The sequence below is a fragment of the Bacillus rossius genome, chromosome 15, assembly GCF_032445375.1.
Source record: "Bacillus rossius redtenbacheri isolate Brsri chromosome 15, Brsri_v3, whole genome shotgun sequence".
Classification (NCBI taxonomy): domain Eukaryota; kingdom Metazoa; phylum Arthropoda; class Insecta; order Phasmatodea; family Bacillidae; genus Bacillus; species Bacillus rossius.
The window spans coordinates 18,414,162-18,486,250 of record NC_086342.1 but is presented as its reverse complement, the minus strand read 5'-3'; the positions used below and the strand labels follow the sequence as shown (position 1 = coordinate 18,486,250).

The 72,089-nt window shown below is 37.8% G+C and overlaps 1 protein-coding gene and 1 long non-coding RNA gene across 2 annotated transcripts; one reads left to right on the top strand and one right to left on the bottom strand.

The window, feature by feature from the left end:
• Positions 1–56,052: 56,052 nt before the first annotated feature.
• On the top strand, positions 56,053–58,387 carry LOC134539645 (uncharacterized). Its single transcript, XM_063381832.1, has 2 exons — positions 56,053–56,765; positions 57,964–58,387. The coding sequence occupies exons 1-2, from the start codon at positions 56,053–56,055 to the stop codon at positions 58,385–58,387; spliced, it is 1,137 nt and encodes a 378-aa protein (XP_063237902.1).
• Positions 58,388–62,166: 3,779 nt separating this feature from the next.
• LOC134539243 (uncharacterized) lies at positions 62,167–67,372 on the bottom strand. Its single transcript, XR_010076282.1, has 2 exons — positions 67,306–67,372; positions 62,167–64,215 (listed from the first exon to the last, which is right to left on the bottom strand). It is a non-coding gene; the product is annotated as an uncharacterized LOC134539243 (long non-coding RNA).
• Between the last annotated feature and the right edge of the window lie 4,717 nt (positions 67,373–72,089).

The window sequence follows — 72,089 nt, the reverse complement described above, 5'->3', positions numbered from 1 at the left end:
TAAATTTCCTGAAAACTAAACGTGACAGAGAAAATTATATATAAAAATATCCCTTTCGTCTCAACTTAAGGTGACCACCTGAATTAGCACGCGTGGTCGCTAAGGGCGACAATTGCTCGCGCATCGCACGTATCTTCGCCTCTACGCGCCAGGCACCAAACTGGCCTGCAGTGTTGGCTGCGGTAAAGCTTCTCTCTGGACTTTGAGCTGTGATCGTGTTATTTCAAGCTTGAATGTCAAATAAAACAGCTTCCTGCAAGTGTCTGTACCACCTACAAAAATATTTGTTATAGAAATAATCATGTATAAACATCCGTGAATACGTCTAGTTTTTCTTCGCTGTCCAAAATATAGATGTTAAAAGACGAAACTATGGAACAAATAGTGTATAGACAGGGGCAATGGCTCTTAAATGCCATTCGTAATCAGACACTTTCAAGAAACACCAGGATCTGTGCACGCCTCTATGCCACGCAGCCAGACGGCCACCTTAAGGGGTGGGGGTAGACTTGTGTACTGGAGGGATATGGGAAGCCTTCACTTCACAGACGAGAGAGCCACACCCGAAGTTCCCCGAAGTTCATGCTCGCTTTTGTTTATCCGTTCTATCTAATTGTACTATAAACCGGTGTGGCATTAAATTTTGCGGTCGATTAGGATAGGGTAGCTACATTATAAATACTTTTAAAACATTGTGGACGGTTGGTTATATTAGGTAAGTATAGCTACATTAAAAATACAGTAAAATCATTTTATGGTTGCTTAGCAAATAACTTTTTAATATGTAGCTATCCTGGACTAGGAAACCGTTTACATGATTTCACAGTATCTTTAATTTAGCTATCCTAACCAAATCAACCGTCCACAATGTTTTAAAGTATTTATAATGTAGCTAACCTAACCTAATTGACCATTAGTTATCATGAATTACAATGAACAAAAAAAAAAACCGAAGATGCACGATCGGGCGTTTGGCTCTCTCGTCTGTGAAAAGATGGCTTCCCCTGGAGGAAAGGCCAGCCTAAGTACAGCTTTATACACTCGCTAGCTCTGGTGCCCGTTATTGCACGAATGTTAAGGAATTTAAAAAAGGTATTTTTTTTCACTGTTTATAGCATCACTACAAAAAAAATTATATCTAAAATTTTTATGTCAAAAACCACATAACATTTTGCAGTCAAATTACAACGTATTTAAACAAAAATGTGTTAATATGACTTTATGCTGGTAATGATAGTAATATAAATCACTGGAAATGAATAAGAAATTATATATATATATATAAATATAACATTTGGCTACAAATATTATCTTACATCTATAGCGAATTTGTCAGCGGGTCATTTTTCTCCTGTTTTCGTTACATATATTGTTTTACCTAACTGTAGGATGGATGTCTTTAACAGATATTCAGTATGTGTCCATCTGGAAAAGTTTAACTTTTTAACAGTGTTAGAGTTTATGAAATAGAATAAAATTTTATGAGTTTCATTCTTACAAAATTAAACTCACACATTCATCTTTATAATATATGTAAGATACAGAGCATTGTGGAATATAAATATACCAGCAGTGCACACTAGAAAAAAGTTTATTTTACAATAACGACTTTTGTATTAACATGAATCGTTATCCTGAAAAATGATGCGTTACGTAAATACAGGCCTTATAAGTATTCTTGAATACTTAACATAAGAATCGAGTTATTTATTTCCTTCGGACGAAGACTACTGTGTGCCAAGAAGCGAAGTACGTCGTAAAGTGAAATTTTACCGCCGTATAAAGTGCAGTTGGCTGCAATTAGGTTTTTGGTGTACAGTCGCATGTAGCAGAAACCTGATTTTTTTTTCTTTGTCAGTGTGGCATAACTGTCGCGTCAGGGCCGTATGGAAAATAAAGCCACAATCGTAAAGCGACATCGAGGCTTTCCGCCGATTTTTTCCCTGCAGAATTTAACTTATAGCCTTGCAAAAGAATGACGGGTTTTTCATTTCTGCCTCGTAAAAACAGTAGACATCTATTTCGGAGATGCCGCGGACTGATATCTGGCGATCGACATTTTTTGGTATGTCGCGGAACATGTGGTGTGTGCATTCGTGGTGTGCAAAGGAAAAAAATTTCTTAATTTTTACAAAATATTCCTTTAGAAGGCAGTTGCCAAGAAATATTTTAGAATACTACCAAAAATATATTGTAAATATACAAAACACAATGGCTGTAGTTATTTTTGCATATACGTAGTACGTTTTTTCGAGATAATATTGAGTATTTCTTAAGAAAAATTTATGCTTATTTTTTTTTTATTTTACTTGATGTTTGATTCAAGTATACATATGTTTTAAACCATGGAAAAGATAATCGAATATTCAACAAATTGACTTTATTTTGTTGTATAATGCTTATATTGTGCGCAGTTATTACTCGAAAACTAGTCAGGGAACGGTTTACAAATAATTTTAACTATTATAGACCTTGGGATAACACAAAGCATAAATGCCCGGGTAAGAATATGAACCTAGAATTACTGCGAACAATATTTTTTAGTGATATAATTGTTTTCATGTGAATGTACAAATTTACAATTATATGTAAGTTTATATGAATATTTATGTCGCATATACAAAACAAATAAACAGTTTTGTGTTGCAACTTTGCGAAATATCTGTAGCGCGGTCTTGCCATTGTTACTCTTCATTTAAATGATGTCTCACATAACAAAGATTCGAAATCTCTCGCTACCATATTTCGATTATACATGTGAACGTTCATCTAGCTCCATTTAAATTTTTCTCTTTCGCAGTTTCCTTTCTAGCTTCGTAATTCCAGGTATAGCATGTTATGGACGTTTTATTCATAAGAACCTTTAACCATTTTATATACCGCCAAGAGTTCAAACCGGTTTGTTTTCGTAAAAGAAGAGAAAATTTTGTATTTTCAATCATAAATCTGTAACATTTTCTATCTTTTTTTCTAAGAATTTAAAAAAATTTGAAATGAAGTCTTTATACATTCTGATTATATTGATGAGATCTTGTTTTTATCACATTTGATAAGTTAAACTTTTAGAGCTCAAGACCATTCATAAACATAGTAACGAGTCCTAGAACTTATTTTTTTGTTTAGATATCTCGTATATTCCGGGATGTTGGTATCACTGTTGTTCGTGAACATTTGTAACTGAGTAATTAATATTTATTTTTGTAACAGGTTTTATGTTTTGCAGAAATAAGAGTATGCAATTTACGCGAAAAGGCAGCTGCACGGATTTTTTTTCTGGACCATTACAAAATATTCCTTTTGAAACCATTTGCCAAGAAATAGTTTTTAATACTACAAGAAAGATGTTGTAAATTTGTGCAACACATGGCTCTAGTTATTTTTGCATACATTAACAACGTTTCTAAAGATAATCTGAGTATTTCTTACGAAAATTTGCGCATAATTTATTTATTTTAATTTATGTTTCTTTCAGGCATATTTTTTTAAACCTAGTTATGATAATTGAATACTCAACGATTTGACTTTATTTTGTTGTATCATGCTAATTCTTGTGTGCAGTAATACCGGAAATCTATTCAAGGAACGGTTTGCAATTAACGTTTACTATTGGAGTTTCTGGGACAACACAAAGCATAAATGCCCGGGTAAGAACCCGAACCCAGAATTGACGGGAACAATATTTTGTAGTGATAATGTTGTTTTTGTGTAAATGTGAAAATTAACATACATCTGTAATTTTACACGAATATTTCTATTCCATTAAAAAAAAATTTACACTGTGTCTGTTGAAACACTATTATCACCTGTGTTTTGCGATTGGCTTGAGTTTTTTTTTTGGGGGGGGGGGGGGGGCGGTTGTACTGTTGACGCACGAACCACAGCAATTTCATGCTGAAGCAAGAACATCCTGATGGCCAAAGAAGAACTTTCTGGCGGACATTTTGAAGAACAATTATTTATTAGGTATTAATGTAAATATTAGCAATCAATAAAAGTGTGATAAAACTTGATTGGGCTATCCCTAATGAACCCAGTTCTCCCCACACATTATAAATCGCACAATTATGTTTAATAGAAGCACATAATTTATATATAATTTTAAAAATAAATTAAATTAAAAATTTTAAAAAATAAATGTAATAATAATTATAAAATAAAAAATTACACAAAACAGCTTTTGCAAGCTTGTGAACTTCTCATCGCAGCCTAGAGAGTGGTCAGTAGCATGTGTGGTAATATCAATACGAGATTAGAAAGTAATTTCCTCATTCTGTATTAAAATATATTTATTATTTTTATTATTTCTTCGTAAGCGAAGGTCGTTCTGAAACCGACTTTTTACCTGTCAGCTTGCGCAACCGAGGTAGATTAAGACGTGTGATTATTTAAGTCCCCCGCAGAAGTGAGAGAAGTTCCAGTTTATTTATCTACCGATCTTCGCCTTTCAAAAATAAAATAAAAAATTCCCTTCTTCAGCAGCGGGTGATGCGTTGAGATTAGTCACGTACGATGCCTTGATACATACCTCCCCCTCACACCCTCCTTACCCAATCACCAAAAAAATATATATATGTAACCTCCTTCCACTTTCTCCCATCAAAAGCTTGATATGAGCGTCCGAAGAACAAGCAAAACTGGTGCGCCTCCCTCTTATAATTAACGGATATCTCCGAGAGCTGGAAGCGGTCTTGATTGACGCGCGGGATAATTCGGGTCGATGTTTCTGGGACGGCCGAAGGAGGAGTTTGGTCGCTGGCAAGAATCAAGAGCTCATGCGATGTGCGGTGTGCGTTCCCCCAAGTGAACGAGCGCCCTTTGGGCAACAACCGGCCAAGTCAGCTTTGCGCGTTCACACGGCCACGCGAAATGAACTGGATTTTTCGAATGAGGGGGGGGGGGGAGAACGGAAATAAGTTTCTGACGCGTGGGAGACGCGCCCCAAACACCAGACAAGGAAAGAGAGGGGGGAAAAACCACTCGAAAAAAAAAATTAAACAGCAACCAGAACGGCTTCTTTCAAGTGGTATTTAAGTTCGGCTCGAAGTTAATTTTTATTCTTCTTTTATTTCAAATGGTTCTTAAAATACAGGAACCAAAGATATGTTATAATGGTTCCAATCGTTCCAGTACATCATATAATAGGCCTATATTAATACAATAGAGAACTCAAATGTATTTATCCATTTTTAACTGGGAGGGGGGGGGGTGAACCATGTAGTTAATCCATATAAATTTGGTTTCATCACATGGATAATTTTTTTAACCAACGAGAAAAATAATTTGAATAAAATAATCTATTATAGAATATATATTTTTTTTTAATTTCTATATAATTATTGAAATATGTTGTGTCCGGTTTTTTTTTTCGAGTATCGCACAAGAACTACGGGGCCGATGAAATTTTAAACTTATGATTAGAATTAAAAACTGGTTTATTTTATCTCACTACGATGAAGTTAGCCGGAGATATAAAAATAAAACCATAATTTTTCGCAAACAAGTGCAACCAATATAAGGTGATCTCCCATTTCTACCAACACCCATTTTTACCAATACTACCATGTACCACATTACGTTATATTTTTTTTTCAATCACAATCAGAAACTGTTTCACTATTGATGATAATTTTTTATATGATGTGATAAAGAAAACAAATCACTGTGCGATTATTATCACGGGGGCACACACGAGTATTAATTTAATATATCTTTACGTTGAACATTTTTTGCCTTGCTAAAGGTAGTTATACATTCAGAGATTTTAAAAATTTAAAAAAAATCTTTATATATAGTTTTAAAACGTTTAGTGTAATTTTTAAAACTATATTCAATGATTAGTAGCATTAGTTTCTTGATAGGTTTTAGAGGTATAACTAATTTTCTTAAAACTATATTTATCCCCTTTTTTTACTTACTTTGGGGTAGAATTATGTAACTATATATAGCCTAGTTCTTTTTAATTTAACAAAATATATTTATAAAAGATGCTTTTAATAAAAAAATCATCAAAATCTGTCAAGCCGTTTTCAATTGTTGCTGGAACAAACAAACAGACAAACAAATCAACTGACACACAGACAAATTTAAAAAAAAAAAAACTATATTTTTGAGTTCTCATTACTGTATATAGTCATCTCCAAAAGTTTTTTCATCGTTTCATCAACTGCACAGACTTTTTGCCTAGAACAGTTCTGTTATTAGTATACTCAGTATAGAGGAAGCGTCGTGTGTTCATCTGTGCCGTCGTCGTTGTGTTTTCCAGAATATTTCTTAGTCTGTGCCGTCGTCATTGTGGTGTCAGGAATGTTTAGTTCTATTGCTGGATTCGTCTGTGCGTCGCTGTGATATCGTTGTCATGTCCAGATTATCTCATTCGTATCATCGTTGGGGTCATCTGATTTTCTCTGTGTTGTCAGCGGTTTTTCGTCGTATTTTTTCTGTTCCTGTTACCACCGTGAAACATCATTGTCAGCCCAGCTGTTCGACTGCGCTGTGTTGTATTTTTTCCGACGTATTCCTTCCAGGGAGTTTCATGTACTGTCTATGTGTATAATTTTTTTTTTTTTTCACATCGTCTGTTTTGGACTTACTTTCTGTAAATTTGTGTGTTCATCTTTCTTGTTTGTTCTCGTGGTTTCTCCTTGACATAAATAGAAAACTAGCAAAAGGCGCATGTCCATGAAATTTTGGTTGTTGTTGTAAATCATTCGCCCCCCATTACAATAATAATTCAAAGAAAGTATATTTTATTTATGTTGGTGTGTACGACGTTAAACCTAACCCTTCCTTGAACTTCAGAAGATGCACGATCACGGATCACGTGGGTGTCTGACTCTGCGCCGGTGAATCTTTAGCGTCCCTGGAGGTTTGACGAGCGAGAGGACGCAGCACCAATCATCGCCGTCCGTCCATCATCGCGTGACGACCGGGGAGACACCCACGCTTCGCCCCTGTACGGCCGCCGGGGGAAGAAGGCAGAGCGACCATGCCCTTGCCCGTCGTTAGGAGATGCTTATTAATTTGCCTCCCGCCTCCTCCAACCTCCTCCTCCTCCACCGCCTCCTCCAATCGCGTGGGCGAGGGACCTACCTTTCCCCTGCTTGACCCCGGCCGGGGTCTCGGCCGCGAGTCCATCTTCTCCTGGAGCTGGAAGGGCTGGTCCCCTAGCCAACAACGGGCCTTCGCAGTCTCCCGACCGCGACGTAAGCCGTGCACCACCCCCTCCCCCTCTCTTCCCCCCCCCCCCCCCCGCAAGCTTACACAGAGAAATAGTTTTGTTTGAATCAAACAAATATTTGTTTATATATGGCGAAACAAACATTGACTTGGTGGAACAAAATATATTTTTTGGTTTAACCAAACTCGGTTAAGTAACAAAAATAATTTGTCACACCTATCCAAATATAACATTTGAGTTGACAAAATCATTTTGGTCGGGTCAACAGAATCTCTCCTACTAAAAATTATTTGTTTGAATTAACAAAATATATTTATTTCACCATATATAAACAAATATTCTGTTGAGGCAAACAAACCTTTCTCTCAGTGTAGGTACGTTCCGAATCAACTCTGAAACATTCTCGTTGCGACACCCGCTTTCCCCGACCGTCTCTGTGCGAAACACTCGACACAACGTGAACTTGTTTGCCCGGAATTGTTGACACGACAAAAGAATGAGAGAAGGATGCTCTGATACAAGACACATCAAGCTGTATTTTATTTACACCTATATATTTAATAAACTGAAATATTTTTTTTAAAAAAAACTACGTTTTTTTTATTTAGTAAGTAAAATATATCTTAGTAAGTTTACTAACGTATAAATATATTTTTAGACTATAAAGAGCTAAGCATATATTTTATTTATTCCATTGCGGTTTGAAGTTTCCAACCAGTATAGAGGAGTAGGATACGATCGTCAGATATTTTCAACCAATCGCGAGACGGCATCGCAAGTATTTAAAACCGACTTCCTGTTTTGCACTGCACTGGGGGAGGGGGGGGGGAGGAGTCTTAAACATATGTATGTAATATATTTTTAATTATAGCTTTAACGACTTTATAGGTTTCGAAGTTGAGGCTAAGGCCACTTCTTACAGTTAACCACTTTTCTAAATTAACTACTATTGCTATTTTTACTTCATTGATGATGATTACATTTTCTAAGAGAAGTTTAAGAGTCTGTAATATTCGTCTAAGAAGTAATTTATCGAAGCAGGACTACATTTATCTCCCTGACAGTATCCCAATTAATTGCACGAACCTCATCACTAATTTCGTACTCTGGTGCTGTGCTTGTAGCCTAAACTCTTTCACGACGCTCTCCACATGATTAACTGTATTTTCTTCGGAGTTCCTTAAGACTCAATGAGTATAAACTGTAAGAAACTTTTCACACCAAATCCTCTCGTCCATTAAGCCTATGAAAGAATGTTATATTGCTGGTGTTCCTCATACACACATTTTGTCAGTCAATTCTCTCGAAAGCCACTTAATAAATACACCATTTTTTTTATTCAGTTTGGTCAGTGTGTTATAGCTGATTACTGGTTTGTAAAGTAGTTTTTCCCAGGTAGGATAGTTGGTGGCGGGGAAAGATATTTTAAAAATTATAACCGCACGACTGTGTTAAGGTACCGGTAGTCAAAACGAATCAGGCTGCTTCCTTCCTGAAGGAAAATTAGACAAAAATTTACTTCCGTAAGTGGTAGACTTGTCTTATTTGAGATTATCTAGGAATAACTGGTAAGTGCTAACATTCGGTGACATTCATACAAAAAAGGTGGAAACAAACACAGCCTGCTGTTTTCTTGTACATTTTCCTTCCTGAAGTGAAGCTGTAATGCCAATACTAGTCCCAATAATTACTTCCCGTGTAATGTAATTCAAGTGATTCCACCAAAACATTAAAATCGAATTGATAATTATTATTTGCAAGATCCCTGCAGACTTCTAAAGGATTTTCTGAATAGATTTTCCCTCAACCTTGCTGATGTGCCTCAATTAAAAAAATATATATAACTTACAACATCCTATCTTAAAATTGTTAACTTACTTGCTTTAATATGTTTTATTTCATCTGAAACTGTTTTGATGTAAGCAGTTCTTAGAGTGACACGATCATTTCGAGCTATCCGAAGGCACGGACTTAATTAAGAAGGTAATTAATCAACGTACAGACGTATGGCTACGCATTAATGAAGCACTATGGTCTTTGACATTTTGAGAGGTTATTTTCTAGAGTTGAGGGGGCTGTAGAAAGCCGCCATGAGCCAGCATTAAAATTTCAAGTTTTGAAAGTTTGCCTAAAACAATATTGTGCTCATTTCGTTAATGAAATATCTGAAACAAAATTAAATGAATGTGCCAGCAGAACTAAAAATAAATTAATGATAGTTTGACAGGGATCTTTCAGTTGAAATATCACGGCCCCAATAATATTTTTATAGAAGCGATAAACTACAAAATAACAGAAAGCCAATCGTTTATGTCTATCTTAAGCCAAATACCACGAGTAAGCCATAATTGTAATATGAGGATAAGGAGACATTTTGTACTGATTGATATTTTAGATTTCTACTATTTATGGCAGTAGAATGCTGTATAAATTACCTTGAGAAATGCCCTGACTATATATACATACATATATATATATATATATATATATATATATATATATATATATATATATATATATATTATAAGATGCATGCGGTTAGTTAAAAAAATATGTTGCAACATACAGGACCAAACCTAATAACCTACTGTATTATATAAATAATCCCTTTCGGCACATCCTACAGGCGAAGGTAGATTTCGAAGTAATACCTATTTCTTCAGGAAATATTTTAGGAACTTCTTTAAACTTCTGGAACATCCAAGACACTGTTTTTTTTGTTTTGTTTTTACATTTCTCGTACAGCCCTGTGTACTGTTTGAAATAACGGTAAATATACTGACTCCTCGACGAAGAATTCACCTCAGATAAAGGAAAAGTTATTCGTAATCTCAGAAAAATGGATCTTCGTAAATACCATGGAGGTAAGACTTATGGTAGTTGGTGAATACAATCTTTGCTATGTTAATTCTGGAAGTCAAAATGAGAACGACCCCTCACCCACCTTTCTCTATCTGCTTAGCCAAACAATTTTTGGTTATAATGAAGTTTAATGCTAATTTTTTTGCATATGTGCTATGTTATATTTGTTTATCAATATTTAATATTAGTGGCATCTTCAAGATTCTTCCTAACTAGTTTCTTTTCAAGCTATTGAACAAATATATAGCATACTAGCTGCATACCCAGTGATAAAATATTTGATTCTTAATTTTGATGAATGAGCACAAATGCTGATGAAACTAACTTTTATGTATAAACAAAAGCCTAAACACCATTTATCATATTTATAACTTCAATAATAACCAACTTCCATACAAACTTTCATCCCCTATTTAACTACCCTCAGAGAATGAATTTTCAAAAATCCTTTTTTAGTGCTCACCTACGCCATACAAGAAACTCCTATTAAAAATTTCATGATTCAAGACAGAACGTTTTAAGGCGTGTGTTGTCAGTCAATCATTTTTATACTTTTTTTGAGTAGAATAGCCTTTATACAGCTACGATTGGTTTTGCTATCCAGTTTATAACCAAATGACTTCAACTTAAGATCAGACTAATATCTACACGGTAGACACTACATCGTATTCTGACCTCCGAGTTACGCGTTGCTTTGTATTAACAAGGTGAACGCAAGGGTTGAAGGAAGTGGGAAAAAAAGGGATATTTGCTCAACCAGGTTTGTTATGTTTGTTTGCTGATTCATGTACAGGGTAAATGAACTCAACTGCCGAAAACTTACGAAGAACCCTGGATAATATGTTGTTTTTGACGTGACGCCGGCTGCACGCACGAAAAAGTGTTCCGTTACGCTCATTGTACGCTTGCGCCGCATCTATCTCTCTTCCACTCGATTGGCCTATGCGTCCGAGGAGAAGAAAGACAGCGGCAGCACACAACTTACATCTACACGTGAACTGTTTCGTCGATTGTTTATAAAGTGAAGTGAAAAGTTAATGTGGTTCTCATTGCTTATTACAACAACAATTTCGGCAATAAAGGTTAATTATTCTTGCATTTTAAAAATCTGATTACTAGTATAATTTCAAGTATTTATTCTTTCATTATTAAAATAAAAATGATTCAATTTTATTCATAAAAGTATGCAATCATTTCATCAATGTCTTGTTACGACGTTGTCACGTTAAACTATCGTCCGTAAACCGACTTTACAGACAACCAATTTTTTTTCTCGTAAATTTAAGGTGAAAAATTTTCAATAGTGGTTCTATTGACGCGGCTCTATGTGGGGAATGAACTTGAGCTTCAACATCAACATCATCAACATCATCATCATAATCATCATCGTCGTCGTTGTCATTTCCGTCGCCCCCTGTCGAGTCCACGTTTTTTTTTTTGCAGAGTATTTATGACGAAGCATTTATAAATACTCGGTGACCCCCCGAACTCGCCACCCGAACGCCAGCAGTAAATCACGGCGTCTGACGTTCCGTCTATCGCGGGACGGGCTCGATTCGTCCGCTCTCTCTCTCTCTCTCATTCGAGAGAGAGAGAGAGAGAGAGAGAACTAAAAGAGTACTCCGGGTCGCAACCGCGTGTTTGATCACGGCGCGTCCTCCGCGGATGGGGTTGGAAGGTGGGCGTGTACCATGGGCTGGAAGAGAGAGGGGAAGAGAGAAAAATAAAATAAAACCACCATTGCCTCGACTTCTGACCCGCGCTGTGATTTACACACCTCAGACGAGGTCTGGCGCGGAAGTCCATCCTCGGAACATCATTCGCCTCTCGTGGCGCCTTTTATTTTTTTTTTTATTGATGTGAATTTTTTTTCAGCCGCGTTGAGCGATTTTTTTTTTGGTAGGGGCAAAATTTGGGAAAGCCTTCTTTTCACAGACGAGAGAGCCAATTTTTCCGTATCTTTTATGTAGCTATCCTAACCAAATCAACCGTCCACAATGTTTTTAAGTATTTATAATGTAGCTTACCTAACCTTATTGACCATTAGTATCCTTTTATCAACACCGCCATATTTATTTACAATGAACAAAAAAAACCTAAGATGCACGATCGAACGTTTGGCTCTCTCGTCTGTTGAAAGAAGGATTCCCCAAAACTTATGGGTTCGCGTCATCGACATGCTAGTGTTGCGCCAGACTGGCGACGCGTAGCGCATATGTACGTACACTAGTACATTGTATATAGTACTCCACTGTATTATGTGCGTGTTGGACTCCTTTTGAGATGGGTGAAATCTTGTGTGTTCTAGTCACCGGCATGCTGCAGTAGCAGTAAGTCAAGTTAAATTGACCACGTTAAAAAGTTTAATTTGTGTTATACTGTGCATTTCCAGTGAACACATGACATGGGTCTGACATTACTGGTGAGTCATAGCTAGGTAATGAATTTTTACATACCATTGACATCTGCTGTGACTTAAAAAAAATGATGTAAGGATAAATGGTATCATGCTGAGCTCATACTGATATAATACCGGAATCATTTTCTTACGTACATTTCACGTCGAAATGATGTCATATTGCACATTTAAATCAAAGTTAAATGTTTTCACTTATGTCATCAGTCCCCATGACTGCTACTTTTTTTTTAATTATTTAAGTTGACTTTTTATCTAGTCAGCAACGAGATCATAAGAGGCATTACCACCGAATGACACAAATCAGGGAATTTGGTGATACGTATAGTAACAGCTATAGGTAAGAGTTGAAGCATACATTTTATGTAATAAGTAAAATGAACATAAAATATAGGGTTAAATAATGAATGGATTAAGTTTTTTAAATTAACACTGTGTAGTTTATATAAGTTTTTGTTCGCGTTTATCATTGTTCTTTTTAATTCATTACTTCTATTGTGTACCATTTAAGAGCACATGTTGAAAAAAAAAAATTAATTAATTATACATTTTTTTCCGTAGTTTAGGTGTCAGCTATTTACTTAGCTTAGGCATGTTTAAAGTTATCACTTGTTTGTTTTACTATTTAAGGTTTATTTTTATATAGTGTTAAGTGTAAGACAATGTTTTATCCATATATTAACTTCGCTACATTTAAAATAAGACAAATAAAAATATAAAGAAAGGATATGTCCAAGCATTTTGGGAAACTGCAGTAAACTTAAAACAAGATGGCCGGACCAAAGACTGCGAGACCACTGTGTTTCCACGCTCCACTTCATTCTTTTCACAGGATGTTATACCAGGATATGTTTACTTACACCCTGGTTAGGAAGACTCATGCCGGCAGCTGTTAAAGCTTTTATGTTTGGAGATGGTGTCTCTTTTTCTCAAATCCGAATCTCGAATTCAATTTTTAAAACAGTGCCTCAAATTTGAATACAGATCTCAAGAATCAGGAACAAAATAATACATCCGCTAATACACAGAAATTTTAGTTAAAAAAAATATTTGACACATATATAGGATACAAACAATTTTATTTTATATCAAAAGTGTTTAATTGAAGCGCTAAACAAACATTCCCATAACACTGAAGGTGGTGTAAGATCTTTTGAATACAAAATATTTGATGGAATTTGAGAATTTTATTGGACTATTTATGTTTTATACAATTTTAAAGTATAAGTCTTAATGACGCATGAGTAGAGAAACGATGAGGTAAAGCTGTTACGGAATCCGTCCGTGGTATTACTGGATGTATTTTTTCAAACTTCCACATAAACATGTTTTAGTATTAATGTTGTCATTTAATTTAATTAATAATACCAGTAAAGTACAAAGTGAAAATGAATTTACGAGTTTTTATATTAATTAAATTTTACATCGAATATAACCTACAATTTTTTTTTCAAAAATGGCATTGTGTCTTCGACAGTAAGTACGCAATTACGTTTAATTGCGTACTTGCACACTTCACTTACAGTTCGGATGGCTCTTGTGATGTCACTTACGGTGACAAGTACGTACAAGTATATACTTGTGGTGAATTTGGACATCGCCTGTGTGTTATCTAATAGCGTTCATAAATTACGTTAACTTGCGCACAGCTCGCAGCTGCAGTTGCGCACAGCTCGCACATATCATTTGGCACATGCTAAAAGGGCCTAAGTCACAAAACATGGCAAAGTGAGTGAAGCATGAAAATCGCATGTTATAGGATAGCTTCAACTATCCATGCTAAAAAGGGATTGAGTCGCACGCGCGGTTTAGCTATCATTAGGAGGTAAATATTCTTAACGTACGTTAAAAGGGTTGCTTAGAGACAGATTTATTGGGTTTTTTTCCTCAAAAAAACTGTGTCGCTTGGACTGAGGCTCTTTTAGCATGTGCCGATTCATTAATATCTGGTGAGAAATTTCAAGACTGAAAAGTAAAATTCTAAAGTTATGTATATGTTGATTAATTTTTTGGCAGTGTCTCGTCATGTTTGATTACAGTTGGGTTCAGGGTCGGATTTAGAGGTCCGGAGGCCTCGGGGCAACAGAGGAGCGGAGGCCCCCTGGCCCCAAATTATTTTCCAAATAAAATGAACAGTTTTTTTTTCAGTCGAGTTTTCCAATAAATAATTTATTGTGAAATCAAGTAAATTCTCTTAGTATTTAAAAAACATACATAAATATAATCGGAGACAAGAATTATATGAAATTATTGTGGTGACCCTCCGTTTGTGGGGGCCCTCCGTTTGTGGAGGCCCCGGGGCTTTCGCCCCGGTTGCCCTCCCCTAAATCCGGCCCTGGGTGGGTTTTTGAGGAACACGGACTTGGCTTGGAGAGCGCGCACAACTCTTCGCGAAAGGCCAGCGTGTCGGTTTTTTTTTTTGTCCGGTCGATGACGTCACGTTCCCCTCCGGCCGCCAGCGCAGCGGTAAAAGAAACTTCATTTACGCCCGCCGCGCCGATTTCAAAGCGAAGCGCCCGGCGGATCCCTCCGCTCGACTTTCGAACTTTCGAACTTTCGAACTTTCGAGTAGTCGCCTCGTCAGGAGAAGGACATTGTTATTTCGGACCGCGGGCGGGCTGGTCCATTGAATCGTCGCGAGATAAGCGCTCTTCATGTCCGTGTTCTCGGAATGCCTTTATCCGCTGATGATAGTTTTCAATGGCTGGCGGGGAAAGCCCGGGCATTGAACGCCTGCGCTGGTCGCCAAAAACTAATTCTATTTAATGCGACGGACGAGCATCGCCGAAGGTTATTAAACCGAAAACCTCGCCTTGCCGAAGCTCCTAATAGCGAACACTCCAAAGCACTTTAATTAGAGAAAAAAAAATGTTAGGACTGTGCGAAGCTTTGACTAAGCGAATCAATCGAAGCTCTTTAAGATACCTATTCGATTTGATTTCGCCACTAAATTTCCTATTCGTTTTGTTTGAATCTTCGGTTGTAATGCAAAGCTTTGCGTCTGATGTGAAGCTTCGCATTTGTTGCAAAGCTTTAAAACATTGGAAGCGTAATATTAACTCATTGGAAAAAAATCATTATTTTTTGAGTTGTATATGGTTTGCTTCAATAAAGTTGGTTACTTAAAAAAAAAAAATCAAAAGTTGGCACTCCGTCTGCTTTAATGAATTTAAAACATACATATTCATGTAAAATTTCAGATATTTATAATTTTGTACCTTTACAAAAAAACTGCATGTCTACACAATACTTTTCGCAGTAATACTGAGTTACAATTCTCACCAGGGCATTTATGCTTTGTGTTGTCACAGTGGATCCAACAGTTAAAGCTATTTGATAACCGTTACCTGAATAGCTTTCCAGCATTGACTGCGCACATTATTAATCATAATAAAACAAATTATTAAAATTGATGAATATTCAACTATCGTTATATGGTTTGAAAAATTAATGCATGAATGGAACATCAATTAAAATGTTAAATTATGCGCCAATTTTTGCAATAAATACTCAGTATTATCTCAAAAAAACGTTTTCAAATCATGCAAAAACACCCATAAACATGTGTTATACAAAGTTATAGTATCTTTCGTGTAATATTAGAAATAATTTATTGACAAATTGTTTCCAAAGCAACCTTTTTAAATAAGTACAGAAAATTGTTTTCTGTGTGGCGTTCAGTATTTAATAATTTTTGGGAATGAATACAATTGAAATTATATCAGTAAGCACTAATTCATGGTCTCTTAATGTGTGATCTTGGCCTTAAGAAAGGCCAGTTTTCAATATTATACGATAAACAATATCGTCGTGGCATAAAAAAAAAACTGTTGGTGTTGGAACTACTGTGGCGTCTTTTGGTTCATATTCCCCCGCCTAGACAGAAGTGTATTTGTGTCGGTGTGGCGGAATGATAAGGTCGACACTCGCTGGTGCTTCTAGCGCAGTGTCGCCTCTAAGCATGAGGCTGTGGACGGACGCACAGTCTTCTCGTCGTATATAACTCAACCCTGAAATCTGAGCGGTAACCATACTATTATAATGGCAGAGAAATGAAGATAAAGGTGTAATGCAAATCCTTTAAGTGCTTGCATGAATCTGTAGAGAATGTTTATTGCTTAAAACATATTTTTAAAAAAATTCGCGTTTTAGCAAATATCACACAATTTAAAATTCAGTTTTAAATTTAAATACGGAAACAACCACCCTCAATGTATTCTTAAAGGTTTTTTTTTGTAAACAGGCACCATCCGGATAACGTCTTACGCCTTATACATTCCCAGGTAGAGTTGCTGTCACACAGCTGACTCACGATAGCATAACAGTCCACGCCTTTGTTACGCGTGAAGAATTGTGCGCTCCGAATGAATTCTCCGAATTGAATATATTGTTGTTGTCGGTCGCAGGGGTTTGTTAGCGTGATGGAAAGTATTTGGACAAAAAGGATTCCCGCTGAACGTAGTTTAAACTGTAAGAAATGACATTAGAATTAATGCCTTTGGGACGAATAATGAGTCTCAAATTATATATATATATATATATATATATATATATATATATATATATATATATACATACATATAGTGAGCAAGTATTTTAGTACTCGCCAGATATGAGTATCATCTAACCTCAATAACGAGCAAATTAATGTGTTCTCATGTTGCAAATCCACTTATAATACAAAACTCTGGCGCGAAATCTAACGTAGAATTCGTGACAAATATATACACGCAAATGGTGTTTTCAACTACATTTCTTGACGCGAATCACACGTAGTTTTCGCACCCGCCGCTAGAATTCGTTGCCGGTTCAACGACTATTCAACTATCGACTATTCAGTTACTTGAATAGCAGACCAAAATTTTTGGACTATAAAATGAAATGGGTCCGATAAAAGCAGAAAAATATTTGAAAAAAATGCTAAACTCCATCTTTGTACCTGATAATATACAAGAAGGAATTTTATAAATATACTTCCCACCTTGTTAAAAATTCATCTAACAGTTAATACTACAAAGTTTCCCTTTGAGTTTGTGGATTTTGGTTCGCGCCATCCGACACAGATGGCAGCACCGTGGTTGCACACCTGTAGTTCCAGATGTCTGAAATGTCCTAGAACTGCGCCTACCTCATCCTAGTTCCGTGTTACGTTTTATAAATGATAACGAGGCACCTGAAAGGAATGTGTTTCCTTAGATATTTTTTTTTTTGGGCATACATCATTGAACTGTATGTCAAAGAGAAAAACCTGAAAAAACGTACATCACACAGAAAGCCAGCCAAAGTCAGCCGATGTTAAATGTAATGGCATCACAACGAATTCTGTGAAAATATTTAGAGCCAAATCACAGCACAGACGAACACATGTAGACCTATGCCCAAAAAAAAAATATTTAAATCTATTTTCCTCATTTAAAGAATCACTCAAAGAACGAATGGAGTTTGTGCTGTGTACACAACAAGTTTTTGAAGGTTTGGTTGATAGTTCAAATTGATTCTTGTGAGTTTATCTTCTAAGCAATTAAACACAGTTTCAGTAAATTTACGAAGATATTCATAAACTAAATTTTTATCAGTGTTCTTCTTCTATTTATGGTGAGAAATTTTTTCAGAGTAAAAATAAGAAAGTCTTCGTAACTGTAAAGGTTAGCTTAAAGTTAATCAACTTTACTAAAATGAATATGAAGTAAAGGAGCTGATCCAATAAAGTAAATATTGGACCATAAAACTTTTTTTCTTGGCCACAAATAAAAATACTTTTTTATAAACGAAATTGGGTTTAAATATGAGTCACCTTAGAGATCGTATTGATATTGCTGATGCATGTATATTTACAGTAAAATAAAGCTATCATTGTCATTATCATAGTGCAACTACTTTCTTATGGACGATTTCAGCTAATATCAGTCTAAAGAAAAGTTTGTTTTAAATGTAGAATTATTGTAAACTCAATAAATTGTTGTTTTTAAGCCAAAGAAACTTTTAAACCAATAATCATTCGATTTTTAATTTTTGATGTGATTCATTTCATATTTATTATGAACAGAACAAATATTTTGCGTATGTCTTCCTTTGCCTTTAACATACTATATGCTTTAAAATTTTCCTTCAATAATATTTTTTTTTCTCAATAGAAAACCGACTAATGTTTTGTGTTACAACAAAAGAATTCTATAATTAATTTATCTCTATAAGTATTGCTTTTTAGTAACAGCAATATTTGGTCACAATTTTTTTTATTACGTCTACAAAATTTTTCACTGTAGCAAGTATGTAACATGTGTGCAGTTTTCATTTTTGGTGCGATACACGCAAAATAAAAGCAGCACGCGGTAGCAGTCACGAGGTTAGGAACGTGCGCATAAGGAAATGGAACAACGTTGCGCGCGTCTGCGCGATATTGCGATCGTGCGGAGAATGGACGAAAGGCCTCGGAACGACTGAAACAGTTTCTATAACGCGGCCACGTTTCCCGGTGATTCTAAGAATGGCACGTAGCTAGTAAAATAAGTACGTTATTCAGGTCGTACTCCGTTTTCCTGTGGTAAGCTCCTAAGTTGAAACCAGCTGTTTGTTGACCCACAAAAAAAAAAAATAAGTTTCATATGTGTAACATCTTGGCTCTCGGTATACGGGATTTTGTGCTGCCATCTGTGACGTATGGCGTGAACCATGGCTTACAAAGCCAAAGGGAAACTTTATATTGTTACCTGCTTACTGATTTTTAACAAGATAGACATTATTTTATAAAAATTCCTCGTCAAAAATCAGGTCCAAAGACGGGTTTTTAGCAATTCATCAAGTCTTTTTCCGTCTTTATGGGAGCCGTTTCATTAAAAATTTAAAATTTCACTCTGCAAATAAAATGATACGATAGTCAACGTCGCTGCTTGAGCAGCGAATTCTAGCGGCTGGTGAGGGAACTACGTGTGATTCGCGTCCATAAATGTAGTTGAAAAAACACAATTCCACGTATATTTATCAAGCTCAGCATTGTTTTAAAGAGTTCAACGTTACATTTCGTGTCCGAGTTTCGTGTTACAAATGTAATTTCAACACGAGAACACGTGAATCGCTTCGTTACAGAGGTTAGATGTTATACAACCCTGGCGAGTACTGAAAGACTCGCTCACGTTTTTGACGTAACAACGTCTAATAAATCGATGAACGCCGGCTGCACGCATTAAAAAGTGTCCCGTTACGCACATTGTTCAGTTACGCTTTGTCCCGTTACGCTCATTGTACGCTTGCGCCGCATCTATCTCTCTTCCACTCGATTGGAACAACCATCGATTTGACTTTTTTGAGGCACATTAAACTTGAAACACTCCCATTCGTTTCCTACTTTTCCTATCATCGTCCTATCCTTAATGAATAACACAGATTGGATGAAGTTAAATAGCAAACATGTATAAAAGTTATAGTTAAAATAATCTGTTCGTTAAAGTAATAAAAATATTTGAATTAATGAGTGCAAATAAAAGTAAATTTATCAATTAGATTGTAGATTTCATTTTACTCCTTCTTTATATCAATAAAAAAGTGATAATTCAATAAAAATGATTCAATTTTATTCATAAGAGTATGCAATCATTTCATCAATGTTTTGTTATGACGTTGTCACGTTAAACTATCGTCCGTAAACCAACTTTATAGACAACCAATTTTTTTATGATATAAGTACAGTATAACCACCAATGGCGCATGTCCAAAAAAAACTTTCAACGCATACTTTTTTCCTTCCAAATAGTTTTAAGTATCCTTACAAAACCACCTATGCTTTTTTTGTGGAAGGACGAGTCGCACGCGTCCTTTCACTCATCATCGTGACATTTATGGGGTTTATGATTTCGTATAGCCTACAGCTCACAGGGGTGAAAGTAACAACCACAACACGTACAGTTCCGAACCCAAGTAAAAGGTTATATTAGGTCAGTGTAATAAATAATAGTTGTTTTTTTCAGGTGACGTTAGTTTATGTAACTAATTAGAAAGTTTGGTTAGGTTAGGTTCGGTTAGCTTTATTTAAAATACTCTATGCCCGAAATGTATACATGTAAATCCTTGTCATATGGTGGCCATCGGCAAACTTCAAAGAACTTTGGAACTGTTCCAGTGTGGCCCTTCTTCCATTTGAACTGTAGGGTTCGCTTGATTGCCTGTATTCATCTTTGTTCGTCCGTTCTTCAGGTTGTCTCTATGACCATACTGTGTAAAATAGCAATAGCAAACGTTCAAAATATTTTTTTTAATTATTTTTTTTCCAATGCAAGAATCATTTAAAAAAAGACATCGTCATTTTTGACGTGACAACGTCTAATAAATCGATGAACGCCGGCTGCACGCACTAAAAAGTTTCCCGATACGCTGTGTTCCGTTACGGTCATTGTACGCTTGCGCCGCATCTATCTCTCTTCCACTCGATTGGCCTATGCGTCCGAGGAGAAGAAAGACAGCGGCAGCACACAACTTACATCTACACGTGAACTGTTTCGTCGACTGGTTATAAAGTGAAGTGAAATGTTAATGTGGGTTTCATTGCTTATTACAACAAATATTTCGGCAATAAAGGTTAATTATTCTTGCATTTTAAAAATCTGATTTTTAGTATAATTTTAAGTATTTAATCTTTTATTATTAAAAAAGTAACATCTGTCGGCGAGTGCAGTAATAATAGGTTATGTTACAATTGACTAAAACGTTATGGTGATTCATATAATTGATGATTCAATTTTATTCATAAAGTATGCAATCATTTCATCAATGTTTTGTTATGACGTTGTCACGTTCAACTATCGTCCGTAAACCGACTTTACAGACAACCAATATTTTTTTTGCTAATGTATTCTTTTTTTTTTTTTTGTATGATTGCCATTCCGGAAAAGTCTTTTCGTAATCGCCCTTGTGACGAGTGTTCAGATTGTATTCATTCGCCAAAAGTCCCCACCCATAGTTGTGGGTGAACCTTGGAAAGGGGTGGGGGGAAGAGAGAGATAACCATCTCCCGTAGAGTCAATACAGATGATGCATTCAAAGCGCGATGCTTCCGCGCTGGGAATCTGGGATGTTCCCCGCATCACCTGTGACCTTTTAAGGCCCTGCCACACATACTCGCGCAGTCGCATCTGCCTGACCTGTGTGAACGTGTCGTCCACCCGTGCTATGCTGTCTTCATAGTTTTTTCTGTAGCAGCGTGCCTCGTTCACATCTGGTTCACATTATGACACATAGAGGGCAGCGCGGTAGAGTGCCATATAATTTTATCTTGGCTTTACTCGAGAGCTTTGTACGAAATAAAGCTTAAAGTACATATATATTGATGTAATGTCCATACTTTTTCATTCAACTTTCTTTTATTTTACTTTTCAGGTACTTCGTCATCCGCAGAGACCTGCAAAATTCGCGGATTCATTTCGTGATATGCTACTATTGAAATAATTATACCTTAGCGCTGCTTCTGCAATTGGTTCACTGTTAATCTGGAGTAATGAGGGCCAATTAGAGACCCTCACTCAAAGAAGTGTCGAATCACAGACACTCGGTCGAGACGACTCACAAGTCAGCAGCCAATGAACAGGTGGCATTTGCCTGAGTGATGTAGAGTGTAGTAGAGTCTATCCTGGAGGTCATTGAATCCGCGAATTTTGCAGGTCTCTAGTTATCCGTTTTAATGTAACTTAACGGAAAACAAATTTAAACATTTGGTGCCGAAGACTAAAATTATATAAACATACAATTAGAACGTTTATTTAGAAATGATTATTTTCACGCGATTTTATAGTTTTTTTTTTTTTTGTACTCATCATGCTGCTTCTCACTGGTGAATGTTCTAATGGCGTCAGATACTGGTGGTGCTGTCTTATCTTAGTATTTCAAGTTCGCCAGCTGTGGTCGGACGGGTCCACTCCACGCGACCCATTAGAATCTGATGGCACAGGTCTCGTGAACCAATCAAATGCCATATCCTCATATCCTCATCTGCACTATCAACTCAGGCACAGCAGACGAACGCGACCAGATATTAGGAAAGGGATACAGATGGATCATTAGCCGTCAAAAAAGTGAAAACGTTTCTCCAACATCTTTTTCCTAATTTTCACATACCAATATGGCGGACGTTTGTTTATACTTGCATCAGATGATCTAGCTGGTTTTTACTAACGACAGAAGTTAATATGTTCGGAAGAAAATTACATAAAAATATTACCGATTAATTTATATATACACTAATAATAAAAATGTTCGAGGCAAAAAGTCTCTGCATTGGATGAAATTATGAAAAAAAAAATCTATTGGAAATGAATATCTACATTATCAAGAACTCAAAAAAAATAGTTTTTAAAATTTGTGTATACATATTAATATTTGTCTGTTTGTTCGTGCATAGATCTATTAAATTATATTGGGTACCAATAATGAACATACGAAAACTACCAACCACAATTTTTTATATTTACGAAATTCAAACCCTAATGGGTAAAAAAGAGATAAGTATGTTCTTAAAATTAATAAATATACTGATTTAATTAAACATAATTAATTAAATTTTGGTTGTAATAATAGACATACGAAAACAAACAAACCCCATATGTATATTATTCTAATCTCTGGATGCGACTGGTCAAATGGGGCGGGATCTGAGGTGTTCGCCTTGTCTCGGACCGCCGTAGGCCACGTCCTAGAATATGTGCCGCCGCGACCACAGGATTTTTTTTTTTTTTTTTTAATTTTTCCTAACCTAAATTAAAACTAAGTGTGTTTGGGATAGGTCTGGGTTAGGGAAAGACTCTTAACTGCGTCTCAGGTCGAAGCCTAGACGCTCTAATCATGCAGGGTTTAAGCCATGCGGGAGAGGGAGCATGCATCATGTGCTAGGAGGGGGATTTGGCCAGCCATGGCAGCGATTGGCACCATGACTAACTCCCCTCACTGACTATTCTAGACTATAAACTAGATAAGTTGGGCCCAGGTAAAACCTGCATAGACACAGGGAAAATCCTGGGCACTTACATGCGGGATGCAAAAATTCATGCATTATTGGCAAGCAGGTTGATTACAGGAAACAGAAGGATGGTTCCGGAAGAAGAGTTGGACAGAGTAGAAAGAGTCTACCATGCGTGGGGTTAAGGGCTTGCACATTGCTGTGCGCATTGGTTTTGGGTGGCACTGGTTGTTTCGGGGGCGACTTTAGTCGTTTCCCGCCAGACTGCCAGCCAGACCACAGGCTAGCCGCTACCTGGGCCTTTCGGGCGCTGTCCTCCCCACATCTCCCCCTCCCTAACCCCCCCCCCCCCCCCCACCTTCTTATTTCCGAGGCAGGTCAGAGAAGTTTGAGATCCAGGTGGACCCTCTATCTGGGATGTTGAACCCGGAGAATACAGAAGTACAGTCTCTGCCGTTTAACTTGTCGTCTTCTTTCCTTGTCAGGTCAGAGAAGTTTGAGATCCAGGTGGACCCTCTATCTGGGATGTTGAACCCGGAGAATACAGAAGTACAGTCTCTGCTGTTTAACTTGTCGTCTTCTTTCCTTGTCAGGTCAGAGAAGTTTGAGATCCAGGTGGACCCTCTATCTGGGATGTTGAACCCGGAGAATACAGAAGTACAGTCTCTGCTGTTTAACTTGTCGTCTTCTTTCCTTGTCAGGTCAGAGAAGTTTGAGATCCAGGTGGACCCTCTATCTGGGATGTTGAACCCGGAGAATACAGAAGTACAGTCTCTGCTGTTTAACTTGTCGTCTTCTTTCCTTGTCAGGTCAGAGAAGTTTGAGATCCAGGTGGACCCTCTATCTGGGATGTTGAACCCGGAGAATACAGAAGTACAGTCTCTGCCGTTTAACTTGTCGTCTTCTTTCCTTGTCAGGTCAGAGAAGTTTGAGATCCAGGTGGACCCTCTATCTGGGATGTTGAACCCGGAGAATACAGAAGTACAGTCTCTGCTGTTTAACTTGTCGTCTTCTTTCCTTGTCAGGTCAGAGAAGTTTGAGATCCAGGTGGACCCTCTATCTGGGATGTTGAACCCGGAGAATACAGAAGTACAGTCTCTGCTGTTTAACTTGTCGTCTTCTTTCCTTGTCAGGTCAGAGAAGTTTGAGATCCAGGTGGACCCTCTATCTGGGATGTTGAACCCGGAGAATACAGAAGTACAGTCTCTGCTGTTTAACTTGTCGTCTTCTTTCCTTGTCAGGTCAGAGAAGTTTGAGATCCAGGTGGACCCTCTATCTGGGATGTTGAACCCGGAGAATACAGAAGTACAGTCTCTGCTGTTTAACTTGTCGTCTTCTTTCCTTGTCAGGTCAGAGAAGTTTGAGATCCAGGTGGACCCTCTATCTGGGATGTTGAACCCGGAGAATACAGAAGTACAGTCTCTGCCGTTTAACTTGTACCAAATATGAAAATTCTCAAAATCACTGCAGTGGTCTTACGTTACCTTCTGCTGCTGCTGTTCTGTCGGGACAGCGTTTGTAAAATTTTCAGTGTTCGTTTAAAAGTATCGTTTTAATTTTTCTTTAAGTGAACAGTAGTTGAAAAATGGGGGTAAATCTGGTATTTTCATTTTATTATTGTCAATTTTTAACCAAATTACATGACCTACGCGAGTCCATGCTTTTGCTCAGGATGGTACTAACCCAGGCTGTGGTGTTGGCGAAACGTTTGGTGACGTTTGCTTTCCGTGAAAGCATATATTTTCGTAGAAAATATTATAAGGTTAAAGATGATAAGACTGACGAAAAAAATAATTCTTCAGTTTTACAATTTCAAGTTGTAGTGTTGGTGATGTCGTGAGACTTGTGTGTTTTGTAAACTCAGCCTTACAACCGAGCTTCGAGCGCGTGGACAGATTTCGAAACATGTGAACGGGGTCTCGGAGCGCATGAACGGGATCTCGCAGCATGAAACAGTTTCGCAACGTGTGAATGGAGTCTCGAAACGCTTGGACGGGTCTCGAAGCACGTGAAAGAGGTTTCGAAGTGCATTAAGAGGATCTTGAATTGCGTGAAAGGGGTCTCGAAGTGAATGAACGGTGTCTTGGAGTTCGTGAAACGGAGTCTCGAAACACGTTAACGGGTCTCGTAGCATGTGGACGGGGTCTCGAGCACGTGGACGGGGTCTCGAATACAGGGACAGAGTCTCGAAGCAGTGAACGGTTCAAGTAGCACCAGAATAGGGTTTCGAGTACGTGGACGGGGTCTCGAATAGCATGAACGGCATCTCGAATATCGTGAACGGCATCTCGAATAGCGTGAACGGCATCTCATATAGTGTGAACGGGGTCTCGAATAGCGTGAACGGCATCTAGAATAGCGTGAACGGCATCTCGAATAGCATGAACGGCATCTCGAATAGCATGAACGGCATCTCGAATAGCATGAACGGCATCTCGAATAGCGTGAACGGCATCTCATATAGTGTGAACGGGGTCTCGAATAGCGTGAACGGCATCTAGAATAGCGTGAACGGCATCTCGAATAGCATGAACGGCATCTCGAATAGCGTGAACGGCATCTCATATAGTGTGAACGGGGTCTCGAATAGCATGAACGGCATCTAGAATAGCGTGAACGGCATCTAGAATAGCGTGAACGGCATCTCGAATAGCATGAACGGCATCTCGAATAGCGTGAACGGCATCTCATATAGTGTGAACGGGGTCTCGAATAGCGTGAACGGCATCTAGAATAGCATGAACGGCATCTCGAATAGCGTGAACGGCATCTCATATAGTGTGAACGGGGTCTCGAATAGCGTGAACGGCATCTAGAATAGCGTGAACGGCATCTCGAATAGCATGAACGGCATCTCGAATAGCGTGAATGGCATCTCATATAGTGTGAACGGGGTCTCGAATAGCGTGAACGGCATCTCGAATAGCGTGAACGGCATCTCGAATAGCGTGAACGGCATCTCGAATAGCGTGAACGGCATCTCATATAGCGTGAACGGGGTCTCGAATACCGTGAACGGCGTCTCGAATAGCGCATGAACAGGATCTGGAAGCGCGTGAGCGTGATCTCGCAGCTCCCGCGGTTCCGCGAGCTGTGTTTGCTCTCAGGAGCCGAAGAACTTCGTCCCGTCGGCAGTTAACCCGGTGAACCCCGTGTTCTCACTTAGTTTCCCGCGCCTCGCGGACGATATTTATTACACTCGTTGCTCGGGAAACGCAGGTGCCCCTGGGCGTGGAAGCTAACTTAATTAACGCCGAGACTGGTTAGGTTGGTACGGCGCACAATAAAACAGTAAATAATATTCCTTGTTTATTTTTAGCGTACGGTCACGCATGAAACGATCTAGGTTATTACAAGCAGTGGCGGGTGCAGGAATATATTTTCAAGGGGAATTAAAAATAATTGTAAAAAAATTAAAATTTAACACGTGTATTCAAAAAAACTAATGAGTTTACACAAGATGCCATAGGCATAGTTGGAGGGGTAGTATTGGGCGGTAAAATAGCTTCAAATTTTTCTCCAACAATTAAATTTCAACAGATAACCTCAAATGTGTGTTTAAATAAATTTTAAACCAACGCAGCTTATTTTTTTATCTGAGAGATCTCAAGCTATTTCACTTTTAATCTCAATTTTGAAATTAAATAATGCATCCGAGTAATGAATGTAATTTTTCCATTTTTCATTTTTTTTAAATGTTTAATTTTAATTCACAATAATATTTATGACATAATGAAATGTATTTTCGCTGAAATTTTTTTAAGTTACAGAAATATAATTTCATTTTAACATTAAATATGTTTTCGCATGCGATATTCATATTAACATTATTTTAGGTATTTGACTTTCATAAGCACATTAATCACCAATATGTTGTTCGCCATATTAAAGAATCGTTTTGACGGAAACGGATGTCATTTCCTTTTTCGCTAGGAATTATTTTTATTGGCCGATTACATACAACATACGACAGGTGTTAGAACCCGTCCTATATGCAAAATATTTGGTAGAAAAACAAGTCATCCAACTTGTCAAACCAACATGGCTGCGCTAGTGACGTTTCTCGGTGACGTCACAACCCCTCAAATTTATTTGACACAAAGTATTGAAAGTTGTTGGAAGCGAGAATTTGACAGTGGGGCAGGCAGGGCCTTTACCGTGAAGACTGGCAGTTCGGCGTGTGCAGAGAGAGAGATAGATTCGTTTCAACGAGAGCTAGAGTAATGGTAGTTGTTCTGAGAAGCGCTTATCTTGACTTTTATAGCAGAATGATAGTTACCAACAGGTAGAGACCTGCAAAATTCGCAGTTTCGAAGGCCTTCAGGATAGATTGCACATACCCCTGTACACTAGGGCAAATAACGCAAGTTCATTGGCTGCCGACTTGTAAGTCGTCTCAGCTGGTTTTTCTGTGATTCGATCCTTCTTTGGTTGAGGGTTTATAACTGGTTGAGATTTGTCCAGATGAACAGTAAGCCAATAGCAAAATTATCTAAGTGGTATATGTGTTTCAATTCTAGCCTATCACCGAATGAATCCGCGAATTTTGCAGGTCTCTAGCAACAGGTATAGTTGGTTGCATAAGCGATAGTTAGGATCTACTACATTCTGGTAGGGGTCTGCGGTTCGAAGCTAGAGAGAGTAATGACATCCCGCGACCGATATTTAAGGTACAGATACGTGCAAAGATAATAACTATAGTTTTTTCTTAAGTACAGAACAAGTTATGTACTAATACGTGGACACGCCTTATGACTTCCCGGACTAAGGCAGTTACTCAATCGATAAGTCCGAAGATACCGAATCCAAAATCCACACCGATACGATCTTGAACTTTGGTGTCCGAGGCTAAGCCACTTACAGGTCCACAAAATTAAATTTAAAAACTGTATACAACCTACCAACTTAGAACTGGATTTTTCACGTTGTTATGTCAGTAAATCCCGGGGGAAAAAATATGGTGTTATTTGGTTATAGTAGCAGGGATTCTGGCTGTTTTCCAAATTGTAGAGCCTGCTCGCCTAATTTAAAACACGTACCAAAAACATGTGCAGGTGCATCGAACGACGGTTTTTCTGTACTAACTTGTGTGATGTTTTCAGGTAAGGTATACTCGTTCCCTTTTATCAACGCAAGTTTCGTTTACTTGGCAGGGACGAATGGATGGATTAGCGTCAGGACTAGGTAACGCTTACGTAACATTGGTGGCAATTAGCAAATCGTTATTTAACGTGCTTTTTTTTATTATATAATTCCGCGCAGTCGGACGGAGTGTTTTCGTGGGTGTGAGACGGTGTAAATTACGAAAGCAGATGGCATCGCTGAGATTATTGCAAAAATTCTTCTCCTTTCCCCTTCCCTAACAGATTTCGCGGGCCAGAGAAAATGCGACGCCCCCAAGCTTGCAATTAATATCTTTCTTACACCGGCTACCAGCGGTGATTAAATTACCTTCTGGGCCAGGAGGATTCGTAGAAGGGCACAGTGCAACAACGGCCTAAGTGCCTACTTATTTTCTCCCCCTTACGGTTGTATAAGAGAAGCCTAAGATGTACATCGAGCTCTTTCCCTGCCCGAAAACGCCCGAATATTCACCTTCGGCCAACATCGCGATTTGTTTTATTTTTGCGCAGGAAAAATGAATTCAAATATTAAAAGTGGTCGGTCAGGTTAGCTACATTAAAACACTTTAAAACACTATGGGCTGTTAGTTAGGTTAGTATAGCTACATTGAAATAAACAGAGAAATATAAATATGTTTATAAATAAACCCGAGGTTGGCCGTCGGGCGTGTTCGGCCAGGGACAGGATTGGATGTACATCTTAGGCTTCCCGTTGTATAACGCTCAAAGGTAACATTAACATTAACATTAACATTAATGATAAAATAATAGTAACATTGAACATGTGTCTTGTGCACGTGATTTGACGGCTACGATTTCGAACCTACTGATTCACCACCACGCATTTCTAAAGCCGTGGTCGTGGGAGAGATATGGATATATTCTTATCCCTAATACGGACGTGGCGCAGCAGCCAATGAGAACGAAGAAATATGGAATTTTTCCGGGAGACGGGAACTATGTTTTTCGTATGGACTCGAGAAAATGTCTAAAAATTAAATTTAATGCTTATAAAAATAAATAATGGCAGTTATCTTGAAAACGTAACAAATGATAAACGTAAATAAAAAATATTTGAAAACTTTTTTAGGATTTTTAATTATTTATTAAAAATGTTTACATAGCCTAAATTAGTCTGTGTGTTGAAAAATTATATTCTGCTGTTCAGCTGTCGCTGAATAATCACCAGATATAATGTATACTTTTTTTAATTTTTAATTGCCGATTAATCGCTCAAATAATTGCATAGAATACAAATGGCAACAGAATTCAAATATTGCTTGTGGGTTTCTTTTTCTTTTCAATTTTTAAACCTGCTGTAGAATATTTAGACCCCGTCATATTTTATTTCAAATATTTTTCCATAGCTTGTACTGAAGCGCCCGTAATATACACATATTTGAAGGGGGGAGGTTGACATGCCTTAAAAGTTAAGCTCAACATTCGTAGACAATTTGCTTGTTCACTATTTATACGTAATTTTGCTCGTCCTATCTCGTTACATAATACGGTGACATCAGATACAATTATGTATTCAAGTAAATCGTTGGAAATGCTTATGATTTGTTCATGAAAAAAAAAATAAACGCATAATCGTGACGATTATCTCTAAGACCGGAAACTTAAGTTTTCTCTACCATTTCAACCTCCGTTGGATTTATTTGTTCCCATTAGTTTTGTGAACAGGGGTTAAGAAGTAGTAATTTTGACAGTACGTCATAAAATCATCGTTGTAAATATTTTACTTCTTCTGAAGATCAACAAGGAACTCAAGACTGAACTAGTTGACCCGTGGCGATTGCAGTACTGAAGTCAATTCCTGATACACGCAGACTCTCACGTGTTTTTTTTTTTTACTGGTGTAAGTTTACGATGTAGCTCCAGGTGGCTATTAAAGCGTCCCAGGTGAACGCAGATAAATAATAATTACGAAACGAATGTCGATTTGGTATATCGCTGTTGATTGGGAACCGGTCCTTTAGGGCTCTAAGCAGTTTTTTTTTAATTTTGGATCCAGACCCCAGCATCGATTATGAGTAGTTAGCGATTATTTACTAACTACGTTAACGAATAATTACGGGTTCAGGCTCCCAATTGCGAAACTTTGTCTAGTTAGACTAATTAAGTTTTCAAAGTATCGGCAATTCAGCCCTCGAGTTTAAGTAATGTTGTGGTCGCGTTAGTACAAAATATAAATGCAAAATCATTTTGATCACTAATTTCGTTTTCCATAGGCTTAAAAAGGGTTGTTTATACAAAACAAATCGTGTTTGATATAAATTCAAAAATGCGAGTAAGGTTTCTATGAAATATTTATCTTGTCTCCGGTTTTTTAAGATATATGATTCAGCTGTAAGGATAAGGCATTTATCTCTGTAACTATTTACGTAAGCATATTAAACTTAAATATGTACCTGTATCTATAATGACACTGACCAGAATCCTGAAGTTTTGTATCTTTATCAGAAAATGTTTCCACTCACTTCGTAATATTTGCCTCTATGTGTTTTTTTTTTTACAAATACTTTGTATTTTTACGACATAAGTATTTCAACCGCAGAGAGAAGACCTCTCTCACAAGATTAGAATATGCGATCGCTTCTTTGAATTTCAAGTACGAATAATGTGTCGAATATAACGTTTGAGAGCCGTCTTCCTTACAAAACTGGGAGGAAATATTCAGAAAATAAATGTTGTGGCATTTAATTTATGCCTACATTTTCATGAACAACTTGCGATAAAATATAATAACAAAATATTGTACTAGAGAGAGAGAGTAATACAACAACCTTAAAATTGTATGTACTTTTGCTATATGTTTCTGTCAAGTGAGATGTGAGTTTATGACGGAATTATAAAATTTAACTGTAGGAAATAAAGTTACATGCGTAACGTTTTTAGATATACCAAGTTGTATATTGTTCCCGCTACAAGTAGCACACACTGCACTCGATGTTCAAATATTTTTTTAACTTGTTTGCAACGCATCATTAAGTCTAGCCATGTTCATATTGAAATTTTGCGAAGGTATTTATTATCCATGTTATACCTCTCAAAAAGTTCTAGTTTCAAAGTAATTTAAAACGATGGCCTAAAACGAGATGTTTATTACAACGTGCATTAAATATTTACTACATTTCAATTTCATTTTGCATGTGTTGAATTCTGAAACAGTATACCACGAGGGAAATTTTTTCTTCTGTTGGTCATAAGTGTCAATGAAGCAACATCACAAAATAACCATAACACTAAGAAGGAAAAAATATTGTATTCAATACGATAATGACAACCTGTGTTTTTTTTATGAAGAGGACTATGCGTTATTAAATGTTTGTTAAGAGGGTGAAAAAATTCATTAAATTAAACATTATCCACGAAATTGTTTTTTGGTAAAAATAATATTTGCTATCTAGCACAAATACCATTCCTACAAGTTATTTTTAAGGAATATAACTAGATTGTGAACGGCGTAAAACTCTCTACATAAATTGAACAATGAGTTGGACGTTTATATGGCACTAAAAATGTCGTAATTATTTTTACTTCTATTCATATTTACATTGAGATATGAACTCACATACTGTACATATAATGGGCTCTGTAATCTTTATAGTATGTGTTAATTGTCTGCCTATTACATGTTATGACTGTTGGTAGGCTCTCAAACAATAAAAATAGCCTATTCGAAAAAATTAAATAAAATAATAAAACTGTTACGCGATAAATATAGTTCTTTAATCTTTTACACGTGAATCAAGGATACTTTCTTAAGTAATCATCTCTTACGTTAATGTCATGTTTTTTTCTCTCAGTGTACTTCCTACCAGGTCATCACAGTTATACTATAATCTACGATTTATAATTTTAATTACATTCTTTTTTTAATTTTTATGAAAAGGTGCTTTGTCATTTCGTGATTTAAACTATAGTTACCTAAGGGTTTAAATAATTTAATACATACTATGTAGTATAAAAATGTTTTGTACTTTTTTTGTTGTTTGTTCTCGAAGAACGGATGTTTAAGTAGCAGGTACACTAAATTTAAAAAAAATTAACAGGTAGGGAGGTCCGCAAGTTCCATTAGCAATAAATCATAGCGGTTCTCATTAAATTTTGTTACTCTCGTTGCTCCTTGTTGTTTACTCGCCTGTGTGAAATTTTTGCAGTGTTGCCACGACGTTATCACGAATGGGTTTTGTCTAAAAAGTGGGGGGGGGGGGGGGGGCATTTTCTCTTCCATCGCGCACAAACCTTCCAGCAGGAGAATATATACACGTGCGTGCTTCAGCGGAGATTTACAAGAGTCGGCCTTCGTACTCTTCTTAAATAATTCACCCCGCGTTGCGGCATCGCCCACCTGCGCAGTCTCGCGTTTCATCTCAGCACAGAGCCTCTGGATGGCATAAGTTGTTTTGTTTCCTGCATCATTTTGTTTCTATGAAATGGTATTCTTGCAAGGAGAATTAAAAAGAATCAATGATTAGAGACATGTAAAATTTGCGGATACATTTCGCGATAGGATAGAGTCCAAATACTTTTGACATTATTTTGCTTCAGTGATTGGGCCACAGTTTATCTGAAGGACCCTGGGCCAATAAAAAATCTTTAACAGAAGAATTAGCGAATCACGATCATTCCAGTCAACAGGTTTTACGAGTCGGTAACCGATCAGCAGATGTAATTTGCACGAGTGCATAGAGGATCATGGAGTCTATCCTTTAGGGATTTGAAATCGCGAATTTTACAATGATATATATACAGCAGATAGTTTTTAAATGAAGAACGCGCAGGCTTTGCTGCGGCCATTGTCTGGAGTTTCTTGGCTTCTGGGTTGGAGCGTAGGTAGGTAGCTGCTGCCCCCTGAGGATGGTGACTGCAACTTCGACCGAAACGACGGTTATATCTTCGCCTTGGACGCGGCTTACAAACCAGAAGCCAAGAAACTCCAGTTTTTAAATGGTTTTATCACTTCAATAAGTGCTATTTGATGGATTCGAAAATACTAACTCCGATTTATATTTCAATCATCTCATGAATTTAGTGCATAAAGTCGTGTGTTACACAAATAAAAAAATTCTAAACTTTTGTATGTAGCCTTTGTCGCAAAGCTCTCGATTTTTAGGATGTCATTCATAAATAAATAACCTATTTCCTCAAAAGCCTGAAACTCTTTAAGTTTCTAGAATTTTAAATTTAAAAAAAAACTTATATCGAGTTATGAATTATTTCCTTAAAATCAAGATACTTTAGGTACAACCACATACAATCGGTTGATTCAAAACTATGCAACACACGAGTACATACTTTATTTCATGCTAAGATTAAAATAAAAATATCCTTTAAAATTCTCAAAGACCTTTAAATTAACACTTATGAAACCGATAACACGATTATTACACATGGTTGCGTTATGAATTTTTTTGAAATCACTAGAAATAAAAAACATTAATATATAGCAGTAAAATTATTTAGGTTGCTAACCCATTAAGGGCCCCGCCTCGTCAGGGGTGTATGTGTGTTAGTGAGGTGGGATGATAAGCGCGACGCTCGCTGGTATTTCTAGCGCGGTATCGCCTCTAAGCGCAAAGTTCTGAACTGGCGCGCAGTCTTCTCGTCGTCACAGGACAACTGTGAAATTTGAGCGGTGACCATAACATTATATGGCCGAGGAATGAAGATAAAGGTGTAATGCAAGTCCCTTAAGTGCTTCGGTACTAGTTTTTTACACCTAAAAATTACTCTGAAAATACGCGTTTTATCCATTTTAACTTTTCAAAAACTACAGTTTAAAAACTTAATCCGAAATCAAAAGTACTTTTCGGCCCTCGGCGAACTCTTAAATGCTTTTCGTAAGCAGACCCCACCCGGATATCTTGAGTGCTACCGAAGTACCGGCGAAGCTGTGGTTGAGCCGCTCTTGCACTCTGGCTCCCGTGTGGAAATCTGTCTTCACGAGCAAGAGGTACGAGATATGTGGTTGCTCGTGAGGAAAGCACGGGGAGTTTATGCGGGGAGAGGGAAAGAGTTGGTGTGCTGCCAACTTACGAGTGCGCGCGCGCTGATGTAGCTTAAAACGGGTGGGTCGAAATTGCGGGCGCGGAAGTTTTCCCACGCGCACCATAAATCGCGCCGATTTTCTCGTAAACTACAGTCAATCTCTCTCTCTATCTCTCTATCTATCTCTCTCTCTTTTCCCCTTCGTCACTGAGCTGGTCAGTAAATCCCTTTCTATTCATTAGCAGCGTCCGAAGAGAGAGATCGGATTACTCTCACCACCCAAGTGTATCGAGTTTCCACGGCCACCCCGCTGATTCAGTGTCGCCAACTTAGTTGTTTCCCAACTAAATATGCATCTCCAGAGTGGCAATTTTGTTCATTTGCTACTGAGACCAGGGTGTGGCATTGAATCCATCACTACCTACATGGACATTGCGCGGGGCCACTTTTCGTCCAGCTGATGATATCTGCCCGATGCTTGCGTGACACCTAGCGCATTGCGCCTTCTTGACTGTATTTTATGGAAGTGACTGTGTTTAACGACGGAGGTTCCAAGGCATACGTATTCATCAACATCATCAGGCGTGGTCTAGTACCATTTCCTTCATTATTTTGGGCGTTTGCGATGCCGTCTTCCATGTTACGGGCCCGGCCGTTCGGTCTTTGATGGTGAGGACTCGCCAGTTTGCTTCCCGGTTGGGTCTATAATTTTTTTTTTTTTTTTCACCCCCTTCGTCGATACAGGGCTCAGCATTGTATCAAGTTGGTCGTTTCACTTCCGTACCGCGGAAGAAAATTATGAATCACTGCAGGATAACCCTGTTACTTTCCCGTGTCTCCGTGTTCGGCAGACAGACGTGACGACTTTCCAGTGGCGTAGCCAGGATTTGTATATGGGGGGTGTTAAGAAGTATGGCCTCCCCCCCCCCCCGTATTAAAGCGGGGGGTCCGGGGGTCCTCCCCTGGGAAAATTTGGATTTTAAGGTGTAAAATAGTGCTATTTTAGCAGTTTTCGGTACTTAAATTTAAATATTGTAATGGTAAAAATTTTATTAATTTTAATATGAAATTTGTTTGAGTGGTGAATAAGAAATTAATTAAAGATTTGGTGCTAAGGGGGGAGGGGGTTGAACCCATAAACCCCCCCCCCCCTGGCTACGCCCCTAACGACATCCCATTCGCAGGTGCAGATCTAGTTGATTTTATACCACGCTAAGTATGAATTCAGTGTTGGATGTGATTGCAGTGATAGCTGATGAACACGTGCTTCGCTAAGTCAAGTGTGCAGACAAAACACACTCGCACTGCGCAATTATGCTTGCCCCCTCCTCGTCAGTCTTGGGGACGCAGTCTTTTGGAGTCGACATTTGTTTAACCTCCGTGGCGGCGAAGACGATTACGAGAAAGACTGGATCACGGACCGAAAGAGAATAATACGACGGTCACTACCAGGGGCGCACAGCGATCAGGGTGGTAGGCGTGGGCGCTATAGGGTTTCCCCCCTCCCCCCCCCCCCCCCGGACCGTAGCGCGGTGCTCTCAGGCTTTTTTTTCCTAACCTAACTTAAAGCTACCAATGAGTAGAGACCGGAAAAATTCGCGGATTAATTTCGCGTTCTGCCAGAATCCAAAAAACTGTACCTTCTTATTACTTCTGTTATTGGCTCACAGTTTATCTGAAGGACTTAGAGCCAATGCAATACCTTCAACCATACATGTATCGAATCGGAAGCATCCCAGTTGACGGGTCTCACAAGTCAGTAGCCAATGAACATGTGGCATTGGCACGAGTATGTAGGGGATTGTGGAGTCCATCCTAGAGGTCATTGAACCCGCGAATTTTTCCAGTCCCTACCAATGAGTGTGCGGGAGAGGTCTGGGTAGGGAAGACTCTAAATGCGTCTCAGCCCGAAGCCTATACGCTCTAATCATGCAGGTTGTTAACCTTGCATGAGAGGTAGCATGCATCATGTGCTAGGAGGGGATTGGCCAGCCATGGCAGCGTTTTTAGCCATGACTAACTCCCCTCACTGACTATCCTAGACTAAAACTAGATAAGTTTGGCCCAGGTAAAATCTGCATAGACACAGGGAAGACCCTGGGCTCATTCAAGCGGGGTGCAAAGGTCATGCATTATGCGTGCAGTTAGGTTACGGGAAACAGAAGGATGGATCTGGGATGAAGAGTTGGACAGAGTAGAAAAGAGTCTACCATGCGGGGAGGTTGGGCACTTGGACATTTCTGTCCGAATTGGGTTTGGGCGCAGCTGGTTGTTTTTGGGGGCGACTTTCGTCGTTTCCCGCCGGGCTGCCGGCCATCAGCCTAAACTAAATTAAGAAGGGGAAGTTAAGTGTACGCTTGTGAATTTGAATATATAAATAAATATTAGAACATGTTTATTCGGTAGCTTTTATTAATTTAATACTTTTGTCGCGAGCTGTGTCCATCGAGCCTGCGCACTCAGGAGTGGACGGAGCTTCAGGTTGACCGAAGTCGGTTACAGAAATTGTCCAGTCCTCCATCGCGACTCAGGCACTGGCGACAAGACATAGTCGCTCGCGGCAGCCGCAGAACCGTTTGAAATGCTCACTCAGACGCGAAGCTACGACCCCGGCAGTTTTTCGCACGTTATATAATACAGATGTCGGTGACAGGCGGGTTGCTAGGGAGCTGGACTCAACGACAAGGCTAGGCCAAGACATTTCCAAGTAACGCTTCTGGAGACAAACAGAAGAAAAACGTCAATGTATTAAAAGATGTTGCCATCAGGAGACGAAGGATGTGTCGTGGATGATGAAATAGTTGACGTGAGATCATCAGGAATACCTCGTCAAAAAAATTCTGAATAAAGATGTGTAAAAATAAAACTTACTTGAATTTCGAAAAACAATATCTCATAAAGGTGACACCTCTCACCCCCACCTTATTTTTGGAGGATCTACTTAGGTCCCAAATTTCACGTCTCCAGTCATCGCCGTCTGCGCGCTACGCAAGCTACAAAGAGAATAACTTTATATGTTATTAATACATTGGCACTATATTGTTGTCTTGGAAATCTCTCAATATGTAATCTGTGGTTTAAAAAAAAAAAATGTTCACTTTTAAGTGTTGAATATTTTTATGACAAAAAAATTTTAAACCCAATATGGCGTTTATCGGTTCCAGTCCCTCCCCTTTAATTTTTCTAATGTAGTGGGGGAAACCGTAGAGAGAAATAATAAGGCTGTGCAAAAAAAATTTTCACACAAAAAATACGTATTATGAATTTATGGGATCTTTTCCATATTAAACGGTTTAGGGTTTTGTTTTGTTTAGTTTACTGTTCTGATATTTTAGATTTTTTTCTTGCTATAATTCTGGGAAACATAATTAATCACAAACTGTTAGTTGATCAAATATGGTTGATGAATTAAATCACGTTTGTTTAAACATATATTTTTTATCGATTTGTAATACCCCGTTGTCATAAATGACTTATTGATTGTTACGTATTCGTATGATTTACGTTTAAAAAAAATAACTTTCTCTCTCTCTGCTTCGTCCGTGACTTTCATTTGAATTTGAATCAGCTCCCTTCATCTCACTGTTGGCAACACTGTTGAAGCCAGTCTGAAGAGGGTGGCGTGCTGGAGTTCTCGCGCTCCTGAAAGTGGATTCGTTGGAAGGGTTAACGGCACCCGGTTGCACGCTGTGAACTCGGTCGTTTAGTTACAATCGCATGTCACCGCCACAAACACGCAACTCCCGTCCCTCGCCAGGCTTCGATTACGAACGTGCGGACGGAGTTGCGTATGTACGTAGTGTTTTGGGGCAGGTCCATCTCGCAGAGCAGGCTGCAGTCCTACCGGAGGAGTCTTCTACTGCAGGGTTGTCTTGAAAAAAAGGAATTAATTTAAGAACTCATATTTTTCATACGTATTTGCATGCGGTCTAAAATACCTCGCTTTGAAATCGCTTGTGAAAAAATTTTATTTGAGCAAATAATGGAAAAAAGTCTTCAAGATGGAACACTAAAACGTATCGCGACAATGTCTAACCACAGCAAAAAAAAAAAAAACTGTTGTAATAAGGTCTCATTGAAATAAACGAAACTACGCAAAATTTAAGAGAAATAAATTTGTTGCCGGTGGCAGACTTGCTGAATTAGGATGAGGGGTAGGGGTTTATAGGGTAGGCTATAATATATTCCCCCCGCCTTCCGAAATTGTGAATATATTTTCAAAATATCAGTGAATGCTGTATGTTTTTCTCTGGGTGAAACAAGGTGTGCTGTTTACAACATCTGCAATTCCAACAGTGTCGTCTACGGCTACTTCCGTAGGCCCATACGTCAGTGTGTTAATGAATAATATAAAAGTTTTTAATAGTCATCACGTTTTCAAATATTGATTTTATTCTTTTTTTTTAAAAAATCTTCTCCTTTCCTCCGAAAAATATCCCTGTATCCAACACTGGTTTTTACGGCCAATTATTTTAGTGGAATTATTTTAAGACACAATGACAAGTTTTGCAGACACTTTGTGTTCCATCTTAAATACTTTCTTCATTCTTTCCAACAACTCATTTTTTTCAGCTCACACTTAAAAAAAAAAGGAAACATTATTTTGGAAGGATTTTAGATTCATAAGTCGTACGTTTTCAATTATTTTATTTTTCGTGATGAACGTGCGGCCGAAATTATTCGAGCGAATTCTGAATCATTCTGTATAGCCGTGGCCAGACGTAGAGTCAATGACCGTTTTGGATCAACGCCAAGGTTCGTACACTCAATAAATAAAATTCACGGGCTCATTGCAAGATTTTTCATGGCAAACCAACAGTGCTATTTGATGTGCAAATAAAGTCGTGATGTTAATAATAAAACAGATTTCCTCTTTAAATAGTGTTGCGAGTACGTTGTTCTGTACATTTAAAATATTAGATTACGGTTATTATTTATAAATTGGATGATGTTCAATAAATACATGTGTGCGTGCATAGAATTGGTTATATGGAGCAAGCGTTAAATATATTGTCACGCTGCCGTTTAAAGCATTATTTTTAATTAACCATCTAGGTAGTTTGAAAAATAATTAGCAGCCTGCTAAAATTTATGACGCACAGTATGCAATAAAATGGCTTAATTCGACTTCATCTTCTTTATGGAATTATACAATCCACGAGAAACTTTAATGACTATGAAGTAATAATAATTATTGCTAATGTCAGTGGCTAGGTGTGAAATTTTAAGATATAAATTTAAATGTAGCTAAAGTGCAAAAGTTTTCTTAATTTATATTTTTTAAATATGGAACTATGCACTTGGAAATTTATTATTTCTTATTTCAACAAACACCAGCTTTCTAATGTTAGCAGATCAGGAAATATTTACATGATCACACGTTCTACAAAATAAAACATTTTTTTTAAATAACTGTACGGCTATTTGTGATATAGTTGGCAAGTATTCCTGTCTGCGTTCCAGCTATAAAAAAATTTAGAATTCATACAATTTATAAAAAAATCGGTTTTGCTGTTTACTTTTAACCAGTGACGTAAAGATATGAAACAGCTGTACTTGTCCTAATACGTTTCCTGTTTGAATTGGCCTAAGTCAGACTTACGTGCATTTTGGGCCAGATATGTCTGCTAAAACAAGGGTTTAACTACCTCAAAATGGATATCAGGATGGGGGAAAGGGAAATTTTTCGGAATTCATCCTCATACGTGGTAGTGGGTGGTCCGTGGCAGCATAAAATTATAAACAATAACAAGAGGAAAATCAACGTCAATAAAATAATGTATATTTGAAAATTCGAGGATTATTTACACAATTTTTCTAAATACACCTTAAAATGGCTCACACATACTCAGAAAACATTTTTCTCAAGTTTTACAGAATATTCCTTTGGAAACTATTGGCCAAGAAATAGTTTGTAATGCTACATAAAATATATTGTAAATTTGTACAACACATGGCTATAGTTATTTTTACATATAAAAAACACTTTTTTCGAGATAATACTGAGAATTTATTTCAAAAATTGTTTTATAATTTATAAAGTTTAATTGAAGTTTCATTCAAGCACATTTGTTTCTGACCATGTATAATTGAAAAGAATATTCAAAAGTTTGGTTTTATTTTATTGTATCATGCTTATAAAGTGCGCAGTTAATACTGGAAAGAAAAAATTTAAATTCCCGGGTAATAATCCAAACTCAGTATTGCTGCGAACATAGATAGAGATAAGGTTGTTTTCATTTACAAACATCTGTAATTTTACACGAACATGTACAAAAAAGTAATTACTTAACCAGCAGAATTGTAAATTATTTCAAATTAAACACTTCAATATTTATATTAAAATAAATACAACATAATAAATTTATGTGTTGTTCACAGTAAATAAACATAGATTACCCTTAACTACATATAGGTTATGCAATATATTTAATTAAGTAGTATATTATAAACGCCCGAAGGTGATAACTGAATAAAATAAATTGGTAAAACAAATACTATTAAAACCAAAATATTTAGGAATCTATAAGCCTATATTTGTGTGATTTTTAACTAAAGATACTGTCATGATCTTTATTTTTTTTCTTACTCTCTACTTAGATCCTTACAATAGCATTCACTCTCGCTTTCTCTCTCTCTTTCTATTCCCGCCTCCCCAGGAGCGTTAAACGTTTAACGCAACCTTGTTGGAAGTCGCATTAGAAGTATAACTTAAAAAAAAAATTTACAGTGTGGTGTTTCTCAACCACGTTTGGATACGCAATAGCTAGAGACATGCAAAATTCGCGGATTCATTTCGCGATAGGCTAGCATCAAAACAACTATACCTTCGTACCACTTCTGCGATTGGCCCACATTTTATCGGGGGAACTGTGAGCCAATGGAAAACACCAAACCAAGAAAGTGCCGAATTACGGACAGCCTAGTTGAGACGTCTCGCGCGTCAGTAGCCAGTGAACAGGTGTCATTTCCGCGAGTATTTAAAGGACTGTGGAGTCTATCCTAGAGGTCAATGAATCCGCGAATTTTGCAGGTCTCTAGTAATAGCACTTTCATTGCAGAAGAGCGTGCAGCTACCCCTGGTGGTTCGTTCAAGGCGCTCGGGTTACTCCAGAACGCGAAGGAGACGCTGGTTTACGAGCCGAGAAACCCGAGACCGCGCCATTAAAGCTAGGAGCAGCCGTCGCACGCCGACTTCCGCGCGTGTAACCGGCGCCGCGATCAAATGGGACACGTGACGCCGCAGGGGTGAGACCGAACACGCCCCGTTCACCGCCGGCGGAACGCCACGAGTGTTTGGACACCCCCCGCAGTGACGCGCCAAGACGGGAAGCCTAAGATGTACTTACATCAAGTTCTGTCCCTGCCCGAACACGCCCGAATATTTCACCTTCGGCCAACCTCGGGTTAATTTATACATATATTTATATTTCTCTGTTTATTTTAACGTAGCTGTACTAACCTAACTAGCCGTCCATAGTGTTTTAAAGTGTTTTAAATGTAGCTAACCTAACCGACCACTTTTAATATTTGAATTATTTTTTTCCTGCGCAAAAATAAAACAAATCCCGAAGTTGGCCGAGGGTGTCAAACCAAACTTTTTTTCGTAATTGAAAAAAAAACGTGGTGGACGGTGCCGTGGGACAATTTTTTTTTTATTTGTGAGTGAATTTGTTTGCCCCCGTTTGTGCATTCCATTGATTTTCCATTATCACTTCCCAATCACTTATCGTCTCTTAATCCCCACTACATGTATGTCGACAAGTGAATCAATTATTTGTGGTAGTCAATGGTATATTTTTCCTCATTGCGTAAATTATTTTTTTTTATTTTAACATATAATGTTAAAATAAAGAAAGGAATTGGAAGTGTTTTGAGGAGAATTGTTCCCAGGAGCAACAGTTATGTGTAACATGTCCAATTATTGTTTTCTCAACGTAAAATATTGGAATTAACTATGTGACACTGTAATATTATATTTTTATGTTTGAAAATTTTGATAATAAAACTCTGATACAAACTGAATACGTAATAATGAACGGTTATAAATGTATTAATTTTGTTCATTTACGTTCACCGAGGGTTCTCGGCGGTCGTGGGTTTCGGTCCGAACATCCCGGCAGGGCTCATAATATATGAGCGCCGGATCGTCACCCGAGTGGTCGGGAGTTCACTGTTTCTCAGACCTCCCGTCGCCCTAATGCTCATTGCGTAACCCTTTCAGGCTAAAATATTCCCTTGACTCCCTTCCGAGTTCCACCTTCCCCCCCCCCCCCTTCTTTTTTACCCCATCCGACAACCCCTCAAACCTTTCCTACACTTTCGATTGTCCTGTAAACGTCACTCTTTACGTGCCTGCGTTGGCAGGTCACTTAAACCAAGTGAGTTGAGCACCCTCGAGATATGGTCTGTCTCGAATTTGACGGTTCTCTAGATTAGTGGTGGACCTGGCCTAGAATAATGGGAGGGGCGGATAACACGAGAATTTCTGGTGGTAAGAGATACCTCCTAGATAACATGGAAAGTACCAACAAAAAAAAATAAGTAAGCGAGTCTTTCAGTACTCGCCAGAGGTGTGTAACAAACATCTAATTTCGGTAGCGAACACATTTACGCGTTCTCATGTTGCTAACACACTTATAACATTAAATATATATTATACTATATTATATATTCAATGCTTATAATAAGAAACTCTGACACCAAACTTTAAGTTGAATTCTTTAAATAAATGCAAATGTATGCAAATAGTGTTTTCAACTACATTTCTTGAAGCGAATCACACGTAGTTTCCATACCCGCCGTTAGAATTCGCTGCCGGAGCAGCTACGTTGACTATCGTATCATTCCATTTGCAGACCAAATTTTTAAACCACATGTATGACTAAACGACACCAATAAAAAAGAAAAAGTCTTGAAAAAAATACTAAACTTGGCTTTGAGCCCGATTTTTGATAAATAAAATTTATTAAAATACCGTATATCTTGTTAAAATTCATATAACAGTCATGACTATAAAGTTCCTATTTTGTTCTAGGAACGTTGGTTGGCGCCATCCGCTACAGGTGGCAGCACCGTGGTTACACATTTCCGTTCCATTCACGATATTACTCCTGCCAAATGCCGTGTACCGAGAGATAAAAGTGTTACACATAAAAAATTGGACTGCCCTAAATTGGGTACTGGCGGTGTCCATTTCCCAAACTATTACTTCCAAAGCGTGACATGACTTTTGACGTGAATACCTCTTTAAAATTGCTTCCATAGTAGGAGGCAATTCAAAAAACAAATGATAAAATCGGGGGTTACAGTTTGGTATTGCAGCTACATATCTATCGTCTCCATCCAAAATGTAATTACACCACTGGATAGCTAAAGGATCACAGAATTGGTAACGCTAAGTGAGGACTGCGACGCGCGGGGGAGGGGGAAGCGCCACCATTTTGAGGTCATTTTTCTGCGTTGCGAGATTCCCATTCGTATAACTTTTGACTCGAAGCTACGCCGTTCCTTTAAGTTTCAATAGTCAGCTCTCGTCAAGATTTATCGTTTGCATATATAAATAGTTACAGTGAATAAATATGGTGTTAAAATTAAAAAAAAAAAAACTATTATAACACTACATAAAATAGCGTATTTTATTATTTTTTTTTTTAGAAAATATTACCTGTTACGTAAACGTATTCACGTACAACACACGGCCGTGTCCATGAAACATCCACACTTTTTTTTTGTTGCAAACACCGGTAGCATTTGGATAAATAGAGACCTGCAAAATTCGCGGATTCGTTTCGTGAAATGCCACAATTCAGATAAGTATACCTCAGCGCTGCTTCTGCAATTGGTTCACTGTTAATCTGGAGTAATGAGGGCCAATTAGAGACCCTCACTCGTAGAAGTGTCGAATCACAGACACTCAGTCGAGATGACTCACAAGCCAGCAGCCAATGAACAGGTGGCATTTGCACGAGTGTGTAGAGTGTAGTAGAGTCTATCCTGGAGGTCATTGAATCCGCGAAAATTTCGCAGGTCTCTATGTATAAGTCAAGAATTGATACCGCTTATTTCTTTAGAACTGACTGATGCTGAGACAGTTCGCACCGCACGTGCTGCGGACGACGACGTGGGCTGGGTGGTCGTGTCTCCAAGCCCCGTCCACAAAAAGAGCGGGTTGGATTCGGGAGACTTTGGTTCCCCGCCGCGTGGTGTCTCCCCTGACGGGGCCCCCGTTCATCCGCGACCACGGGGGCTGCCGTCCAGTCCCGGTAACGAGCTCCCGGTTGCAACCCGACACCGGTGGAGCTCGCCCCCCCCCCCCCCCCCCCGGGCTAGCACCCCCCCCCCCCTCTCTCGTGACGTGTCTCTCGAGTGGTGGTCTCCCGGAGCCAACATACATATGCTATTATCTTTTTTTTTTTTCGTTTTGTTAGTCCATTTTTCTTTTGTTTTTCTTTGTTTGTTGACCATATTCCTGTTGTGGAGTACCTATTGCCTGACAACAGCAATTATTTGCTTCATTTGTGTTTTTTTTTGTAGTTTTCTTCTACTGACATGCATGTGCATAGCAATGGCGTGCGTATGTCCAAAAGCTTACATCAAGTCATGCATATGCTAGGAGTGTATAGGTAATAGCCGGAGTGAACCTCTGCCATCTTGGATTATCAAGTCACAGCGGCCATCTTGGATGAGCTTCACCTTCAAAAATTGCCAAAAAAAAATTACTCGAAATTTGCTGAAAGTTACAGTTTTTATGATACAAATTCCGCCAAAAAAAAATTTTTATGACAAGTAAAAAATTTAATTTTTGAGGGGTGGAGGGGGAAATCCCTTTTTGAGGGAAGATTTCCCGTATTATTCTCCCAAAAAAAATGCCCACAGGCTTAAATTCCTCATTTACAAGCCTCGGCCGCCACTTTGTATTCCGCCATCTTGGACTTGGAATAGAGCACCTACTCTCCGTCATGGTGACATCATCGAGTGCCCCACTCTCTAAAGTTTTACTTTTCGTTGCGGTAGAATCTGCCACCGTTTTTCAAATTATGGCATCACAGTCGCAATCTGGAAATTAGTAATTATTAAAATTTAAAAATTGCCAAAAAATTACTCAAAATTTGCTGAAAGTTACAGTTTTTATGATACAAATTCCGCCAAAAAAAAAATTGAGACAAGTAAAAAATTATATTTTTGAGGGGGGGGGGGGGGAGGGGAAAATCCCTTTTTGAGGGAAGATTTCCCGTATTATTCTCCAAAAAAAGTATAATTTATAAACATTAGTTTAATAACAGTTTTTTTTTTAAATATTCAAAAACATACTTATGTCATGGAGTCCTTGGTTCAAACAATCTGAGGGAAAAATAAAAATGGTAATCAGCAGACTGGCAACCCCCCACCACCACCCCCACCATCACTAATGCCAAATAATAATGTCACGACTGCCATCTTGTTTTCGTCTGCTGGTGGGCGCCATCTTGGATCTGACATTAGAGCCACATTTTTCAATTCTGATGTCACTGCCATCATCTTATTTTTCGTGTGCTGGAGTCATCATCTTGAATGACTTCCCAGCCACCGTTTTGTTTTCTTTGTTCTACTGGAGGTCGCCATCTTGGATGCCACCATCTGTGTTTCCGCTGTTTGTTCCTAGAGTGCACCAGCAACACCCTGTCTCATGCATGTAACGTCGATCTTTCATTACCCACCAATGTTGTTCTGATCTTTATCGACCTACTTGATTTAATTTTTTTTACACAAAATACATTGAAAGTGGGGTGATTCAAACCATGACAGCTCGGATCTGCGGGTTGGAAAACATGCGCCTTTGACCACACGACCATCAAGACAATTACGAGACAGAGAATATATTAATTAGTTATATAAATGAAAAAATATTTGTTTGGTTATTTTAATAACTAAAAAATAATATAATACGTTGTAACAAAAATGTTTAATCGGCTCCGTGACTAAGTTTTGTTTACAGGAAGTATTTACGTACTTAATTTGAGTCGTTTAATCAAAAACATACATACAAACATATACTTAGTGTTATAATATGTGATTTAAAATTTTACTTTTAATGGACAGTATTTTAATGAAATTTTTTTGTAGAAAATCAGGTCCAAATCAGGGCTTTGGGAATTTTTCAAGTCTTTTTCACTTTTATCGGAGTCGTTTATAATTGTTTAAACTGTCATTTCGTTTTCGTTTCGTGTTGCTGTTTGCACGTGATGGTGCGATCAAATTTTTACGATTTAGGCCAAGAATTCCAGCGGCGGGTGAAAAAAGTACGTATGTGATTCGCATCCGGTGATTTAGTTACTTAAAAAAAAAATGTTTATTAGTATATTTACCATGCTCTGCATTATTTTACATATTTCTACGTTAAATTTCGTGTCCGAGTTTCGTACTTTTTGATTATTTGCAACATGAACAACGTAATAACACATGGACTTGATTGTTATCGAGAGGTTAGAAGTTTACACGTCACTGACGAGTACTGAAAGTCTAGTTTACTTTATTTTTTTGCAATGCCGTGCGATGCAGACCTTCTCCTTTGCATATAATTATCCAGTCTCGAACGGGAATGAAATTTATTCTAAAAAAAATAAGAAGGCTAATTATTTTTCCGAACAAACAACGTGCAACAGTTTGATTTATTTTGTCGCTGACAGCGCTCGCGTGCTGAAACCTCCTTTGGCGTCCAACCGCGCAAAAGACATTAACTTTTTTTTCTTTTAATTTACATTTTTAAAATTAGGCACTGTGTAAGCAACGAAGAATTTCCTCCTCTGAATTACGCATGAGACATAAATATTATTATTTGAAGTGTTCGTTAAATTCCTACCTGTCCAGTCTGGCTGATATGACATTTTTTCGAAATTTCTCTGCTTGCCACATCACAATGTGTTTTTGTTAGCTTGGTTAAGAAATTTAATAGGAAATAACAATGAATGGATGCGATGGTTTTTGTAATTATAAATTTATTATTCATATATTCTGTTTTTCAAAAAAATGTTTCCAGGGTTTGCGCATTAACGAACTAGACAGAGTTTTCCCATCTCCATATTACTGTTTATAAATCTGGAAGTAAATGGAGTCTTAAATGATGGCAGTTTCCCTGTCTATATAAAAAAAAGTTATATATTCAACCGTTTCAGTAAAACTTCGTAATTTCCTAGAATATAATTTTTTTATTTTACTTAACAATTTTTTTTTATATTTTATGTAGTAAAAATTTAAGCTCTAATTATATTACATATAAATATATAATTTTGATATAACATATAAAAAATTAAAAAATAATTTTTTTCACAGACTTAAAATATGATCTCGACTTCAATGTAGACTACTGCATGACTCAAACATTCAAAATTTAATTAATCCATTTATGATAATGATATAAATACTCCACTTCAGTTGAAGAATATACTGAAACTTCGATGTTTTAAGTCGCCTAAGGCACTTATTGAAAAATGATGAATATAACAAACACTTAAATTTAATATATACGATTTTTTAATTCAAAATTCAATTTCTTTTAATATTGTGCAAATGTAAATTACTTCTTATAGCCTATATGTAATAATAAAAATTAAAATAAAATAAATTAATAGTTATAAAAAAGAGAAGAAGAGTATGTATGGGACATTGACGAGATGAATGGATGTCGGGTGAGGGAAAGGGAGTACCCCGAGAAACCCCCACCGATTCATTGCAACGTCCGCCACGTTTCCCGCAGGTGAGAACAATCCACGTTCAACACCGGCGGGAATCGAACCCGTGCAGTCTTTCTTGGGGAGACGAGTGATCCGTCCAGTCAACCCCCGAGGTGCGAATTCACTTTGTTGGATCGTTTACAGATTTATTTAAAGACTAAGACTGTCTTCTGTTCACAGTCAGGACCGGTCCTAAAAACCCAACCAAACCTAAATTTAATTGGGCATTTACTTAACATTTTATTTATTTGGGAATGAGATAAGCAGACTTAGATATAAAAAACCTATAAGCTTAATATATTTGTTACTTTTTATATAACAATATAATAACGTTAGTACATTGCTTTAGGTACCATTTGCTCCTAAACCAGGTGTTCTAGTAAGCTACCCACGGAATGTCAAGGCATTAGTGAAAAAGGGGAAAACCTAGATGGTCCAGGAATATAGTACTTTTAGAAAAATCAGGGAATAGTATGGGAAATATTTGTAACGTCGGGGAATTTTAAATGGAAAGGTTAGAAAAAAATCCTAATCCTGTATCGCTGACCCATTTAACTGTTCCGTGCATATTCTATTAGAGTCCAGTCTTTGTTCCAATGCTGGTGTGCTGAGTATTTTTTTGGCATGCGAGGCTTAATCCCTCTGTGATAGAGCAACGGAGTGTGATGTTTAACATCAATTTGTGAACTTTCTCCAGGCTTTTTGCTACTGTGTTAAGAGTTATGGTTAGCAAGTCGTGACTATGGTAGTATTTTTTTTAATGTTTTGGTCAGCAAAAATTTGCAAAAGGCCGGGAAAAGTCAGGGGAAAAAGAGGTAAATTTAGTATTTTGGGTTTTGCTGGACTATGTCAACACACGCAAGTATAAACAACCCCCCCCCCCCCCCCTTCCTGGTCAGAGATAGCCATCTTCTGAGTTGTTTGTGTTGCAGGTTTCTAGCCTTGTAATCGTTTTGCAACGAAACGATTTGGGTCGAAGTTTCTTTCAACCCATATCTTTGGAAAATTCCATGCGAAAAATCCATTATTCTAGGACTAATACCCAGATGTTTTCTACGTTTAATGTCGTCAAGGACGTAAACATCTCTTATTTAGGGGTATAGTCTTAGGCCAAAATATTTTCGGATGGTCCAAATTGCGATTTACGTGCAAATGATGAGGTTAATACAAATCATGACTATCCCGATATCACACCTGTAGCTATATGCAAATAAGCTGTTGGACTAATAGGAAGTCACTGTAAGCTTGTCTGGAAATATTCCTGCTGACGATCTCTCGGAGTGGAAAATAATCTTACTGAAGTGTCCAGGCGCAATTGGCCACGGTTTGAATGATACATCACGGAAGAAATTTGTGGTATTTTTATGGTATGGAAACGTGTTTGTGAGCGCAGTTATAATTAAACCTTTGGCCGGGCACTAATTAACTAAACAATTTCGTGCTTCACATAATGCACTCAATGTCCAGCGGTCGGGGATAACGGCGGTTTCAAGCCGCGTTCTTTCAAGCCATCGCACGTACATACGTCCACGGGCTGTTGCCCTAACCAAACAGTTGCGTTATGTGGGACTAATCGCTCGGATGATATAATGTCCTGTTTGGGTATCAATTTGCATCCGTAATGCGCTCGCCCTGCGTTTTGTAATTAAACGGCCAGGCGCCAGAATTTTCGCTCGCGGGGGTTACGGACGTTGTTGGTCGAAATGAAGAGGTGGGTTGCTTATTACGACAAGTGCAGCGCACACTTTGCGGCGGGAAGAACGTTTTAGGAATTTCATGCCTCGGACATTTTCATTACGTTCTTTTTTCATTACTCTGCTTCTGGGTGGCTTTGCTTCAGGCAATATTCACAGGACCCTATTATTCAGCAAATGTTTCCCACAGTATTACCTTTTTACGTGTGTAACTAAAACTGTATATTCTAGACACAAACATGTGCCCAAAATAAAAATACAACTTTTATAGAATAGTAAATAAAAACATTTAAAATATCAGTCGTTCAATACAGAAATAACAATAATGGCACTAGGGACGGAAGCAAAAGCAAGATATTTCACCCACAAAATACCTACTAATATAGGTATTAGTCTATCGGGCAGATGTAATGGAGGCATTAGTCTGTCGAGTGGGTGTAATAAGTGGGTTTAATAGAGGTATTACGCATAGGCGTGCGCACGGTAGGTGCCACAGGTGCCTTGGCACCACCATTAGGGTTAACGTTATTTTATTTTTTGCAAGCAGAAATAATACATACTTACACAAAACTGTACCTATTATTTCCAAAAAAAATGTTTTCCAATCGTGTCAAGTTACAGATATGTGCTCATAACACTATCAGTATATCAATTATCAATCGAACCAACTATACACACGGAAACAAGCCAGGTGCAATTACTTGTGTTGTACACGCGGGCCGCGGCTACGAAACTTCTGAAATGTAAATACTTCTCCTAGTTCTCCTCGAATTACATAGAATGCGCGCTCGGTGTCCACTGTTCACTCCACTCGGTAGGCGCACGGAATAGCCGCCGTCCGTATGGTAGCCACAGGCAAAGCCTTGGGGGGGGGGGGGTGTTTAGGGGTTCAAACCTCCTCCCCCCCCCCTTAGCACCAAATCTTTAATTAATTTCTTATTCATCATGAAGGCTTCCATGAGCTTCATAGGAAAGTGTCAACAGGTGAAGTACATTCACGTGAACCTTCAACTGCGAGTAACACAATCCTTAAAAATAATAAAATAAGTTAAGCTGAGTAAACAGTGTTCAAGAGGGTATTCAAATTAATTATAGCCAAGGATAGATGCAAAGGTTAAAGTAGCAAATAGTTACATTAACTTAGTTCGTTTAATCATGGGCAAAGGCCTCACGTGGTTCATCATACAAATACATCATTCTTTCACATATAATTAATACTTGCTTAATACTGATAGTGCTAGTACACATGCCACGGCAAAATACGTGAACGCATATCTATATTTTCTTTAGGATTAAATACTTGATAGAATACATGATAGCAACTTGAAAGATACTTGATAGATAGAAATTTTACAATTAATTTAACGCTTACACACAGGGACAATGAATGTCGCTTACACAGACAAATGCCTCATTAGAGAATACAAAAAACGTTGAATGAACATGCAGGCGACCGCGGCCTGACCTACACTAGGCGGATTATAGCTTAGTTTAAAGCATGATAAAGCATGATATCAAAAGAAAATTCACAAATGAATACATTAAATACATTACGTAAAAAACAAGTCCAAACGAAGAGTGACGACATGACGGGGAGAAACGTCAAACAAACTACACGTGATAAAGAGAGCAATTAATACAAAAACGAGCAAGATAAAAATAAATGCCAAATAGAATTTAGTTGGTGACGGCCGAAATAAGAATTTAGAGAATAGCAATTACCAATTACCAATTACATAACTGTAAGGGTCACCACCTTACAAACACTTACGTGCATTCTCCCCGCTGTCACACTCTCTCTCTAAAGCAATTATCTGACTACATGCTTAATTCAGCAATGGATGACCAGCACCGACTAAGTGCTAACGAACAAGAAGAACCTTCAAGGCAATACATCTAGTTTTAAGTAAGAAAGAGGGCGCCACGCGCATGCGCGGACACCTCAAGAGGGGAGGTCAGACACAGCACTGGACGCAGAGAGGGGGGGGGGGGGGGGAAAAGTAGGAAGGGAAGGAGCGCCGAAGCCCGCCGCGCGGCGCGAAGTTCAAATGACGCGCACCGACCACTTCAATCACTCAAACAAATTTCATATTAAAATTAATAAAATTTTACCATTACAATATTTAAATTTAAGTACCGAAAACTGCTAAAATAGCACTATTTTACACCTTAAAATCCAAATTTTCCCGGGGGAGGACCCCCGGGCCCACCGCTTTAATATGTGGGGGGGGGGGCCATGCTTCTTAACACCCCCCATACACAAATCCTGGCTACGCCACTGCAGGTAGCACTACTGTGTAGTGTTTACTCTTACTGTTTACTCATCAGTTTACTGTTCTAATGAGTACACGAGTACAGCCTGTTTTGTTACGTGGATCACTCATTAATTTATTATCATTTTATTTTCACTAGTTGACAGTTGTTATGGTTCGTTAATTGCTGTATATATCTGTCTGTATGATGTATAATTGGGTGATTAAAATTAAAAAGCCGGATCCTGAAAAGGATTACTCGATGACTTATATGCAGTCGCCGACAAAACATTTTTGTTTTATTCCAAAAGTTAAAACTTTTGCCCACTCTTATTTGTGTATTTTTATTATTTTAATATTTTACATATCTGAGGTATGTTACAAAAACTCCCTATATTTGTTGATTTTAAAAATTAACATTTGAGAATGTTTTTTCTAACATTTATTTGGCGTTCCTTCAGAAAAAATGTAAGTACGGTTTTTCAAAGCCACCAGCATGAATTCCGTGCAAACAATTTGTGCAATTTACTTTATGGCTCAACAAAGCTTAAAACTGTAAATAGTTTAGTAGTTTTCCTGGTGATTAAAATGTTCAAAGCCATAATTTGTCATAAAAAAATGTTAAAATTTTTACATCTGTGTATTTAATGTTTTTGTTCGGAAACACCTTAAATAGCACCATTTTGCGCTTTCAAATCAAATTTTTTCCGGGGGAGGACCCCCGGACCCCCCGCTTTAGGCTCGGGTCCGTGAATGATAGGGCTGTTGTGTAATCTGGCACCACCAATACTGAAGTCCTGCGCACGCCTATGGGTATTAGTCTTTTTATTTGGTGTAATGTAGTTAATAGTCTATCGAGTCGGCGTAATAGAGGTGTATGCCTATCGAGTGGATGTTATAAAGTTTAAGTTACTTTTGTTCGCAATTTATTAGGGTTGACCAAAACGAACCGTAGCTGTTTGAAGGTCGACTATAAAAAGGTAATTTTATATCTTGAAAGGATCTCGCTAGAAGTAATCGTAAAAATACCATAATAAATTATTTTTCATCAACAATGATAGAACACATAGGTATGGTGTTTGAGGATGTCTGAGTGTGGGCGTGTACACAGGTGAAAATTGCTGGACTCCATTGGAAAAGGGAAGGGGGCCATGGATTAACGTTTACCATTCCAGTTTCACATCACAGTTACGGTTTTGCAAGAGCAAGCGAGTCTCCACAGTGAGGGTCATTTTAATTTAAGGAGGGGTTTTGGGTCCCTTGCCTTCAAAATTATGCCCTTGTATGTACATCTGTAGACATATCAGCATGAACCGTATATACAGGTTGTCTTAGAACTCAACGTCAAACCAAAAACAGTTGATAGTCCAACTAATTTAGGTTAAAATTAAAAAACAATTTTAAAAGAAGTTATGTAGTTTTAAGTTATAGGCATTTTTGCAAAAGTTTTAAAATCCTTCCTCTGCAACATAATTTTAAGCACTGTAACTACAATTTTTTTTACGCAAATTGGAATAACCATACAATTGATAACAATTTTTAAAATAATCAAACATGCTACAATTTTGAGAAAAAATATATTTTGCACGACTTATACGGCAAAATAGTTAAATCGCATCACCTTTATTATAAATACTGATAAAAAAATTAGTAGGCTCTCTTAACCGGTTATTTGCTTCAATGAGTTACGTTTTGAAAATAACTAGCTAAGTTTCATCCCGCATTAGTCGGGCAAGAAAATTTTTTAGCAAAAGAAATAGCATATTAGATTTTTTGTTTTCAGTAGAAAAGTTATTCAGAATTGCGTTAAAAAAATAATTGTTATCGCAGTATTAACTAATTTTGTTTAACGTGGGGCTTTAAAAACTTTGTAAAAATGCGAAAAGTTTGTAAACTATGGCACTTTTTAATTTTGTGTTTTTGTTCAGATCTCTGATTAATTGGCCTTTTAACTGTTGGCTTGACATTGAGTTCTGGGATATTCTGTAAAAAAAATTGGCATAAAATTATTACTTATTGAGTACAATTATGATATTTTTACTTCGTTTCTGCAAATGACCAAATTTCAAAATAAATTCCTTACTGGGCACAATAAACTTGAGGCAAAAATTTCTAATACTTTTTTAATACAAGAACCCATTAAGTTATGTAAATATGTAGAGAAATATATTGAATATTATTTGAAAAGATCTTCTGAAGAAAGCTTGTGGAATAAATACAACAACATACCACTCACGGTCTTTTCGATCTTAACCTCAAATGTCAACATTACGGTATATAGCTGTGTGTGTATGCATGTATGTATGTATGTATGTATATGTGTGTGTGTATATATAAAGTGTGAGTTTAAGCACCCTGTCACACTATTAAAGGGAAGCCAACTATTTACAAAATCTTTTCAGTACACCAGAATATTCACCTCTCTTGAGCCTGGGCTTTTCAAGTTGTAATAAGGCGCGAATATTCCGGTTATTTGTTATAATCTGAATTACCAGTCATTCATCCAAATTCTCCGCACGACAAGGCGTGAACAATATCATCCCAGGAATATTTACCGTGTTACATTCTGATATTATTATCAACGTGTGGCCGTTGGGAGGAAATTATTCATTATTCAATGAGGGCTACTACAAGTGTCAAAACAGATGCGGACAAAGATTTTTACAAGTGTCCAAAGTTAAGAGTTATGACCTGTCAATACATGGAATCTTATTTGTACTGGAAGCTGTGGCTCAAATATGATCCTCGGAATGGCAAAAGATAAGTCTAAATTTGGCTACTTTTGTAATACTGCAAACAATCATTTCTGAAAAGTTAATTTCCTAAAAAACCGTAACATCGGGCATCATTTTAGTTGAGCTAAACAAATGTAGGTCCAGTTACAAAGTTATATATCTGTGGCTTTTGTAAAAAGTCTCCCATTTAGAAGCTGTTAACCGTAGGTTACTTCTTGCCAGCCAAACCACCTGGTAGTTAATGGACAACACATTATCATTGAAAGAACGGTTTCCTTTCTCTCCTATTAAGTTTCTCAGTTGGGACTTAGGTTCGTTTGATTTTGAGGTAAGGATATTGGAAAATGTAATAAGACAGATAACAAATGTAGAACAGGTATTAAATCCTTCTCTCTGCCTGGTAAGAGGACTAAAATTCCTTGTACTTAAAAGGGGTTTGTCATATTAAGATGTTTAATGCGATGGTTACGAAAGAAGTGAAAGTAATAAAATTCAATTTCTTTAGGCAACTTATCCTGACTATTTCTTGCCCTCCACCATAAACCCTTACTTTACAGAGAACTATGAATATTTACGCTTATATTCACGGTATATATTGTCCTAGCACTTTCACAATTATTGTATGGTCGATGAAGACTCCCAGTACTTAGTTCTTATTGAATGGGATTGTATGCGGGAAGAAGAGTGTTATTTTACTTGAGAACAAAAACTTCCTGTCTGTTCAGTCGACGATGGCAGAACAAAAGAAAATCAATCTTGATATATGTGCATACCAATGTAGTCTGAGGGGAAGGTTTCAGGGGATCTATGGACTTAATTTTTTATATCAACAGCAGTAAAATAAGTGCTCTAAGAGTCCATTCTTTACGAAGTTTCAAAATGGCAAAACTAACATATGTAAATAAGTAATGCAATCCATTTGAGCTATGTAGGAAATTCTCATATCGATTCATTCTTTAGAAAAACATTGCCAAAGTAATGACGCCCCAGAGTTTTTTCCTGGTGCATGGCCGAACAAAAGCAGAAAAAAAAATATCGTTCGCAAGAGGGAGCTATCGGTTTTGAGAAATAACCGGGTTACGCGCCGTGAACAAGAATATTGATAGAGCTGCCGTATTCAGTTGCTTAACTTCAGTCACACAATGAAGCTCTTCGGGTGCGTGGTCAGCCTGTACTCGGCTGTCGGGCCTCTCTTCTACGTGGCCAGGATCTTGGGGGCCGCTCCAATGACCACCATTCCTGGTAATCTTGCCCAGAAGTACCAGCTGTCTTGGAAATGGATATCCTACTCTGCTGCTTTAATGTTGCTGTTCCTAGGCTACTCATTTTGCCACCCTTTTTACCTCCATTCTACGGGGCCTTACTCGAGGAACATGGCATTCGCCGTGATCATCCAGATGAAGCACGGACTGCTGATGTTTCTGGCGGTGTATTACCATTGGAGCCGGAGCCGTGAAGTGCTGGCACTGATGGCCAAAATCGACGAGTCCTTCTTGCACAACAGGAAAGCATTCTATCAACGTGCTTTCATCCTCATTTTCCTGAAGATGTTTTTCCTGCTGGTCTTAAAACTATCCCTGCACATCTGCTTGGAGATCACACTCATGCCATCGTCAACAGGGCTACCCAACACTGTGTACTCGTGCTACAGCCAGGCGTTCCTCGAGGTCTTGATGCTAGAATTCACGACACTCGTGCTGCTGCTGAAGCAGCGCCTCTCCGAGCTGAACGAACAGGTCCAGTGCGTGATAGAAGTGTGCCGGGCCCACCCATACCGGGTGCGCGCAGCTCACCTCCGATGCCTCATGGACTTCCACGAGGAACTCTGCAGGGTGTGCGAGCTCATCAACTCCAGGTACAACTTGTCTTATTCTTCTTGCCAATGAAAGATACATTGAGCACTGCTGCAATAATCTAACCCATCTCCGTAGTCTTACACCTGATAAGTGCATATTATATACATCATGCGCTTAGAGAGACATATTTTCCAAGCTTGGACTCTTGGTGTTATGGTTACTTGCTCCGGACTGCTAGTGGCTCACAACAATATGTCATGGCAGTATCTTTGAGGGAAAAACTTTCCATTTCCACCCTTATGTGTTGCTGCTCTATCTTAAGGAGAAACCTTGGTATTTGTATCCTAACCTAGCTTTTCGGGTTTTGGTTTTCTGCGATTTCTCGTAAAATTCTCCGGAAAAATGCTAAAATATTTATTTTATTATGGCCATGGTCAATGCCTTTTCCAATATCCATGTTTTGTGTTGTGTGCATACCTCTTTAATGACCTCGCTCTTTAACGAGATATAAAGTTAAACATACTTTACAACAAGGTACAATATTTCATAAGGCCTCATTTAAGCCATGTATAAAGATTTAAAGAACGCTTGTGTTTCATTCTCATGTGAAGAAGCTAGTAGTCATAATTCGGGTAGGCCCTACAGATTATGGCATGACTCATTTCATTTAACCAGGCCAAAATCCCCCATTAAATAATTTATGCCTATTACAGTAATAAATGTCCCATTGTATTAAGATTTTATATGCATGAATGTGAGACATATAACGGTATATTTATATTTTTCTCATCAAGTCCAAGGATTATGGCCTACTGCCATTTCACTTCAAGAGTAATTTCTTTGTAGTCGCGATTAAAGAGGCATCGCAATGATGTGTCAAGTGTTGTAGGTTCGGTCTTATATCCGGTGATGTATCAACTTATAAATTACAGAAGGCTTAACATCTGATGGCTTCGGAGGCATTATATAAAATGTGGTACAATTAGATAATAATGGAAAGTTAATGGATGATTAGGTGGTGTGAAATGGTGGGAGTACCCCAAATAAACCCACTACCTTTAGAACTTAATAAAATGTTTGGGTTACACCGTGGAAGTAATCGAACACAAATCACTTTGGCATATTGAGTACTGTGGCCTTGTTTCAACTGAATAGTCTTGGGTACCCTTCACCATAAATATCTGCGCATAGCTTTGATGTGAATATCTCCTGTTTTGAGGCTGCACAATCCACATTATATTGATTCATCTCCTCCAGGTTCGAGGCGCAGATGCTGGTCATATTCACAGTCTACTTTGGATTCCTAGTCACCTACGTGTCCTCGGAAGTGCACTCGCTGCTGGAATGCTGCGGCAGCGGATGCCTGATGCCGGAGAAGCTGTTGCTAATCATCTACATCACCAGCGACCACCTGTCGCAGATGTCGGCGATCATTTTATTCTGCGGCTGCGCGACCAGGGAAGCAGCCCGCCTGCGCCGACTGCTGCTGACGCTGGACTTCCTCCAGGTGCCCGACCCATGTGTGGCTCGGAATGTCCAGCGGTTTCTCACGCAGGCCTCGGCCGGCCGGATCCGGTTCAGCGTCTACGGCCTCTTCGAGTTGAAGGGCAGCACCATCTTCTCCGCCCTCAACATGGCCATTTCCTACATCATCATCCTCATTCAAGCAAAGCGACAGTAACACCGATATTGTTTGCTATATATCTATTCCTGCACCATCATTACTGCCAAGCAAATGGGCTTTTAAGATTGGTGTTGTATTTAATACCCTTTGAACATCATCATCCTCGTCAAGCAAAGGGACAGTAATATTGCTACTGTGTATTTCGTGCCCATTTCTGCTCCGCAAATCTTGCCAAGCAAGAGTCAGTTAAACATATGATTTATTGATGCATTCAATACCCATTTCGACGTCACTCTCTTCAAGCAAATGGACATTGATGTTGACAGTGTGTACTTTATGTTCATTCTTGTCAAGCAAATGGTCATTTAAATTTCTTTATATCTCAATTTCATATACTTTTATGCTAGTTAGAATGTCTTACTATTCTGAACGAGGCAGTTTCATGTGTCACCATTCTCGTTCAAAAAAATGACAGTGGTATTGACTTTATGTTCTCAATGTGGCAGTTCTGTGTATCATTGATATCGTTCAAGCAAATCGGCCGTAAGGTTGGCATTACACTCTCACAATTGCAGTGATTTGAATCACAGTTTTCGATAAATTAAGGGGCAGTATAATTGACATTGTGTACACAATACCAGTTCCTAAATTGTCATTATTGTCAATCAAAGGGGCAGCCCATTGACTTAACATTCTCAGTTATTCAATTTAATGCAATATTGTTGTTCAAGTAAAATGTATTTAAGATTTTCATAACACACTTAATGTGAGAGTTACATGTATATCATTTTTTATATAAAAATTGACAGAAATATTTACTTTATGTCTTCACTATGTCAGTTCTCTGTATAATTATATTTCAAGCAAAGAGGCAGTAAGGTTAACATTACCTTCCCTTAATGCAGTGACATTTATCATTATTCGTGTTTCAGCAGAGATGCAGTAAAATCAACGCTGCATTATCGCAAAGGCTAGTATTGCAACTTAATGATCTATATCCTATGAAGAGAATTAAAGCAAATTCCTACAAGTTGGAAGGTCTCACTAAGGGTTTTATGCAAATTATTGTAGTATTGACAGACTTCGATCTTGCCTAAAGTGGGCTAAATGGCCTAAAGTACTTAAGTACTAAATGCTTAAAGTACTAAATGGCACATTCACAGGTTTCCTTGCTACCCGCTCGGTAAAGCAAATGTCGATGAAGACAGTAACAAATGTGTTCTTTGAATGGTTCTTGCAACGGGGGAGGTTTATTTAAGATGTTTTTGGACATACACCATTTCTGGTTACACTGCAACTGTCTTGACTTAGGAAGCTCCAGCGTTCATCTGCGCTGTCGTCGTTGGTTCGTCCAGAATATACGTTTAGTTTTATATATGGGTTCACCTATGCATCGCTATGCTGTAGTTGTGTTGTCCGAATTATCTGTTATGCATCATCGTTACGTTCGTCTGTTTGTCGCGTTGGTGTCAAAGGTCTTTTTTTGTCTCTATTTACTGTTCTTGTTTGGAACACTTTCGTAGTTGTGAGCCCCCTTTTATCGTTTTTGCTGTAACATTTTTCTGACTAATTCTTTCCATGGATTTTTTTTTTAACTTTTCACATCGGCTGATTTTGGCTGGTTTTCTGTGTTTAATATTCACATTTTAATGTGTAACATTATAGCTCTCAGTATACGGCATTTGGTAGGAGTAATTTCGTAAATGGAACGGAATTCGCATGGGTAGTGTGTAACAACCATCCAACGGATTTTGTAAAGCTAAAGTTTAATAGATTTTAACAATATGGGCAATAAATTAATAAAATTCCTTGCCCAGGTCCCAAGCCAGGGTTTAGTGTTATTTCAAGTCTTGTTCGCTTTTATCGGAACCCTTTCATTTAATAGTTTAACATGCTCCGCAAATCGGATGATTCGATAGTCTACGTAGCTGCAACAAATTATAGCGGTGATTCGCGTCAAGGATTATAATTAAAAACACAATTTGCCAATGTATCTATCACGCTGGGCATTATTTTTAAGAATTCTGCGGTGAATTCCATGTTCAAGTTTCGTATAAGAAGTGTATTTGCAACACGAGAACACATGAATCTGCTCGTTACCGAGGTTAGGTGTTACACATCTTTGTTTTTTTGTCTGTTTTTGAGGTTTCTTGTGACATACAGTACAACCAGTAATAACTTATGTCCAAATAACATCTTAAATCATAAACACATATGGTCGCTGATGGGCCAACCAAGAGGGCCAATAAACTAAAAAGGGGGTTGTCTGTAAAGTCTGTTTACGGACGATAATTTTACGTGATAAGGTCATAAGAAAACATTGATGAAAAATTGCATACCTACTTTTTAATTTTCTAATATTATTTACAGTTTTTCAAATTTAATTTTTTAATTTGTTTAAATATAATCACGAACAATTAGTTAAAAAGCCCGCCTTAACCTGTTTGATATTATAGAAGATTTTCTTGCACGGTGGTTGGCCGGTTCTTGCACGCTAGGCTCAGGCGGAACGTGATAATGAGTCATCCTTTTTCGTGCGTGCAGCCGGCGTTCATCGATTTATAAGACGTTATCACGTCAAAATTAAAGAATCTAAACATATGCGAACACTTCTGACGGCAGCTACGCGCTTTATTAGATGCCCCAGGGATGTGAAGGAAACTTTACGTTAGCAAACGACAGCCCCCTAACTCATAGATTAATCGTCAGTTAAGAGTCAGTTAAGCTGCATTCACAACTTTTAAAAAAAAAAGCAAATAGGCAAAAGCAGGCCATGCACACGACATTTGCGATATTGGTTCACAATTTAAATCTTATTGTTAATCTTAGCTAATGATATTTCGCGATGTATCCTATTTATGAGAGTACTGTAAGTAAATAACTATATTAAATACCAAATGATTATCCTGTGACAACTGTTCAGTAATTTGTGAACAATATTTTTCAAAGTATTAATTAATATGGGTTATGTAAAATTTATGCTCAACAGTTCTAACTACAGAAATTTTATTTTTAGTATTTACAATTATCGCTAGTGATTTTTTGTAAGTAATTGCAATCATATTATTTTTAAAGCAGGAATTACCAGAGAATTTAATATATATATCGACAATTTCTTGCCAAAACAAAATTATTGATAAATATAAATAGTTCTCAAGTACCCCCAAAACTGCACCATATCTCTTCTCTCATTAGGTATTGCGACATCCATCCGTAACAGAAATAAAATATATTCTTTTTCCTCCCATGCCCACGACCGGCCCTTGCGTCCAGGCGGAATTACAATAGCCCGTCGCCTCCGTCTGTTGGTCACGTGACCTGCAGCCAATCAGATGGTCCAAAAAATTATACCCGTTCGTTCGTAAAATGCTTGGCAAGCTCTAACTTCGGGCGGATGGATTATATCTATGGTTTTGTCTGCGGCAGTCAACTGTAACCAGAAAACGGGCCTGTGGTGTTTGTATAGGTTATTCAGATGTTTTTTTTCACGTGACAACGTCTAATAAATCGATGAACGTCGGCTGCACGCACGAAAAAGTGTCTCGTTACGCTCATTGTGCGCTTGCGCCGCATCTATCTCTCTTCCACTCGATTGGAACAACCATCGATTTGACTTTTTCGAGGCATATTAAACTTGAAACACTCCCATTCGTTTCCTACTTTTCCTATCATCGTCCTGTCCTTAACAAAATAACACAGATTGGAAGAAGTTAAATAGCAAATATGTATAAAAGTTATATTTAAAATAATCTCTTCGTTAGAGTAATAAACATATTTGAATTAATGAGTGCAAATAAATGTAGTAAATAAATGTAGATTTTAATGTAATAAATAAATGTAGTAAATAAATGTAGATTTTATTTAACTCCTTCTTTATATCCATACAAAATAGTGATAATTCAATAAAAATGATTCAATTTTATTCATAAAAGTATGCAATCATTTCATCAATGTTTTGTTATGACGTTGTCACATTAAGCTATCGTCCGTAAACCAACTTTAAAAACAACCAATTTTTTTTTTTTTTAAATTTCGAACCCAACTCTTACTCTAACGCAACATTGGCAGCGCCTGCGATGCCGGCGCGAGATATCGATAGCTCGCACACCCTCTCGCGCGCGCAGTCGACCGCGCCCCGCCTATAGCCCAATACGTCGCAAACCAGGAGTGGATGACGCATCATCATTCCTCATTTGTTCGCCGGGCGAACATTAATATCGATCTTGGTGAGCGTCACGAAAGCTCCCAAACTCGGGATGGAAACAAACGACCGGCACTCTGCGGACCCGGTGTCGCCGCGAACGTGCAAGGATGTTTTCCCCAGGCGCCATCTTGTCGGCGGGGAGCTTGTTCGAATCGATAGGACTCGGAACAGCCGTCGATTCGTCAGGCGGTCGATTGGTGGGATTGTCATTGCTCTCCCGGCTTCCTCGTTAGCGCCACGCCGGCAGACAGATAACCTCGTTACACGCCGACAAGGAATAGGTTAAACGCCGTCAAGATGAACAACGGTCCCCGTAGGTGACTTCAAAGCAACGGACATCGCCCCGGCGAAGGTAAACGCGCAAGCATGGCGTGCGAAAATAGGACCTCGATAATTCACCATATAGTTTTCATGGAGTTTCAATATTATCAAACGTATGTGGTAATGTGCCGTACACAAGATTAGATAAAGCAAATTTTTAGGCTAAAAAATATTATTGAAAATAAACCTTGCTCCATACAATGTTAATAGCTACATGAATCCATAAAAAAATGGACACTACAAAGAAAAAGTATATTTTATGTACTTTTACAAAGCATTCCTTTGGAAACCAGCTGTAATACTACAAAAAATATACTGTAAATTTGTATACTGTAACATGACTGTAGATATTTTTGCCCTATATAAAATACTTTTTTCGTGATTATTCGAAGTATTCCTTACGAAAATTGGTGCAATTATTTTATATTTTAATTCATGTTAAGTTCCAGCAAAAAAAAAAATATAATCTATGGAAAAGATAATCAGATATTCAAAAATTTTACTTTATTGCATTTTTATGCTTGTTATTTGCGTAGTTAATATTGGAAAGCTATTCAGGAAACGGTTTAAAAATAGGCCTAACTTTATTGGATGTATTTGGACAACACGAAGCATAAATTTCCGGGTAAGAATCCGAAACCAGTATAACTGCGGACACTATTTTGCCGTGATACCGTTTGTAAGTTTACGTGAATATCTCCGATCCATTTGCAACAAAAATTACAGTGTTCTGTTCATCACAAAGCTTGGATAGAACATGGAGGCGTAGCGGTAGCACACTGTACTCTTATTCGAGAGGACCTGGCTTCACTGATCTTACGATGAATTTCAGCCACTTTCACGCCTTCAGCATTTAAAAAAAAAAAAAAAAGGAATCACAGCGCGTATTTCACAGTCGGGGGGGGGGGGGGGGAGGGAGGGATCTCAATCGGGGGTTGCATTTTAAATTCTCACAAACAAAAGTAAAAACGTCCGCGTAATGGCGACTGCGGCTTGCCAACAGATGCAGGTAACACAGCCCGCATGCGCGTATGTAATTCCGACCGCAGCATGGCCGAATTTCAAAACGGTACTTACTTGAAAGACAAAAATAACACTTTTCTTTTAGTCAGGTATCGTACAATGCAGTCATTATTATTATTAAATGGTAAGTGTGTGCATTTCAGGCCGTATTTATTGACGCGGTGGTGGTTCTACATGTCCGCGTCACAATATTGTTCTTCTTTCAACCGCATTTCTTCTTCGTGCCGCTGCTTCTTCCCGCCTGCCCCGCGTAGGGACTGAAGTCTTCGAGGGCGGCCGCGTGCAGTGCTGGAATCTGCGTCGCTGAGTCGTGTCCCGAAGACGCCCCTTGCACGCACTGGAACCACAGCGAAGTTGAAACCATTGCATAACGTAGTATGTAGTAGTCCATACTGGCCCTGGGTGCAGGGTGAGGGGGAAGCCTTCTTTTCACAGACGAGAGAGCCAAACCCCCGATCGTGCATCTTCGGTTTTTTTTTTGGTTCACTGTAAATAAATATGGCGGTGTTGATAAAAGGATACTAATGGTCAATCAGGTTAGGTTAGCTACATTATAAATACTTTAAAACATTGCGGACGGTCGATTTGGTTAGGATAGCTACATTAAAGATACGGGGGAAAAAAACATGAACTTCGGGGGACTTCGGGTTTTGGCTCTCTCGTCTGTGAAAAGAAGGCTTCCCGCTGGGTGAGGAGCGAGTGTACTGCCGCCATCTTGGATCACCTTCATCTTAAAAAAAATTTACCAAAATATTGCTGAAATTCATAAAAATTTAATCAAAAAAATATCCCTTTAGTTCTAATACATTCCGCCTTTTTTTTTTTTTAATTCCTCGAACTTAGATTTTTCCTGAATTTTTTTTTTTTTTGGTCAAAATTGAAATAATTTCAAGATGGCTACCAAAATGGCGGACATGACATTATACAAGATGGTGGAATTCAAAATGTTGTAGAACCCCGTACATTACCGAAATTTTAAACTAGTAGCCTATGTTATGAAACATCTCCGATAAAAGCGAGAAAAAAACTTGAAAAACCTACTAAACACTAGCTTTTTGACCTGATTTTCGACACGTAATTTTATTGAAATCTTGTCCATCTATTTTTAAAATTCATTAAACAGATAATACTGTAAGGTCTCCCTTGGGCAGAAGGCAGCATCGTGGTTACACATTTCCGTTCAATGCAGCTTCCGTTCCAATCACCATGTGTACTCCTACCAAATGTCGTATACCAAGATAGAAGATGTTACACATCATAACAAGTTCTAACAACCTTCTATCATTTATCCGGAGAGCTGTATCAACTGAAGGAATAACCGGAGAAACTGGACTGCGACTACAAGCGTACAGCTCAGTTAATATTTAAGGTTATTCCTCCGGTGAGGATTCAGGTGGATTGGCAAAAACTCTGAGCGTGTTTGGGAACCTTAAAAATTCGCCACGTTAAGATTTTACTGTACATGATGATCCAAGATTTCCACCTGCAAACATATATCTGCAGGTCCGTCACAAAAGTAAGTACTACTTATAACACACCTTAAGGTCCAAGACTCTAAGGTGTATCCCAAGTCTAGTACAACCTGTGTATTGGGTACATGTATTTCCAATGAATACGTGATTTAACTGCTCCATTGTTTATGAAACATTCAAATACACAGGAAATGTGCCATTCTTTTGTGGTAGGTATATTTCCCATACAATTTTGCAGGTTTATAAATTCAATTAAATATTAAGGAATAATTCCAAAATATTTTTATGGGTTTTAATTAGCGTACTTTCCTGACATATAGGCAGTATGCGATCACTGCACATTTCATGAATCGCCTCTCAGGCGTGAACAACTGCTTTAGTCTGTCATTGCAGTACAGAGCAAATGGAACACGCCATTGCCTCATTGATACTATCCGGCTTGCTAACATTAAAATACTCATTTTTTTATATAAAAGATAATTATATATATTTTTATTTAATTTGACTGAGGTACGTCTGCAGGGGGATGATGATGATGATGATGATGATGATGATGCACCCTACGTTTCGGCATGAATTGCTCAGGCCATCTTCAAGAGCGACCAAAAAAAACTGAAGGCACGGTAATTTTTTTATATCGAGCCATTCACAGCCGATCTTAGGTTTGGTCCCTGTGGGTGGTCGTGATTGGAGGAAGGCTCTGGCCAATCCGAACGAGTCTGCTTGGCCATGCTGAAAAGTCGAACTCCAAAAAAAAATGTTTTGTCTGAGACTAACAAATATTTGTTCGTGTACGGCGAACAAATTTTGACTTGATGTAATGAAATATTAAAGTTTATGTACAACCAAATTAATTTTGTACCCCTGATAAAATGAACAGTTTACCAAGAAAAAAAATTAATGGGTCAACCAAATCGTACCTTTTACATAATATTTGTTTGAATCTACCGTATATGCATTTATTTGGCCATATACAAACAAATATTTTGTTGGGTCAAACAAATTTTCTTTCAGTGCATCAGTCTTGCGTACGTGGCCTCGAACCAAAATGCCAAGAAGTAAGCCATTTTCACTTAAAATTTACGAATAATTGTGGTTACAAATTAATCTTCGTGAATTTGCTTAAATCTTCGTTAATTTACAGGCCATAAGTTCACTTACTTTGATCGTGAATCTACAACAATAATCCTAATATATCATCAAAACATTTAGAAACTAGTTAATACTCAAGCTAGAACCCTCTAATTTCCTTCTACGTGTGGTATTTTTTTCTAAAAAAAAAAAAAAAAAAAAAAAAAAACTCGAGAGTCTAAATGCGGTGTGTTACTACGAAGATCCAGTTATTATAAATAACAAAGAACTCTTGTTTTTAATTGGAGTGGGGTTATTCGTTGAAAAGTCCGTATATTTAATTGTGATTGCTAACGGCGTAGTTGGGAGAAGCCTTCTTTTCACAGACGAGAGAGCCAAACCTCCGATCGTGCATCTTCGGTTGTTTTTTTTTTGTTCATTGTAACTCATGATAACTAATGGTCAATATAGGTTAGGTTAGCTACATTATAAATACTTTAAAACATTGTGGACGGTTGATTTTGGTTAGGATAGCTACGTTAAAGATACTGTGAAATCATGTAAACGCGGTTTCCTAGCCCTGGATAGCTACATATTAAAAAAAGTTATTTGCTGAGCAACCATGAAATGTTTTTACAGTATTTTTTTAATGTAGCTTTACTTACCTAATACAACCACCCGTCCGCGATGTTTTAAAGTATTTATAATTTAGCTAACCTATCCTAATCGACCGCAAAAAAAAAAAGCGAGCATGAACTTCGGGGAACTTCGGGTGTGGCTCTCTCGTCTGTGAAATGAAGGCTTCCCCCGTGGTTGGTGAGCCTGGCCACGGAAAGGGCCCCCCCCCCCCCCCTTCCACCCCTGAAGTCCGTCCGTCCACTCACCGCAACGATCGCCAGCAGGAGCGCAGTGACCAACCACAGCAGGTCCATGATGGCTCGTGAAGTGACCAGGACTCCCCACGCGCACTCCCCTTATACGAGTTGCACGACCCCTGTGACGACCCCTGTGACGTGTGCCGCTTCGACCGGGAGCCATTGTCTCCCTGCGCTCTTGTCCGCGGCCGCCGCTTCCTGCTGCAGCTGCACGCGACACTTTTCACGCGCGCGTTGCCAACAGCGATAAAGCCTGCAGAATTCTCTCCCGGTGCCAACCCGCCGGTTGCGAACTGCCCGACCTTCTCGGGATTACGTCGGTCCCGGCAGCCATCTTGTAATCACGTCCTTTTCACCCGGCCATCTTGGATCCTTTTCGACCTTTCACCTCGACGGACGGGAAACGATGTAATCCAAGATGGCCGCCGGAACTGACGTAATCCAAGAAGTTTGAGCAGTTTTAAACCGGCGATCTTGAATTACGTCCTTTCGCGCGGCCATCTTGGATCCTTTTTGACCTTTTACCTCAACGGACGGGAAATGATGTAATCCGAGATGGCCGCCGGGAATGACATAATCCCACATGGCTGCCGGAAATGAGTTTTTTTTAAGATGGCCACCGTGGCTTTCTGGTTCCCGACTCGGTGCACCAGGACCTACTACACCTATCTACTGATTAGTAATAGAATTTAAGATCCATTTTTCTGCTAAACAACTTTTATTTGATCAAAAAACTTTTTTATTCAAAATAAAATCATATTAACGCTATTGTATATGTCTATGAAAAATTTTCAAACATCTAAATCAATATTTGTTGAGATAAAAAAAATTGTCTTTTCAAGCGTAACGAAAAATGCAGCACTTTAGCGTTGCTTCACTAACGCTTGCCCCCGAGTGACGAGTGAGGCACACAATATTACACCTGCCATTTTAGACCATCGAGTTCCCCACTCCTAGCCGTTTATTTTCTATGCGTTCTAATGAGTCATTGTCTTTATTCACCCAAACGATTATTAAGTTTCAATTTTTAAACTAAGGTTATCGTTTGGTTTGTCAAACCACGACCGTGTCTCATCCAAGATGATTCTCACTAGACACTCAACCTCTTTCACAATAGCTTACTCTAAATCGTCCACCTTTGGATGCGCACTTGGCAAACTGTGCGTATAATTACAGTCCATTTGATATGCTTTAAAAACCTGTTTGATTAGTGTTGAAAACGTTTTAATGTATTTAACCATATGTATGTATCTTATTGCACAATCGTTCCTACAGTAATTTATCGCGGATTATGAAATATTTTTTATATTTCAACCAAAAGCCTTTTCAGGCGGTCAGTTACATTTTTTAATGTTTCTATAGGAACCGTTCCGTTTTATAATTTAAAGGCAGTGCATTATTATTATGTATAATGACAGTAAAAATCTAGAGCTCGATGCCTCCTTTTTTCTTCAAATTATACCAAGGTGGGTGTCAAAAAGTTGTTGGTGGGCGGGCGGGGGAGTGAGTGTAGAAGACTTCGAGCTGGTACGAGACATCCCACTCTGTGACGTAATCAGCGTGCAAGATTGAGTGAGAGAGTACTCTCTATGCAAACTGGAACCAGACCTAAGACAGATGTTTTCTGGTGGGGCGTTGTCTAATAAATCGATGAACGCCAACTGCACGCACGAAAAAGTCCCGTTACGCTCATTGTACGCTTGCGCCGCATCTATCTCTCTTCCACTCGATTGGAACAACCATCGATTTGACTTTTTCGAGGCACATTAAACTTGAAACACTCCCATTCGTTTCCTACTTTTCCTATCATCGTCCTATCCTTAACAGAATAACACAGATTGGAAGAAGTTAAATAGCAAACATGTATTAAAGTTATAGTTAAAATAATCTCTTCGTTAAAGTAATAAACATATTTGAATAAATGAGTGCAAATAAAAGTAAATTTATGAATTAAATTGTAGATTTCATTTCACTCCTTCTTTGTATCCATACAAAATAGTGATAATTTAATAAAAATGATTCAATTTTATTCATAAAAGTATGCAATAATTTCATCAATGTTTTGTTATGACGTTGTCACGTTAAACTATCGTCCGTAAACCGTCTTTACAGACAACCAATTTTTTTTCTATGCCTCGTCAAGCAATTCATTGGTAACGGACACGTCACGCGGTAAAAGTCAGGAGTGACGTTGGGGAGCCATTGTAAACATAAATCGGGACAGAGTGCATGTATTCTAGCCCGGTGTTAAAGAAAAATAGCACACTTCTTTTAATCCGTCATTGACTTCCAAGGGGAGGGTAATGACTTGGGGAAAAAATTCACCTCGCAATGAGACTTGGTGTATTTGTAGTATCACTTTAAGATGTTCACTGCTTCAAAAAAAAATTTAAAAAATTTAGATAAATTAAAAGTTTCATTTTACCTTCACAATTATTTCAATAACTTTTTTTTCCATTTGTTGGTTAACTCATTTGTGCATAACACCATCCAAATTAAGCACATTCTAGATACTTGTTAGGTTTTACTCCGGCCAACGGCTTGCTGCCAAGACGGGAGGGCTGGGGGGGGGGGGGGGGGGGTTTACGATCCTCTCTGATGGGCACTTATATTTTTAATAATTAAAAAATTAATGAACTGTTTTCAATTATTATTAATTTAAAAATGAATTTATTAATTTATTAAAAATGGTTCACAAATAGACCTTTTCTTAACATACTACAAAATTATTCAATATTTTAAATACATATAAAATAATAATGGTTATAATAGTTATAAATAGTGCTTAACATAATTTTAAAAAGTAATAGTTTTTTATTAATAAATTTTATTTTTATATGATTATCATCGTAAAAACTTTGGAAACAAAAATGGTTTGGCATCTGGCACAGTTAATAATAGATTGTGTTTATTGTTAGCATTAACAACGATTTTGAAATAGATCTGTTGAAAGAAAAAATTCATTCATTCAAGAATAAACTGGCATTTTCGTTCAGAGTTTGCAGAGAAATAAGAATGATCAAAATGTAACAAATTATTGACAATAGTAGGGTAAGCAAAAAAATTTACATCATTATCCTTTTCAATGGAAACCATAGAAACTAATATACAAACGCATTTGCTAAGGTCATGTCAAAACCGGTTTTCAACCAAATATTTTGTAACTATTTAGTTACATTTTAATGACAAGAGTCATTATATTTTTATTTATAACTAGAACTTTTATTTAAAGCAAGAATCATTCAAATAACGTATTAGGTAAAGTGTATTTTTTTTTGCATAAGTAGAATAATGTACAAAGACACTATCATGAAAAATGAATACTTAAAAATATTATACAATTTTTCATGTCCATATTTTTTTATTTTAACTCTTCATAATTAAATGTATTTTTTGTCAATCAATTTTAACTATTATTTTTAGTTCCTTCATCACATGCCACGTACTTTATTAAATATTTATTCTCCAGAATAATAATAAAAAAAAGAAAAATATTGTAAGATATTTATTCATATGCATGTTTCTCTCGGATTAGTATCAAAAATGATATCTGGCCTCAGAAAAGAGAGAAGTTGAAATTGCTAACTCAGACGAAGGGCGTTTCCACAATGTTTTTTTTTTTTTTTCGGGGTATTGTTGTAGCGTGTAGAAAAGTTGATACTGACTATAGATGTTAACGTTAGTATAGTTTCGCCTGCAGGCATTACGATAGAAATACTCGTTGAATTGTGGGTCCAATAGGTAGTTATTTCGTTCTCAAATTAAAAAAAAAAACTTTAGTGAAATATATAGAACCGGTTTAGTTAGTCCAAGTTCTTAAGCTAAGATTCTAAAGTTATCTCTAAAAGAGTTAAGGATCGCTTGGAAAATGTTTTACGTAACATCATAATTTTCATATTTTAATAACTTCAGTACTACAAACGAAATTTTCCACTACTTAAAAATATATTTTAAGTATCGAAAAATTAGCTGGGGCATAATACTTAACCATATTTGTGTACTTTGATGTTAGAGTACTAGTACAAACAAGCTTCTAAATAAATAAGCTATTGGTATTTACATAATATTTTATAAACAATCATGTATATAATTTAGTTATTTATTGTGTATTTGACAAACTTACAAATTATAAACACAGAGAGATTATTTTCCATCACTTTAAATACACTCGAAGTTTTTTCCATGACGGGTGCAGGAAATTCATGTCGCCTTTATGTGAAATAAGGAAGATTTTCTTGCCTCCATTCTGGTAGTCCATAGTAGGATTGCTTCCGTATTTCTGGAAGAAAAATTAGGTCAGCAATGTATAAATAGGCCAATAACACAAGGATAGAACACTACTGCATTAGTTAAGTTATATAAACCACAGGGAAATGTGGAATTGATGCTTAAATTCAGGAACTTGGTTTCCTTGTAGTCCGTTCTGGCACTGAATTTCAACGAAAACTCATAAGGTTTATATCACAAGTAATCTCGTTTAAACTATCTGCTAAAACACTTTCTACATTAAGAAAAACGTTCACTGACTTAAAGGTGCACAGCTAATGATAATGGTAGGGAGAACCATATAAGAGTTTATGTAAATAATTTTTACTGTGCAAGCTGTGGTTCAGTATTTAAAAAAAAAAATACTACGATCATGGGACTTAATAACCAGTTCAATAATTACTTTTCTTTATATGCTGCCAAACTATGTATGCTATGCCCATATGCGTGTAAGGTAAGTTATTCCGATCAGGAAAGTGATTTATTATAACAGTGTGTGTCTGGTTGTACAATAAGTTAAGTTCTTT

What these genes read in the sequence shown, in the direction of transcription:
- LOC134539645 (XM_063381832.1), top strand. Translation starts at nt 56,053, where the DNA reads ATGAAGCTCTTCGGGTGCGTGGTCAGCCTGTACTCGGCTGTCGGGCCT. An exon ending in TGCGAGCTCATCAACTCCAG is followed by an intron (nt 56,766 to 57,963) that starts GTACAACTTGTC and finishes CATCTCCTCCAG; the next exon opens with GTTCGAGGCGCAGATGCTGG.